General features: G+C 54.7%; 1 protein-coding gene across 1 annotated transcript; it reads right to left on the reverse strand.

The window, feature by feature from the left end:
• Nucleotides 1–31,759: 31,759 nt before the first annotated feature.
• RTN4R (reticulon 4 receptor) lies at nt 31,760–58,402 on the reverse strand. Its single transcript, XM_084800628.1, has 2 exons — nt 57,694–58,402; nt 31,760–33,436 (listed from the first exon to the last, which is right to left on the reverse strand). The coding sequence occupies exons 1-2, from the start codon at nt 57,713–57,715 to the stop codon at nt 32,037–32,039; spliced, it is 1,422 nt and encodes a 473-aa protein (XP_084656754.1). The 5' UTR covers nt 57,716–58,402; the 3' UTR covers nt 31,760–32,036.
• Nucleotides 58,403–70,675: the final 12,273 nt, after the last annotated feature.

Raw genomic sequence — 70,675 nt, forward strand, 5'->3', positions numbered from 1 at the left:
ATGCCCTGCAGCCAGGCAAAGCAGGGACGGCCATGGGTGCCTGAATCAGGAAGGCAGCAAGAGCAAGTCCTGGAGGGGCAGCTGTACCTGGATGACAAATGGGGAAGGGGTCAGCCTCAACTAACATGATACTTGCACCCCAGTGGTGCTCATCAATTTATTACTGGTGATTGCTGGGACACTGGCCTTGCGCTATGGAGGCTCGCAGAGTGGGAGGCAGGAAGGGACTGGGGCCGGGAGTCAGCCCAGCTGTGCTGCTGCCGCCAGCAGAGTCCAGACCTTGCCTTGAACCCACCAAAGTTGAAGCAGGGATAGGCGTAGCTCCTCAGAGGACTAAGGCCTTAGCTCCCCTCTGCCTTTCTCCAGTCTCCCTGATCTTGCTGCCTAGTAACTTTGCCCCCCCCCTTTATCATCTATTCCATTTCTGGCCAGAGTCTGTAGAGTTTGGAAGGAAGCTGTGAGGTCACTCAGTCACTCAATCAACCCTTCCCTGGCTATATGGGTCTGCGGGTGGGGGTGGGGAGCTAATCTTGACATCAAGACATCAGATTGTTCAAGTCTTTAGTTTTCATGGGGACAAATGTCTTGCTGGGGCCTTGTAAGTGTCCCACCATGGTGGCCTAGCATGCAGGTGGCCTCTCTTGGCTTCATGCAGGCTCCTATATATAGCATCAGTGGTTTTGAAAGATGTGCTTGGAGCTACCTCTTTCAACAGGGTGACCAGGTCTTACACCACAGTTATCCGTATGGCTGAAGGCAAGTAGACAGACCCCCCCCCCCCATATGTCCCTGTTTGTCCCCCTGTCCCTTTGGAAATCAGCTTGTGCAATAAGAACTGTCTTCTGGGGCAGCCTTTCCTGCAGTTGTAATTGTTGCTAGGCCTATTGCTGTCATGGGGGCGGGGGTGGGGGGAGGGAGCGGGGACCCGTGCAGTTTGCTCCAAAACGTCTCCGCTGAATTATTGGTTTAATAGCTGAGGAGCGGCAGGGTGCCAGCAACGCTCCATGCTGGCTCTAGGGTTTGGGAGGGGGTCTGGGGCAGGACTTGTCATTGCCCTAGGGGTATCCTGCTCCCAGTCAGGTGCCAAGAACGCAGGAAGAGAGATTTATCTCCTCAGTTTTACGAGGCATGAGCTGAGCGGAGAAGGCTGAGCAGCAGAAGCTGAATAATTGATTGTCCAGGCTCGCAGGGGGTGTGGGGGTGTGGGGTGTGGGGTGGGGATGAGGTGGGGTGGGGCGTTGGGGGGCAAGCTGGAGTGAGAAAGTGGAGACCCCACCAGGGCTGGGACCAGACTGAAAAGATGTGGTCACAGCCTTGCGTACAAAGTTACAAGCTCCTTGGGTAAGTCAGAGGCTGTGATCCCTGAGTCACGCACGCATGGGGATTCTAGGAGCTCAAAGGACCATTTACATACGTGTACCGTACCCACCTTCCCAATGGTGTGGCTCAGCAGGCTCAGAGCTCCATCGGCCGGGGCCACCCTGCCCACTACCCTCCTCACTCACAGGGAGCTGGCTGCGATCTCAACAAGCTCTTGGCTTCCTGAGCTTTGAGAGATTAATCAAGGGCAAGGAGTGATGGGGGCACCCAGCCACGCCATCCTGACTGCCTCAGCCCTCTTCCAGGAGCACCAGAATTCTTATTTATTTATTTATTTATTTATTATGTATACAGTGTTCTGCCTGCACGTACACCTGCAGGCCAGAAGAGGGCATCAGATCACATTATAGATGGTTGGGAGACCTCTTGCTCTGTTCCCTTCTCCATCTCTCCCTGACCCTCTCCCACCAGAGACTCTCGGTCCAGGACACAGATTTCCCAGGGGAAGGTGGGCTGCCAGGCCCTGGGGCAAGCGCGCTGCCCATACTGACTGACTGCTGGAGAAGGTTCTCCACTGAGGCCGCAGCCCCTTTCTGAGCCCGTTTCAGTTGTGCAAGAAGCTCTTGGGGACCAAAAGCCTGTCCCGTCCCTATGGGCTGTGTCCTGAGGAGGGCTTGCTCACAAGCCTGTGCCCCTGCTCAAGCCAGCAGGTTTCTCCCCAGCACAGGGCACTGCTTGCTTGCATTTTTATGAACAAAACCTTTGCCAATCCACCTTGCGGCTGCTGGCTTTGGGAGTGTCACCAGGTCGGCTTTCACAGTGCCTAGTGTCAGGGCAGGGCTGGCAAGGACAGACACAGAGCCCTTCCTGACGGACACACAGCCCACCCCCAAGAGACCCAGCAGATTCTAGCTCAGCCTGCCTCAGTGTCTCTTCCAGGACCATCCTGCGATTGGGGAAGGTCCAATCTGCATGCCACCAGCCTCTGAGGTGTTCCCAGATGAGACAATAAAATGCTTAGGTACAAAGCTTCCCACTGACCATGCCCTGAGCTTTTGAGGGGGCCGTTGTGGGGAATCTGAGTAATGGGGATACAGAGCAGGTGGTCTGTTGGGCCATAGTCCCATGGGTGAGCATTACCCACTGTTAGGTCCTGCTGCAGGGCGTGGCTGGCATGCCCCGCCCTCTGCCTAGGGGCGGGGCTTCCTCTCTCCCAGACACCCTTCACTGTATAATCCAGACATTTTGGATCTGTGCCGCCTTTTGCCCCTTTCCCCACCTTCCTGCTCTCTCCCTTCCCTTCCCCCTCCCCCACCCATAGCTCCCTCCCTCCCTTCCCCTCCCCTCCCACACCGCTTCCAATAAACCTGCCTTTATATATTATAGCTTCATCATCATTAGCTCATTCTGATATTTAATCAATCACCCACAGTCCTTCCTGTCCTCACATCATGGCCTCAGTCTAGGGGCTTGGTGCCTCACCCTGCTTGCCCCCACCCTCCACCCCCCTCCCCGCGCTGTCCCCAGAAAAAGAGGCATTTGCTTGGCCAGGGTAGCCAGGCAGATCAGAGAGAGTTTGTTTTCAATTAACACTTGTTTAGTGAAGTTTCTCCTCCCCAAATCTCCCAGCATGCAAGCAGGGCCCCTCTTGGCCAGTGTGATCTGCTGAGCCCTTGCTCAAATATAAGCAGATTTGCTGCTTTCTAAACACGGCTAATCCAATTGCACTCAAGGGCTGGGAGGTAGGCAGCCTTGGGCAGCGGGTGAGCTAGGCTCTCTCTGGTTCTGGGGGCTAAGGGCTGAAGCACTGGGACAGCCAGAACGGGTTTAGTGGATGTCACCATGGTGTCCCCTCCCTATGTCCCCAGAGCCTCCTGTGGAGGGAGGAGAGTGGCCAGGAGCCTTCAGACAAGAGCTCTGGCCACAGTCATGGAGGGGGTCATGTCCCTTGGTCCAGACACAGATGTGTCTTTTTGGTCCTCAACCCCATTTTCCACAGGACCAACCAGGTTCCAGGAGTAGGGATGGGGCCTTCACCAGCACTTCAGAACCCCAGCCAACCCGTAGCCCCGCCCTCTGCGTAGCACATTTTGTTTGCTAGGGTACAGAGGCAATGGGCATCTTACCCTAAGTTGTTCTCTATGACCTGCGAGAGGCGTGTGCACTGTGTTTCTGCCTGCCTGAGGCAGGAGCTGCAAAACTACCCTGAACCCGCACAGCTCCCAGCTGACGGATTCAATTCAGTTCCACAAATATTGACCCTGAGTATAATCCACTCGTCCTCTGACATCGGCTCATTCCTCCGTGGGCCCGGCGCAGCCGCTGCACACTCTGTTTAATCCCGCCTGATGTTCCCGAATCCCAGTGAGGGAGCTAGGCTTACCATAGCCATGGAGGAAGGGGCGGTGCTGGGCTCTGACCTCTGTGTCCAGATTGGGCCACTGACCTCCATGGAAGGCGATGAGGGTGTGAGTGAGGGGCCCGCGTGGGCCAGCCAGGGTGGGTGCTCCGGCCAGCTGACCGTCAACTGTGCCTGGTTGCTGAATGGGATCCCAAATTCTGCCTCAGTCCAAATTGGTTCAGCAGACTTGTGTAGTTGGAGAATCTAGCCTGGCTGGGGTGCTAGCCTGTGTGTGAGCCTCTGTGTAGCTGTCATGATGGGGGTTGGTACAAAGCCCTTTAGCTGGACAAGCAGGGGAGTTCAGGGCATACAGCGGGTGTCTAGCATGCACTCCAGGCTCCTGTCCCATCTGCTCAGGGGCTTCCCTTTCCTTCATCTGACCCCTTGACTGGGTCTGGAGTGGGCTAGAACATTGGGGCGGGGGAATGTGAAGGCATCTACCCCGTGTTGAGGACCTGCAGTAGTCCCTGGCCAGTCGCCAGGGGTCTGTGTTTTACTGACATGCCTGTTAGCATTTGCCTCATGGTGACCCCATAGCAGGGACCAAGACATTTATCAGAAATGGGACTGATGGATTAAAGTGGAACCAGGTAAATTGATTTTTTTTTCTCTCCCCATGAGCACTTAAACACTGCTTTTTGTCAGATTTCAGGGTGGCAGAGGCAGGGAGAGGGGCTCCATAGTAGAGAGGAGGGGACAGGTCAAGTGTGATGGGACAGCTATGTGATGATGGTGGAGGACAAGGGGTGGTCATGGAAGGGAGAGAAGAAAGCTACAGGTACAGGTGGGGTGAGCTGGGTGGTGCTGGAGACAGTTGCAAGCTCCTCAGCCTTTGACGGAGCGACCATGACTCCAGCCATTCTGTCCTCACTGAAACCAAAGGCTGACCCTTCTCCCGGCTCACTGTGGGACAACAGACTGCCTTTCTCCTGCTGAGCCCCGGTGGCCTTCATATAATCCCAGAAGAAGGAAAGCCTGGTGGCACGTACATTTGTTTCTTTATTTATGCCTGTGACAGACACTGCAATAAAGGGAGGTGACAAGCAGCCAGCCCCAGAAAAGCAGAGGCAGGGACAGTGACAATCCAGACTCATATGCAGGGCGGCCGTCTTGTCTCTTCCTACAGGAGGTTTGGTAGGTGTTGGTGTGTGCAGGATTCCACCCTTGTATGGTCTCAGCTACTCTGCAGGGCCTTAACTGCTCAGCCTGCCCTCCTGTGTCCTGTCATTTTATTGTGGTCATTTTACGAGGGTGTCTGCTGAGGCATAGCCAGCGCCAACCCTGGTGTGGGCTACACGGAGCAGGGTGGAGACCCATCTTAGCCCATGAATATGCGCAGAGACGCCATAGGCATTGCAGTTCTCTGGCTGGGACTCAAGACCTTGTATGGGTTATGCGCAAAGGCTCCTAGGTAGCCAGGGTGTGGTCCCACTGTGCCCTGCCCTGCTAGCCTCGTTTCTGTTGGAGTTTACTTTGAGAAGAACAGGCAAGCCAGGACCAAGCCTAGTCTCGGTCAGAGGATGTATTCTGCTTGACCCAGTGACAGTCTCTACCGTAGCAGGGTTTCCCGGTTCATGGTGGCCCCTGGGCCGTCCTGAAGTGGCCCTGATTACACACGGAGGTGCTGACCCAGTGAAGCAAAGGGCGCCAGAGGGCTGGGTCCTGAAGCAGCTCCTAGGAGCTGTAGCCTTGGCCACTGGAGAAGAATAATCACCTCGCATGTCCACCCAAGCTCACTCAAGCCAGGGGCAGGACAGCGTCATGTGGGAACTGATGATTGTCCACATATACCCCACCTTTGCATGAGTCCTCGGTAACACCAGTGGGCCCTGACGTCTGATGTAGCCAGTAGCCAGAAAGGGCAGAATGTGGGTGGGGAGGCATGCGTTTGCGCAAGGGGGAGGGAGGGAGGGAGGGAGGGAGAGAGAGAGAGACAGAGAGAGAGAGAGAGAGAGAGAGAGACAGAGAGAGAGACAGAGAGACAGAGAGACAGAGAGACAGAGAGACAGAGAGACAGAGACAGAGACAGACACAGAGACACAGAGACACAGAGAGAGACAGAGAGACAGAGAGACAGAGAGACAGAGAGACAGAGACAGAGACAGACACAGAGACACAGAGACACAGAGAGAGACAGAGGAGAGAGAGAGACAGAGGAGAGAGAGAAAGAGGAGAGAGACAGAGAGAAAGAGATAGACAGACAGACAGACAGACACACACACACACACACACACACAGAGAGAGAGAGAGAGAGAGAGAGAGAGAGACAGAGACAGAGACAGAGAGACAGAGAGAGACAGAGAGACAGAGAGACAGAGAGACAGAGAGACAGAGACAGAGACAGAGACAGAGACACAGAGAGAGACAGAGGAGAGAGAGAGACAGAGGAGAGAGAGAAAGAGGAGAGAGACAGAGAGAAAGAGATAGACAGACAGACAGACAGACACACACACACACACACACACACACACAGAGAGAGAGAGAGAGAGAGAGAGAGAGAGAGAGAGAGAAGGGCACTATTCCATTGGGTCTGCTAACTGACGGTCTGTTTTCTCTTATCTCATTACAGAACCAGCGTGGCTTAGACATCAGGGCAGGCTGGCTCCTTTCCTACCCCCTGCTATTGTTTTGTGTGCAGTCATGTGCCCCAGGCTGGCCTTGCGCTTGTTATATGTTGGAGGATGAGGTCTACCTCAAGTGCTCAGCATCTAGACATATACCACCATTCCTAATGGTGCTGGGACCCGAACTCAGGGCTTTGTGTACACTAGGCAACCACTCTACCAACTGAGACATTCCTGCCGTCCTTGTTGCTTTGTGAGTGAGAGTTAGGGTGGTGTCTGGGTGCTGTTCTGGGACCCCAAGCTCCCCTTCCTGGAGAGCTGAGCTCCCTTGTCTCTGCTTTGTGTGAGCCTGGGCTTCAGCCTAGGAGGAGGGTGGCCCCCGGCACCAGCCATCTCCTAACAGCCTCTGGGCTGAGATGGCCACGGCAGTGCCTGGTGGGCTCAGTGCAGGGAGATGTGTGGAGATGTGCTAAGTTTGCCGGTGGGCTGGGCTGGGCGGCCCAGAGGCTGAGCAAACAGCACACATTTGGTAAATATGCCTGTTTGCTCTGCCAAGAACTCTTGGCCTCTCCTGCCTAGGCAAGGATCTGCAGGCCTGGCGGCAGCAGGGACTAAGCTTGGGGTGTGCTAACTCAGGAAGGCGGGTATCCAGAAGAGGACAGGCTGGGGAGCCTCCTGCACCGCAGCTGGCCTGCCTACATGCTTTTTCCTGGGCCCAGCTGAACCTCACAGCTGCTGCTTTGACTGTCCTAGGGTGAGGTGGGGACTGGGAACGTCTTGGCTTGCTGCCTCTCTCTTTCCTTGTGTACTTTCCACAGACCATCTGTCTCTGTCTTCCTGCCCCTGCCCACTACAGGTCTCATTTCCCAGAAGGCTCTGGTTTTGGGCAAGGAGAGGCTGGGCTGTCCTGGCTGAGGAGGAGAAATCTAAGGTTAAGCCTGGGTCCACGGTCAGGACCTCCTGCAAGCTAGCCAGTAGTGGTCCGTGCCCGGAGCTCTTGAGTGTTTGTGAGAGCAGTGCCTATAACTCAGAGGACTCCCTTCCCACCACATCCTCCTAAGTTGCCTGTGAGGCGGGCCAGGCAGAGGGTGAGGATGGCTGTCTTCACCGGCCTGGGATCACTGGACACTCTGGCAACTCCTAGAGTCTGTGAAGGTCTGTCTGCAAGTCCCTTCCTTGGATGACCAGACAAGCCTACCCAACCAGCTCCTAGGTCTGGCATCTGGTGTTGGGGTCTTAGGGATCAATTTATTTTTGTCTGGTTTTTTCAAGACAGGGTTTCTCTGTGTAGTCTTGGCTGTCCTGGATTCCCTTTGTAGACCAGGCTGGCCTCGAACTCACAGCGATCTGTCTGCCTCTGCCTGCCGAGTGCTGGGATTAAAGCGCCACCACTGCCCGGCTAGGGATCAATCTTACTTCTGGGTATTCAGTTTTGCCAGCTGGGGGCCAGAGGTTGAGCGCGGCATCTCCAGTGAGAGGTTTTCAGGGGGCACGACCCCTGTCTTCTATTTGGAGGCTTGGATTGCTCCATGAAGCCACTCCTAATGAGGTCACCTTTGTGCATTTTTCAGGCATGTGGAAATCTCAGGGATGAGTTTCCCCATGGGAGGGGACGTTGCCAACTGGTGCCTCCCACCCTGGAGCCCCACCTTGTAACCTTTCTAGTTTGTCTCTATCTTGTTATCCCCCTGCACCAGCAATGGGCTCAGGTCCAGCCAGACCCCAGGCTCCGGTTCCCTTGCTGAGTGATTGTATTCTATGACTCCCATCCTATGACCACCTAAGGCCCCGGTCAGGAAGGGCTGCTGAGGGTCCAGTTCCTTGGGGCCCAGTCACCGCAGCGTTGAGCAAGTAGGCAGCCAAGCAGAGCACTGGCCAGTTATCTTCCTCATGTCCTTGGGGCCACTCAAGGTCCTATCAATGATAAAGCTGGCTTTGCATCATGGGGAGCTGGGGAGGGTCCAGAGCAGTGGCCTGACCTGCAGGGGGAGGGGTTTGGCAGGCAGGACATGGCCTCTGAGTGTCAGCGGGAGATCTGTGTAAATGAGAAAACAGAATGTGCAAGTGAGTTTGAGTATGAAAGGTGTGAGTGTGCATACATGAGTATTGTGACTCTTAGTGCTGGGACCCATGTTGAGTGTGCGAGGAGGTGGGGTGGTCACGTGAACGCATGTAACAGATGAGTGGCCATGGGAATGAATGTGAGCAGCCATGAGTTCGTGTGAGTGAGCAGTCAGTAAGTGGGCGTTCGAGTGCACAGCGAGTATGCCTGGGTGAATTTACAGGCGTGTCTATGAGAGCGTGTTAGCAGATCCATATTTGTGATGAACATACAAGTGCATGTGATCACACAACTGCATGAGCACATGTTGAATGCTTGTGCACATGCGAGTGCATGTATCTGAGCATACACGTGTCTGTGCAGATATGTGAGTGTACACGTGTGTGAGGTATGTGGGCTTGACAGCTCAGAAGCTCAGGCATCAGTCAGTGGCAATTCGGCTGGAAGTACTTGCTAAAACCAGGGCAGTTTTTTTTTTTAATTTTGAAAGTATGATATAATTACATCATTTCCCTTTAACGTTCTTTCCTTCAGCTTCTCCCCTGTACCCCACCTTCTTGCTCAAATGCATGGCCTCTTTTTCCTTGTTGTTACACATATATATCCCCACCTCTATCCAGGGCAGTCTTAAGACAGGATCCCTAGCCTGATGTTACAGCCTCGGCACTCAGCCAAGATCCTCAGACTGGAATCTTGGACATTCTGGAAAGGTCACTTCAAGCTCAGGAGCTAGACTGGAGTTCTGTGGGTATAGGACAAGCTTGGCCCTTTTTGCCAGCCTCATGGTAGCCTGCAACCTTACTGAGACAGTGACCCGAGAAAGTTCCATGTTGCTTACAAAATGCACCCCCAGAGAACTTGGCAACCATAGTTTCCTGCCTCTGCAGCCCCTGACCTCTGCTGGCCAGTGTCCACTGCTAGTCACAGCACCCGGGCACTGTGCTGTGTCCTTGTAAATCTGGAGGTGAGAACAGCTCACAGGATGCAGGCGTTTCACATGCACAGCACGTGCTCCTCACACCCGTGGGTGTGCAGGGCTGTTTGCAGTTCCATGAAGGCTTCAGATCCAATGCACCGAGCTGCGACTGAGCAGTGCCTAGGAGGAGGGTCCCAGGCGAGAAAACGGGACAAGTTTGCTCTCTAGCTGAGATGGGCAGTCCTGGGCCAGTCGGATTGTCAGGAGAGGTGGGTGACACAGGGTCCTGTGTGCACATGGCTTGGATGTTTGGTTCTGAAACATCTCTAATGGTGGCACAGAAGAACGCAGCGGGGGGGGGGGGGGGCAGGGAGTGGCAGAGGGCAGGGGAGGATTGCGACTCACACTAGAGACACGGCTTACTCTACCTGGCAGCAGAAGTTTAGCCCCACCTTGCCATGCCCCTGAAGTCTTTCCATCGAGAGCCGCTGTGTCTCTCTGACTTAGGTAGCCCCCCACACTGCACCCCATCCCACCTCCCTCGCAGCTATTCCAGCAGCTCTGGGTGGGAGTGGGAAGCCGGATGCAGCCGGCTCTGTTGCTGTTTTAAGAAAAGAGGGGATCAAGGCAGGGAGGGCTTAGCCCGTGTGCTAGTGGGGTTGTCTGGCTGAGGGACTGCACCTCGCCCCTGCACCTCTCCCCAGGCTCTTGGCTCCCTGCCTAGTGCATGAGGTCCTCTTTTCCTGGCAGGCCCAGCACCCCCCCCCCCCCAGCCACCTCCCGCCCTGCTGTGGGTGTGATTTCACAGTGGCGTTCTCCTCGCCAGCTTGTGTCTCACATAGGGGATGTTTCCATTTTTACAGCAGAAAGAAGATGATTCCAGGCGCCTTAGCCGCAGCCAGAGCCCAGGCACCCCCCCCTACCCACCCCCTACCCCCCGGAGCTGTGCAATGTCAGGTGCTCTGGGGGTGTGTGTGTGCAGGCTCCGCATTGCCAGCCATGGATCTAATTGCTGTCACTCAGAGTGCCACCTCTAGCCTGGGATGGGCAATAGCAGGGTCTCCAGGGAAGATGCCAGCCCACAGAGGAATGGGGAATTCTGTCAGAGTCTCCTAACAATCCCCTTCCAGATCCAAGCAGTGCTTTTGTGCCTAGTTGGGTGGGCCTGTGACTATGGGACAGGCGCTTTGTCTGGGGGCAGAGGGCTTAAAACATATGCATTGGGGTATCCAGGCTAGGCGTTAGCCCAGGTAAGTCTGAACCCCAGCATTCTTCCTTCTATGTGGCCCTGGATATAATGCCTACCTGTGGTTGCCTTGTCCCTAGAGCTGGGAGGAGGATAGATGAAGTCTCCACCTCTGGCAGAAGGTAGAGCCATGATGGTTCTGCTGCCAACCCCCTGACTCTATTCTGTGCCAAGTGACATCCCAAGAATGCAGGGAGAGGACGATGTCCATTGTCACCCAGTTCTGCTCTCTCTGACTGGCCCACAGAATGCATGAGGCCGGCTTCCTTGGAAAGCAATAATATGCTCCTCAGGGTGCAGTGAGGGCCCATGAGCTTGACATCCAACATGGTCATCGAGCAGCACACACACAGCTCTGCTCCCAAATCTTGGGAGAAGGAACAGGAAAGACAGCAAGAACACACATGTTTTCTTCACAGAGAAAACAACAGGAATGCTGGGGGAAACAAGAGTGAGGCTCCTTTTTGCTTGTACAGCTTGAAGAAATGGAATGCTATGTCAATCACCGCATCGCCACTAGGGGCGCACTGCTGTTGACGGTGGCAAAGCTAGAGCCTTACGGGAAGGGGGTACCTCTCCTGATTCCCCATCCTCGACAGGAAAGCGCAGCAAACTCTGGGTTAGATCTTCTCTTGCCCTATGCGTTGACCACACAAGCTTGTTCACAGGCCCTAAGAGGAATAGAGAGGTAAACTGAGGCACATAGTGCCTAGGGTAGGCATGGACTACGAGCTCAGCCTGCGGAGGACTATCTGACTGAGCCCTGACTCTGGGGCGATGGCTAAAGGCCTTTCCCTGATAGGACAGTACAGAGGAGGCCACAGCAGGACCTGTGGACTCTGACTGACACACAACAAGGCACAGGAGAGGCCTGGAGCTGTGGGTGGGCTGCGTTACCCTCCCATGGAACCAGGTTGGCAGGACCTGGACACAAGTCCCATCTTTTCAGAGCAGCTGCACACCTGATGCGTGGTCCCTCTCTGCCCCGCCTTCTCCCTGGGCCAGCTGTAGTCAGGCATCCACGGTCCTCACTATGGCAGCCTTCGTTATCGTGTGAGGCTTCTGCTTTGGGTGGGTCCCCCTCCTGACTCATCTGACCCTTCTCTGCTAGGGAGGTATTTTTCCTCCCCAGAGAGGCCCAGCAGTACAAGGGTGAACAAGAGACAAGGCAGGGATCAAGGGACTGGTGGCTTTACCTTTCCCACGTGGGCCTAGGTGACAGGAGCTCATCTCTTCTTCATTCACAAGAGAAGTGTGAAGAGGCAGGTGCAGAGCAGGAGACGAGCATAGCAGGACCTCCCACACAGCGTGGTGTGGCTGAAGTCTCCCGTGAAGGGGCAAGAAGCGACATGAGCAGTGTATCCTCAGGGACCCTGCCAGAGCCATACCATGTGCTGTACTTGGATTTCTTCCCGTAAAACCCCATTCAGCCTTCCTCTCCCCCTCATCTTCATGGGGGAGCACCATGCCCAGAGCACTGCCGCGAGCGAGACTCCTGCAGGCCCTCCGGCTCTCACAGCAGAGTCAGTGTCCGCTGCAGCCACACCGTTCTTCTCCAGAGCCATGCTGAAATTCCTGAAGTCTTGGTCAGATCCTCAACTTCTCCTTGTTAAATGGAGAATAGCTTCCAGCTGGAGCAAGAGATGCCACCTGTTTTCCAAGGCCCTGGCTTACCCACCATCTTAATCCTTAGCAGGCATGGGCTCCTCTGGCTACACGTCCCTGGTGGGCTGGCAGCTCTAAGGCCAGGGGCTTTTGGCTCTCGCTGCTGCTCCTTAAACAAAGGCTACTTCCTTTGTCTGTGCCTAGACTTGGGACACTACCTGGGCTTTGGTCTTCCTGGAACCTGCTCTGGGTAGAGATGCAGTAGAGGCCAGCCTTGGCCCTGCACACTGGGGAATGAGTTCTCGTGATGTCCAGACTACAAGAGGATGAAAGAGCTTCTCTTTGCACTTGGGACCACCGGTGTAACCACCTCGCCCATACTGATCCAGTCTTCTTCACTTCTCTTTGGGCCACCCATTTGCTGTCCGCCTGCAGCCCAGCCTCCTGGCTTGCTCTCCGTACACCTAGGCTGTAGGCTGCCCCTCTAATCAGTATGCTTATAGCCAGTGCGATGCTTTTCTCTGATGAGGTGACTTTCATATCGGTACCTGCTGCCTGCAGGTACTTTCTGCCTGTCGTCTATGCACAGAGAGATAAATTCCCCCATCTGTTGAGCCCATATTGGGGTGATCCCTGGGGAAATCGAGGCTATATCTATTGTCTGGTTGATGGTTCAGCCTACTGACACGCTCTGCCTCGGAGACAGCACCTGTCAGATGGACAGCTGTACCCAGAGAAGGGGTATTATTGACCCATAGTGTACCTGGGGCTGTAGCTACAGTAATCCTGGGCCCAGTGTCACGTCACAACCCAGGAAGCCCCAGCAGGCTGAAGCAGAAGTCTGATCCCTGACTAGGGATAAAGGGATTGGGTAGCAAGGGCCGCAAAATGGGGTCGGCAGTTGTGGGGGCAGGGGGGAAGCTGGTGTGCGGCTGCCTAGTCCTGTGCCTGGCTAGCAGCGTTACCCTGGAGGGCCTTATGTTTCATCACCCCTGTCGCTGCCCTGTGGTGTCATCCTGGGCACTTGGAGCTGGTGATGAGGTTGCCTGTTTTAAAATAGATTTTATTGTTACTCAGGTAGGAGGAGGGCGACAGATCAGAAGGCAACTGCCCTTGAAAAAAATCGTTTATTACTCACAGTTCCCAGGAGGGGCACACATATCACAGGCACATGGACAATGCTAGACCCAGTCTGGAGGGGACAAGGGAAAATATAGGTAAGAGTCTCTATTGAGGCATCTGTTGGCAGCAATGGAAGAGACAGGGGCTTGAGTAATTGCCTCAGGCTTGTGGCCCAGGGTGGGGAGGGGGGCGCTGTTCCTAGCTGCTAAGTGCCCAGCCCTGGCATGGTCAAGCAGCGGAGGCTGGTGGTCTGGGGTGTGAGAACCCAACAAAGAAAGAGGATTGTGGGTGGGGTTTCTGGGCCAGGTGATTGGCAGATGCAGGAAGTGTTCCCAATGAACCCCTGACTATCAAGCCCAAGTGTCAGCAAAGGCCCAGGATGGCAGGAATCAGAAATAGACAAGGAGAGGCAGGCCTGCTCTGTCGCTCGCTTGTTGCTTCTTAGGGCAGGGGATGGGACACCCATCCTGTTGGGTGGGTGTCATGGGACAACCAACCCATGAAGGCCTGTTGCCAGCTGGAATCCCCAAGGCACTGAGAATTACCTGGTGGGGGTGAGGGTGGGGCAGATTCCTGCCCTAGTTCCTCATGGCCACTGTCTTCATGTGGCTTCTGGTTCTTGTGGCTTTTCTTTACCATATTTTGGTGAATGTCAGAAATATAAGGAAAGGCATCAAAAACTGCACGGCTCTGCCACCCACAGGCATGCCTGGTAGTGACCGATGCTCGTTCCCTGAGAGTCTGGATCCTTGGGTGGAACGTGCCTGCTTGCGGCACCTGGCTTGTCAGTGTCCCAGGGGAGATGGAGGCTCTCTTCAGGAAGGGCTTCTTTGACAGCAGCGCTCTCCTCGTTTCCTGTGTGTGGCTATTGCCTTTTGAGAACATCTCGTCCTTTCTAGTAGCCACTGTATCCCCAGGCCCTGCACAAGCCCAGCCCGTAGAGGCCCCTTGGTACTGTAAAGAAATGCCCGTGTTGCCTGCCTGCCTCCTTGTGGGCCTTTCCTGGGGCCCTGGGCCAGCCTCTCAGATGGCATCTCACTGCTTTGAGTGGTCCGTGGCATCTGTCTTCTAGAGGGTGACTAAAAAAACTTTATTTCAAGGCCAGCCTGGTCTACAAATCGAGTCCAGGACAGTCAAGGCTACACAGAGAAACCCTGTCTCGAAAAACTAAAACAACAACAAAAAAACCCCAAAACAGAAAAAAAATTTCTTTCTTTCTTTTGTTCTTTCATTCTTCCTTCCTTTTTCTAAACAGGGCTTTCTGTCTGTAGCCTAGCCTTTCCTGGACTTGCTTCTTGCTCCTGAGACCAAGCTGGCCTCAAACTCACAGAGATCCACCTGTCTCTGCCTCCCCAAGTGCCGGGATTAAAGGCATGCTCCACCACCACCTGGCCAACTTGAAAACTTTTATCACAACAGGGCTGAAGCCAAGTCCTGTTTTGGTCCTTTGGTTTTGTGTGTCCCATTTTATGCTCATTTCCTTCCTCTTGTGTGTCTCCCCACCTTTTTAAGCTAAAACGAGCCATTTATTGTGCTAAGGGCTATGTATTCAGGACACTCACCCGGCAGGTGAGCCTGCATCATAAGCAATAACACGAAACAAAGAAACCAGGTTCCTTATATCCTGGACTATTCAATGGCATAAAAACTGCAATGAACTGGGGTTGGGGGACTAGTCACGCATTAGTTGCGGTAACTCATCGTTTTAACCATTTTTGGAGGTGTGCTGTCCGGTGGCATTGTGTGCCTTCGCATTGTTGTGACACCACCTCTATCATCTGCCTGTAGAACTTTTCATCTTCGCAAACTGAAACTTGGTACCCTTCAAACACCTGCTCCGGCCTCTGGCGACCGCCACTGTGCTCTCTGTCCCTATGAATGTGACGGCGGTGGGAGGGTGAGGTCATTTGTGCTTTTGTGCCTGGCCTATTTCACCCTTCTCTCTGCTGAGTGATGTTTGGGCTTTCTGTGTCCTATAGCTGTGGGAAGTGAAGCAGATGTCCTGCTTTTAATTCTGAGCGCTCGCTTCTCAGTTTTCAAAAACACACTTTAATCTCTGCTTCTTCAATTATCAAGCATTTGCCATGAAATGATACTGGCGGTCCCCAATACTGTAGACCCTATCAGGGTTCAGTCAAGTCTGTGACCCTGAATTCCTTCCACACCCCTGTCACACAGCAAGAAAGGTAACGCTGGGGCTGGAGAGATGGCTCCGCAGGTATGAACATTTGTTACCCCCTAAGAGGACCAGGCTCAGCTCCCAGCACCCACATGGTGGCTCCCAATCACCTATGACTCCAGGTCTTTGGGATCTGGCAGGATCCTCTTCTGATCTCCAAGGGCATTGCACATACGTGGCGCATGGATACATATGCAGGCAAAACACTCATACAAATAAATCTTTTTTTTTTTTAAGGTAGTGCTGGGCTATTAGACTGTTTACGTTGATTACATGTCCATGTATTCCCCTGGCCCTGAGAGCACCCATACTGTGCTGTAGCCCCCAGATTTGTACAGGCGAGTGTTCTATGGCTGGGTGGATGAAGATCCCAGACTCCTAAACAACCTTAACATTACAAAGATTATGAGCTTTTTTTTTTAAAGAAGCAGTTTTATTGGTTTAGCTTAGGTCATGTGACTTCTTCCATCTACCTTGATATGCTGTGATTGGCTAAGTGTGGGCTGTAAAGCCTGACCCTGGTTATCTGCGACAGGGCCAGTCTCCTGTTGGCGTTGCAACCCTGCAGAGCTGGCAGGGGAAACAGGTGTCCATGTGAAGCGGCCTAGGAGACAACTTCCTGGACTCTCTCTTGCTTTTATGCAACTGTGACCCCAGTCCTCGAGCGGCAGCTTGAGAGAGCCAAAAGTTATGTTGGTTGACTTTCAGAGGCTCCAGGTTTTGGTTTCGTGGCTCCATGGGCTTGTGCAGAGCATTGTAGGAATGGGAGGTAGAGGGCAGTTCATTTCATGACTAGCTAGGAAGCAGAGATCAGGCCAGGAGAAGGCCTTGAGGGCGTGCCTCCTCTGATCATTTCTTCTGAGCAGACTTTTACCCCCTCCATTAGTACCATTATATGAACTGCTCCCTGAGTCAGGGCTCTGGTGACTGAACTGTCTCAAATGCCCTCAGAGGTACCCTCAAAATACACACATCCTTCCCTGGGGAGTCTTGCAAGCCAATTGAAGCCAGTCACCACCCCCTGCAATTCCAGGTGTCGCTACTGAGACCCAGAGTAGGTGCAGGTTCCCTGGAGTCCCTCTGTGTTGCTGGTACAAACAGGTGCCAACATGATGGTACCAGCCCTCTCAGCATCAACTCTTTCTGAAAGCCTTCCTGGCTTTGCCAAGCCAGGCCTGGCCTTGGTGGTGACTAGCCCACATACCCGAGGGTGGGACAATGCCCTTGTGTCTGGTGTTCAGGACAGGGTCCCCGAGGATCAGGTGCTTGGAAAACAGGTTCTGGGTTGAGCTAGCAGGCCATGCCACTGGAACCATAGTGGCTCCTTCGGTTGCTACCCTCGGGTGCATGTTCTTGGCTCAGCCTTTACCCGAGTCGTCTAGAACCTCCGGCCCACAGGACAAGGTGGGACTACCCCCTCTTGCCCATGGGAGGATTGGATGGGTGTTGCCTTGCCAAACACAGCGTCGATGTAAATTACCGGCATGTCTAATTGCTTATGGCGCCCAGGAGTGACTGTGGCACGAACGGCTGGTGATTCAAGGCCACATGAGGAAAAGACAAGCTTTGAGTTGGGGACTCACCAAAATGTCCCATTACGGAGATTTATGCCCATTCTTAAATATTGGAGATTAATATTTTTTGAAAACATCTATAAAATAAGAGATTTATACCTAAAACAATACCATACACTCTGACAGGAAGGGATTAGAGTCAATTTATTCATGTATTAGTCAAAAACTCAATTTCATATATTGTGTAGAAAAATTAAAATCCTTTCTGCATTTTATTACAAATTATGCATTCTCCATATATGGAGATAAATAATTGATAGCATTACAAATACTTAATCTAGAAAATATTTATTAGGAACAGACAACTCATTTTTTAATGTGTTTTGTTGAGGATGATATTGCACACTTTAAAAAATTAATGACAATTTTTTTTTGCAAGAAAAAGAATAAACACCCTAATTCTTTTGTTTAGTCTCTCTTGTCCAGGCCTGGGAAGCAAGCTGGGCAGAAGGACACCCACACCGTTGCTGTTGGCCTCAAACGAGCTGAAGGGCTCTGGGGCCTGGCTCCCTGCCAGCCCCTTGGCTGCAGCCTGGGAGAGGCCTTGGAGAGCGCCAACATATTTTCTTCTTCAAACTCTCTGTGGCTGGCAATTTTAGAATAAGTGTTTCTGACTTAATCTTTGAGAAAGCACCAGGCAATCTGATTTGTGAATGTGTTTGAAGAGCCAAGAAATCAACATCCAACAACTCCCAGACTGGAGTGTTGCACAGCTGTGGGTGGGGACCCGGCCGGGGTCAGTCTGCACGTCAGAGACAGGTAGCCCTGCTACTCCTTGCCTTTGGGTGGCTCCGTGAGGGGGCTCTCAGCCTCTTCCTCCTCAAGCTTGTCAGTGCTCTGGGCTGGCAGTTAGTGGAGCCCAGTGGCACTGCCTCATTGCCCTATACCAGCCCACCCAGGGGAGCACCTGGGACTGAAGAAGTAAGTGCCGTGTTTATTAAAATATAAATTTTGTGCCTAACGGAAGTGCTGCTTCTATACATAGGAAACAATGTTTAAAATAAAGACCAAAACAGTTTTCAAAGGCACCATGCATTAATTAATTATTCATCTTTCACTAATGAAAACACGCCTTTGCAGGCGGCAGGCTCCCTCTTCTCCGCATGGGGGCCTCAGGGCTCCTACAAAGGCTGGCTCCGGGAAGGGTGGATGGGAGCTCGGGTAAAGGGTACTCTGTATGGCAGGACCCAGGTAGGGGGCAGGTGGCTTTGATTCTAGTGAGTGTGGGTGCAGGGTCTGCCCTGTGGTGAGCCCGGTCAGGGGCTAGCTCAGAGCCTTGGATCCAGCAGCAGGTGAAAGTGATAGCTTGACCTGCACGAGTACTAGGGGACACTCACTGGTCACTGAACAGGCCAGGGGAGGAAGGGTTAAGAGGGGCTGACTGAAAGGGCAGGACAGGAAAGGGACAGGGCTTTTGTTCTGACCAGATCTTTCAGAACAGGGGACAGCTTGGTGACACAGCTCCGAGACAGCCATTTCCTCACAGGCTTGCTGACCTAGACGAAGCAGTTACCTCCCAGGTCACTTTTATAGGGCTCAAGCCTACAGAAACTGGCTGGCCCTGGCTCAGATACCTGCCCCCCCAAAAGGCTTCTCTGCCTGAGCATCCTCCTGGGAGCCCCATGTTCTTCCTCAGACTCCACTTCTGTGCCTGGTGACATCTCTTGTGTTAGTTGGGATGAGGCCCCTCCAAATCAGGGTTTTCAAAGCAACAGAGAAAGATCCTGAACTAAGTCACTGGATTCATAGAAATTCTAGAATCTACTAGGTCCAGTGGAGGGGGTAGGGTGGGTCTAGGGCTTTCATCAGTTCCTACCCAACCCATGAGCTGGTGTGCCTGGCCACAGGGATCCCAATCCGGTATTCCCCCATCCTGTCTGCAAGGCTCGGGCTAGGGTGACGGGGCTCTTATCTACAAGATGCTAACCTTCTGCTTTTTGTGGGTAGGGCAATTCCCAGGTGTGGGCAGGCTTAGGGTATTTGTTCTCATTCATTCATTCACTCACTCACTCATTCATTCATTCACTTATTTCTACACCCATTCATTTACAAACACTCCCCAACACCCCAGACATGCTCTGGCAAGCAGTCTCCCGGGAGGAAAGATGCTGAGCCCATCAGTCATCCCCAGCTCAGGGGCCTGGGGAGCCAGAGAGAGCCTCTCTGATCTGCACTGACAGCCAAGGGTGGGTAGGGGGGTGCAGGTGGTATCCAGGGCAATAGATCCCCTGGGAAGAAGATGAGCTGTGCCCTCAGGCAGCAGCCATAAGAAGGGCCCCAGTAAGGGGCCTTTGAAGCCCTGTGTGCCTGTGGGGTGAGGGGCAGAGAAGGACCACTCTGGGTGGGGGTGGGGGGGCAAACAAAAGAAGAGGCTCTCCTGGGTTAGCAAAGTGTCTCTTGCCATGGCCTCCTGTACTAGTGCCCGCCAGGGTGTGGCTAGAGCCTGAATTCCCACCAGCTTCTGTCCAGGACCTGAAGCTCATGGTCCTGCGCCAGGTGTCTCTTGGGAGTGAACGGAGGCAGGAGGGGCCTGGCCATGTCATGGCCCAGCATAGCTCACTCAGAAGACATGTGGGGCTAGGCTGGACAAGGCAGCACTGTTCCAGCTCCTCTAGTCTTTCCCCTCCCATCCACTAGCAGGTCTGACCTCGCTGGAAGCATCCCTCAGCCTGGTATGGATTTCCTGTCTTGCTGAGGCTGCTGCACCAGCCAGGCAGAGGAGCTGAGGTACTGGCCAGGCCGGGGGTGAAGATGGAGGCTGTGTGGACCCACCCTCATAGATTTCCTCTTCCTGGATGCAGCTCTGACTCCTGTGTGCAGTGTGTCACATGTGGTCTGCTCTACAGTGTGGGTATCTGTCTAGCCCAGACCCCGCCCTTCACCACAGGCTAGGGTCCTCTTAGTCACCTCCAGGACAGGAGATCAGTGACCCAGCAGCCTGTTCAAGGCCAGAGTGACAGGAATGAAATCTCTGAGCTCCACTGGTGTGTCAGGCACAAAGGTCCTCACTTAGCAGACAGTGGGATGTTTGTTGAATGCTGGTCATCAGATGAAGAGGTGCACTCTTTGCTCCTACATCTTTCACTGTCACTGAATCACATGAAGACAGCTGTGAGACTCTCTGGGTGGAAAAGGGGAAGATGCTGGACAGAAGGGGAAAGCCTGGACCAGAGGCCAATATGGAGATGAAGGTGCAGATGTGAGCTCAGAAAGCTAGATACACTGAATGCTAGACAATTGTGCACACACACTCTCACATGGACACACACACACATGCACGCACACACATGCACATTTGTACACAAATGTAGCATGCTCATAGACGCATGTATTCATGGGCGCCAAAGCAGTGTAAATAGATACATGTGTGACTACATATGCATATAAGTTTGTTCACAGACATTATATATATGTAAAGCCAGCCATAATGAACACACTTACATACACATATATGCTTAGAACATGATGTGCAGCCCACAGAAAAGGTGATCAATTGGGTAGAGCTGGCTGTGGCTCCTGATGGCTGGGCCTGACTCATCTTCTCTGGACCAAATGGTGGCCACTGGTCCCTGCTCCCAGGAAGGTGTCTGCGAGGTCCCAAGCCCAACGTGGAGTTGGCAGGAGATGTGGGATACAATGGAGCTCAAGGCAGAGCTTGGCTGGGTGAGCCCAGGCTCTGGAAGTGCCCCCACGTCCCACAGTGCTGAGACATGGGTCTGGACCCTTGAGCTGCAAGTAAAAGATGGGCTTTAGCATCCCAGGGGTGTCTGGGGTCCCAGAAAGGGCTTGGGTGGGACCTGTCATGCCCTGAAGGAAAAAAAAAGTGACCATCTATTTCAAAACTGTTGTCTCTACAGTTTACGGTCTCAGCCTTTAGGGCTGTCTAGCATGGTGTGGGAGGTCCTGGAGTGCAGCCTCTAGCTGTACTGAGAAGGAAACTGCTCTGCTGTTAAAACAACTTATTTTACTCTTCAAGAAACAACTCACTGTTTAGTCAGCACGGGGGAGCTGTCTATTGATGGACGCAGCCCGCAGCCCGCCCTTGGTTGTCAGTGAGGAAGGGCTGTCTTGGGCCAGAGTAGGGCAGGCAGAGCACCTGCCTCATCACAAGGTGCCCATCACCAGGATGGCTATTTCTGAATGATTTTGCCCCTCGTCCCAGCAGGGGGTCTCACCTCTGGGGCTCGGAGCCTCACTGTGCTGTCTTGCCTGCATGGGTCCAACTGCCCACTGCCAGATTCTGACTCCATGTGGCTGCCCCTCCAGGCCTGCGCTCCTCCAAAGCCCGCAGCTCAAGGAAGGTACGATGCAGTCCACTGGGGTTGGCCAGTTTTAGCAGCAGTTTCTAATTCGAATGCCAAACAGTAGCGAGAATCACACAGTAGAAAAGATGCTTGAAGCTGGGGCTGCAGGGACTCTGCCACCCAAGCCTTCTGTTAACAGGGACCCCAAGGCCAGGCTGATACTGCCAGAGAAGATGGCCAAGGCTGCTGAACACTCCCAAGCCTCAGGGTGGCTGGCTGATCAGAGCACGACAGGCTGCCTGAGTGAAATAGACCCATGTCCCTGTAGACGGGAGGTTACAAAGCGGGACCTGTCCTCTTAGCCGTCTTTATGGACTCAGAGACAAAGAGCAGTTGGACCCGGAGGGAACCATACATCCTGACATGAGCTCGCTTTGTGGAACTGGCCCATCAGAAGAATGCCTTCTCAAGCAGCTGGATCCTAGAAATTGGGACCCTTCCTAGGGATCCCAGGGAGGAGCTCTGTATGGCTGACTGGGGGTCCCTGGCTTGACAATGCCCAGGCTGGGTTTAGAGCAGAGTGCTTGGTTACAAAAGGAAGCAGTTTATGAAGAGGACTAGGTACAAATCAGGCCTTGCCAGGGTAAGAGTGTCAGGGGAGCCCCCAAATATATCAACTGTGCTGAAATTAGGCAGCTTTGATGGTGCTAGTGATTGTGTGTGTTGCTCTCCAGAGGCCAGCATCCACATCACGAGGCTTACAACTACCCGTAACTTCCGACATCCTTGGCCACCTATATTTACACACACACACACACACACACACACACACACACACACACACTAAATCTTTAAAACTATGTTGAAATTTTGACCTCAAGAGATGAGAAGCTTGGCAACATGGATGCTCGTGATAGAATTGCCCAAACATGGCATGTGCCTGGCCCTGGCCCTGGCTTTGCCCTTTGTGGATTGTGACTAGAGCCCAGTTTCTTGGCACTGTGGGTCTCAGGGCCTAAGAAAGTATAGGAACTTCTCAAGCCCAGGGCTCTACCGCATATTAAAAGGGTAAGAATAGGCAGATTTGGGCCCAGGGGTCCCGCTCAAACTATGGCACCAGCCAAGGACAATATAGGCCGTAAACTTCAAACCCCTACCCAGATCTAGCCAATGGACAGAACATTCTCCACAGTTGAGTGGAGAGTGGCGTATGACTTTCACACGTACTCTGGTGCCTCATATTTGACCACGTCCCCTGGAGGGGGAGACCTGCTGGCACTCAGGAAGGATAGCAGGTTACCAAGAAGACACTAGATACCCTATGAGCATATACAGGGGGAGGAGGTCCCCCTCAGTCACAGTCATAGGGGAGGGGAGTAAGGGGAAATTGAAAAAGAGGGAAGAATGGGAGGATACAAGGGATGGGATAACCATTGAGATGTAACAAGAATAAATTAATAAAAAATAAAAAACAAAATAAATCTATCACAAAAAAAGGTAAGAATCAAGTCTTGGGGAGGATACAGGGCCATCAGGGATACTAGCAGCAGATGGGCAGCCAGATGTAACCGTCTCCACCTGGCCTGCACCTGGGCAGCCAGATGTAACCATCTCCACCTGGCCTGCACCTGGGCAGCCAGATGTAACCGTCTCCACCTGGCCTGCACCTGGGCAGCCAGATGTAACCGTCTCCACCTGGCCTGCACCTGGGCAGCCAGATGTAACCGTCTCCACCTGGCCTGCACCTGGGCAGCCAGATGTAACTGTCTCCATCTGGCCTGCACCCCCTTCTTGGCCTGGATAGTCTCTCTGAGTACTGCTGACTGTGTCTGAAGCCTGTGTTCCAATTGTACCCAGCATAGGAGCTGCTCAGGTCACTGACTTAGCACCAGACTCTAGCAAAGTAGGCTGGACTCGTGTGTTAACAGGAAACCAGAGACTGCATGGACCAGGGGGTCAGGGTGGGAGGAGGCAGTTCTGGAGGAAGAAACTGTGTGGAGTCCTGCATCTTCCAAAAGTAGGTGGTCAAGGCCCCTTAAATCCTATCCCCAGGTTGGCCCAGCCCATGCTGACAACACACACTGGCTTGGTCCCATGTGGACCAGCTGGGGCTGGTCTCTGAGTCTGGGGAACTACTGGACCTGGCCAAGCCTTGGTGTGAGCTAGTGAGGCCTTATCCATCTGCCATTCCCATTTGCCCAGGAGCCATCCTTACTGGAGGACTCCCAGGGGCTGGGAGCTGTCTCAGCTGCTCCAGACTCTCTAGAACCGCTGGGATTCAAAGAGTAGATTGTGCCAACGTCAACAGAATGTGAGTGAGAACAAGGCAGCCGTGTGGTACTCTGTCAGGGAGAATGGCCAATTAGGAGCGTAGCTGTGGGGGCAGGGCGTGCTGGGCCTATGACACAGGGAACACTTGGGGTCCACTGCACCATGATGACAATAAGGGGTGACCCCAGGATGTCCACCTGCAGGCACACTGGATGCAGAACTCAGCACACAGAAAGCTTGCTACTCAGCAACATCAGAGCCACCAGCAGCCAGGCAGCCAGGCCTCACCTCAAGCTCTGAGGGAACGCACTATGGGTGAGAAGTGAGGCCTCACAAGGTGCAGATTGTGACAGGCTCTGCCATGGGCCAGGGAACCATGTGGTTCTAGGGCGCACGTTTACCACATAGAGATCTGGGGTCGGATGCTGTATAGGATGTCCTAGGTCAACTCACAAACCCCAGTTACAGGTGCGTGTCACTGGTTCTCTTTTCAGGCTGAATGTGCAGCGAGGAGATGGTACAGCCTGCAGCTGGACCTAGAAGGGAGACTTCAAGACGGACCTCTCTCAGTGACTAGTCTCTTCTGCCACTTAGGTCTCCAGAACTATCTGAAGATGTAGGGTACTGAGGTGCGGGAAGGAAGCTGCTCAGACATTGCCTGACCATCCCCACCCCTCAGATTCTGCCTTTCTCTGCCAGAGCTGGTCCCAGGAAGCTGGCAGTGAGGCCTCAATAAACGGGGCAGGCCAAGTGACCCTGTGGACCTCCTCTTGCCAAGGGATTAGCATCTGGCCTGGGCCAAGTGTCCCCAGGGTGCTAGCACACAGCCAGTGGAGCTGCAGGTGGGGAGGAACGTGGCCCTGGAGGCCACGGCAAATTCTACAAGGGGCTACAGGTAAAGGTCCTACAGGTAAAAGTCTAATGGGTAGCCTGGGCCTCTCTAAGTTGGTGGTGGTAATAAGCAGAGACAGGGGCCAAAGTTAAGAGCACTTGTGGACAGGAGGGTCTAAGGGGCAGTGGACTCTGCTGTTCCCCATCAGGGGTCAGGTGGGTAGGAAAGAGCCTGATGCTGGACACTAGGCTGTGAAGCGTCTCCTTGGATTATCTGCCAGACATATGGCAGAGGCAGAACTGGGTGCTTCCTGCCTCCGCGGACAGCTGGCCACAGCCTCCAGCCTGGGCTGTGCTGTCCAGGAGGAAGCACAAGCAGGGCACACTGCTAGGTGCTACTGGTAATGAGACACAGGCAAGAGGGAACAGAAAAGGGTAACTGAGGCCTGAGGCCGGTGAATGTGGGCTTCGTGAGCTGTGGGGGTCTGCCAAGGAGGTCGTCACAGAAGAGATACCTGCCACGGGGTGTCACCTCCACAGGCTTCGTAAGGGCAGGTCCTCACTCCTGACTCTGCCCCCCTTGCAAGGTCTGCCCAAGGAGCAGAGTGTACCCCTCTTCTAATGTAGCACCTTTTCCCTACACGGCACCCTTAGGCCACCCTATTCCAGGACTAAGCTCCGCTCCTCCTAGTCCCAGAGCCCTCAGTTGGGTCTGGAGCCTGGCTCTTTCCTTGGAGTTCCTGTAGTGGGTGGGGAGGGGGGGTGGGGGCGTGGGGGGGGAGGGGGCGGGAAGTGAAGGCAGGGAGGGTACTGAAGACAAGATGGTATTGGAGAAGGTGCAGGTGCCATGAAGGCTCAGGAAAGGATGGGTCTAGGCACGCCAACCCTGGCTTTGTCTACCTGAGGCTATGGGACTGACACTGCTCCTTTTCCGGTGTCCTCTCACGTGGGGAGGGTCTAGGGACCAGTGTGATGGGATTAAGGGCTCTGCATCCTGCCCGCTCTACTCCTCTTCACACTGGCCAGCCTCCGGTTGGTTTTTTTTCCCCGGTGCCCACACAGCCCTATCCACAGCCCCTGTGAGCCATCCTCACTGGTACCACGGCTTTCCATCAATGTTGTGAGGAGAATCCTGCATTTCCAAGCTGCTCCTGCCTCATATACGGTGAGCCAGGGCCAGCGGGGGGCAGAAAAAGTGCTAGGGTGTCACTGGCACAGCTGCTGAGCAAGGCGACTGGGGGGTCCCAGACCTCGAACCATGGGCATGCAGTATCCTGCCTTTCCACTGGGCCCAGCACTGGCTCCAGTCCACCCTCACCAAGGGCCCACTGGGCTGAGGGTAAATGTGTCACCATTAACTCTCCTGGGGTGCAGAAAGTGCTCTGCCTGACCTACTTCTTGGAGCCTCCCCAGTGCTGGCCAAGACACAAAGACTACCTAGTTCCACCGCCATGGCCTGGTAAGCCTCAACTTCAAGGTTCAGCTCTCACAGGTCTGAGTGGATTGGGACAGCCCTCCCTATTTATCCACCCAGGGGTGGGGGCGGGGGTCTGTGTCAGCTAAATGCAGCAACTCAGGGGAGGGGCCTTTGCCAGTCTGTCCCTGTAGCCTCTGAGCCAGCTGTGTCTCTGTCTCTCCCCTGGCCTAGGAGGGCCTGTGGCTGTGGGTAGGCAAATGTGTCAATGAGGGACCCCTCCAGTCCCTTGGTGGAGGTGGAGGTGGGGATTGATGGTCACATTGACTCTTCCATTCTGGTCTAGGGTCAGGGCTGCCTCGGTGTTAAGTTGCAGACACTAAGTGCGGCCTACTTCTACTGTGTAGTGTTGAAGTCTAAAGCGTTTGCTGCCTGGGACTATAGCCTGTCCAGAGTAAACCCACTGCGGTGGTGACAGCTGCAGACCTGAATCTGGGGAGTGGGCTGGGCGCAGCTTTCCTCCTCTCACTCAACCCCAGGCACAGCTGCCCTCGCTCACCTAGGCAGGTGGGTGACACCAGCTGTGCCTCACTTGGGCCCCTGGACAGGCCCTGTGAGGTCAAGAGGGAGCCTGAGAGCTAATGTCATAGGCTGTCTGGAGTGTGGCAGTAGGGACCACAGTACAATTGCCTAGGCTGGTCCCTACTGTGGGTAGGACTCATGGCCAGGTTGTCTGTCTGCAGGTCTGTAGGTTTCTCAGGTGGAGCAGGGGAGGACAGGGTCCTGGAAGGTATTGGCTGGGGGAAGAGATGGTAGGAAGGCCATGGTTGCTCTATGAGAGCAGAGCCTTTGAGGGAGAAATCGCGAGGGTCTAGTGGATGGAATAGGTGACAGGCTACAAGCTTACACATGCTAGTCAGAGAAGCAGAGGGTGCACTCAGCTGTAACTGGGCTGACAGGCAACAGCGGTGGGCTATCCTGGGCTGAGGGAATGGGACTGGGAGCCATGGGGGGCTGGGCAGAAAGCCTCACAGGATAGGTCTGCTAAAGTCATCCCAGGGAGGATGCTTAAGGAGAGTCCCCTAAGACCTGCAGCTCTCTGCAGCACAGGGGCTGCTACCCAGAATCCCACAGCTTGACTAGAGGCACAAGTCCCACCCTCTCCTCCCTCCCTCCCTCTCTCCTCTTCTCCTCTCCTCCCCACCCCCCAATCAGTTTTTCAGAAATAATTGTGAGGCAAGCATATCAGACTGTGTGTGACTGGACCTTGCCCCAGGGCCTGGACCCCAGATCCTCACAGGGTGGCCTGGCTGGGTGGACAGTTTGCCCTGCGAGGTCTTCATCCCTCTCTAATTGTCTGAGGTTACGGCTCTCCTTTGTCAGCAGTGCTGCAAGCCTTGGCGGCATCATTAATGCTACTCTAGCACTCTGGTGTGAGGAGGGGGCTGCCCGGCTGCCGCTCCTCTTCCCGCCCTAAGATAGATGTTCCTTTATTGCCCATAAATCTCTGCACAGTCTCTGTGAAGACAGAGCGGAGGCCTCCTAGTCCCTCGTGTTTGTCGGGCTGGTCGGTTGGCGGTGGGTTTAATTAGGGCCTCAGCAGTCACAGCAAGGAGCAGCTCTGGAGAGATGAGGGGCAGGCCGCGCCATGCTGCGTCTGCAAGGGAGCAGCCCTCTGCCCTCTTGCTTTCTCTAGGGGACCTGAGGTTGGTCCACAAGAGGGAATAATACGCCACTCCTCCTCCACGCATATGTTTGTGTGGGTGCCGCACGCCAGACCCTGCAGTGTAGCCCGCTCTTGCCCATGTAGGTCTGCAGCAGTCCAGGCCCGTGCTTGTCTGGGCAGCCTCAGTGACTGTCAGCTCTTAGGAAGCCTTCCTTTCTATGGCTTCTGCTGGAGCATAGCAGCTACCTAGTAGATGCATGCGTGGGGCCCTGCCTCTCCCTGCCTGCGCTGAAGCATGAAGTGTACCTGGTGCTCCAGCCACAGTCCTGGCCAAGCGGGCAGGGGCCAAATGGGAGTTGGCTGCCTGCTGATACTGCACAGCCTGCCAGCCCTCCTGTGTGATATGCTATTTGAGCCAGGAAGGTAGATGTGTGTGTTCGTGTGTGTGTGTGTGTGTGTGTGTGTGTGTGTGTGTGTGTGTGTGTGTGTGCCTCAGGATATCAAGCGGATTGCTCTGCTGGTGTGCCCACAGAAGTGAGGTGTGCGCTAATGGCCAACTAGGCTCAGTCCAGTCCCCTTCTTCCATTTCCTATATGATCTTGTGTCCCTTGCCCCACCCAAACCTAGAGTGTAAGGGGCAAAAAGACAGCCCTTGGAGCTGGCCTTGGTGTGTGTGGATGGGGAAGAGGGCTAAGGCACCATGGAAACAGTTAAATCCACAGTGGCTGGAAATGACCTGGGGCCATATGACCAGACAAGTAATTGCAGTGTCCATATATTCACCATGGCCTAGAACGGTGTCTTGCCTTCCAAATGACATCCCAGGCTGCCTGGCACAGAAGAGAGGCTAACACCCAGAATCCCATGACATCCCTGTGTCCCAGAGTGTCCCAGGCAAGCCTCAGCTCATAGGCAGTTATGTAAACAATGTGACCTCAGGTCCATCCCTGTTCAGACATGTCTCTTCATGTGTCTTCACACCAGGGACATTAGCAGTGTCCCTGTGGGGCCTTGTATGTAAGTTTCCCACTCCATGCTGAAGAGGCAGAGACCTGGGGCATGGCTTGTGGCTAAGGTACATGTCTCCCCGCCTTGCTACAGCTGTGAGTACCCTCTGTGCCCAGCGGATCTGACAGTTTCTCACTTTCCTGCAAACACGTTCCTGGTGTGTTCTCAGCCTCGCCAGACACTAACTGGACATCCACCGCTGCGCAGTCTGCTGCTTCTACTACTTTAGAACTAATTTAAGGAATAAAAAATAATTCCCCCAATTACATGCAAAGCCCCACTGATGAGACAAATGGGGCAGAGGTTCCTCTAAGTCTGGCTGGGCAGCCCCAAAGCAGCTTTTGGGACACCTCGGTCCCCTGGGCACCTGCAAGAGTCTCACTGACCCCCCCCACTAGGGTCCCGAGTGACCTTAGGAGATGCCAGCTCTGGGCCCAGCGCCTCTAGACTTGTTTCCGGGCTCTAGGCACCAATCTCCAGAAATTATGCTTTGTGGTGCGGCCTTGGTAGGGCTTGGGACCAAGCAAGGATTATATCCCAGGGAGTCCTGTGGTTGGCCTAAAATCCTTGGAAGGGGGCCAGGTGTGTCCATGGTAAGCCAGCATTGGGCACCCAAGGGGGGTTGACACTCTCCACAATGTTTTGCATGGCTTTAATTAGTTTCCTGCACAAGCCTCAGGGTCCCAGAGACCCAGGCTGGACACTAGCCAGCGGCCCAATTGACATCTAGAACCTGACCTAAGGGAGCCAGCTGAGCCAAAAACCAGGTGGGTAGGGATAAAGAGAGGTTAGGGTGAGCCAGAGTGGAGTCCTGGGGCTTTGCCCCCACCTCCACTCCTTCCAGGCCCCTCCCCCCCCCACTCCTTCCAGGCCCCTCCCCACCACCGGCCGGTGATCTCATCCATTCCTGGGCTGTAAATATCACCCAAATGCTCACGACTCCCAAATGTGTCCTCCAGCCGGGCCCCTCTCCCAAGCTCAGCCTGCACAGCCCACGCGACACCCCCGCCCAGATGTCTCCTGGGCCTCAACGAGCCGCTCCTCCTGGCACCCCCTCTCCTCGGGGACAGGCGCCCCTTGCCGGCTGCTTAGGGCAGACGCCTGGGAGCCCTGCCCACCGCCTCCAACCATCCTGTCAAGTCCAACTTGAAACACATCCCTTGCCTTCTGGATCCCCCACCCCCACCCCACCCCTCAGGCCAGGCCAGAAAGTGACAATTCCATAGTCCCTTCCTGTGTTCAGGCCCCACTGGAAGAATCATCTCAGCAAATTAGACCCTGCCCACTCCCCCTTGAGACAAAGTCCAAAAAGACGCATGCATGCTCTTCCACACCTACACACCTCCGACCGTTGTCTGTGCACCCTGTCCCCTACCTCACCCTTAGCTTCTACAGCACCTTTCTTGGCAGCCTGGTTTGACCATTGTTCCCACTCCACCGCATGCCCCTCCGCGGCCCCCCCCCCCCCCCCCGATTTCTCCCTCCGGGGAGGGGTGTGTGTGCAGCGCCTCAAGAGACAGGACCCAATTTATGCATCTCAGGCTGTCGGCTTGGCTGCAATACAGCACGTGCCCCCACCCCCTTCATAGCCTTCTTTGCAATCACCAGGGCTTGGCTTCTAATCCCCCCCTGTGGGCCAGCTGCTGGTAACAGAAACAGCAAGTGGCCTGAGGCCAGAGAGTGCCTGTCAATGAAGAGTAAGCTCAACATAGGCAGTGAGCTCGCTGTTCCTAAAGGCATGTGGACTAAGAAAGGCCCTTCTGCCCTGCGAGCCACAGAAAGTGCCAACATCTGCTGCAGAAGACAGCTCGGGCCCCTAAAGTTCTTTATCAGTGGGAGCTTTTTGGTCCCGACTCAGGTTTGGGAAGACCTAGCCTTGCTTCCCAGCAATGCCCATCTCCCGCCCCCCCCCCCCCCCCCCCGCCCCGGATTCAGAGGCTGGCTTGGTCTCCTCAGATAGGCAAGAGCTCCTTGTGGGGAAAAGTGGATGAAGATCCCTGTCCACCAGGTGCGGGCCAGCAGCCTCCCAGGGTACTGGGAGTGCTGCGGGGGGGGGGGGGGGCAAGGGAGGGCTGGGGGGTGGAGGGGGCTGTCTTCTTCACCGGCTGTACCCTGAGCCACCTCAGCCAAGGCTAGAGGGGTGAGCATGGTGGTGGAGGATGACTCCTAAGGGGCAGACCTGAGGCTAGCAGTGCTCTCACCCGTGACACCAGCTCCAGGTGCAGCATTCCCAGCTTTGGGATAAAGCAATGACGCCCAGGCCTGGAGCTCAGGCCAGAGTCCACTGTGCAGAGGGGCAAACTGCAGATGTGAACGCGGGCAGCCATGTGGGTATGGTGCTAGTACCAGCAGGCCAAGGCCTAGGGGTTTCCTGGAAGAGGTTCCCTGGTGAGGAAGGGCAAGGCCAGATAGGACCTTCGCACCCCAACTCTGCCCTGAGTCCCTCCTCAGAAGGTGGCTGCTGAGCACATTCCTCCACAAGCCTCTCCTCAAGCTTCTGGATCCCTGGCCGCCTCCATGGCCATCTGGCTCCCCCAGTTCTCTCCCCCTAAGTGCCTGCATTCCCCCCTTTTCTCCCAGCTCTTGGCCTGTGGGAGAGGCAGCCCCCCCTTTCCTGTTCCCCTCACCACTACTTCCTCCCACAGTTTTCTGGCCAAGTGGCTCTTTTCCTTTTGTGTCTGAGGCCTTTCCAGCCCAGGCCTCCCGGAATCACACATGCACCTCTGCTTGTCTGGGCTGTCTTTAGGCACATGCATACACACGTGTTGTCTGTGTGGCTCCTGCTCTGCCATGTGTGTCTGTTATGCACTCACGTGTATTCACGAGCATGTGGCTCCTCCAGGGCTGTGGGGTGGTGTGAGGTACCTACGCATGAAGGCTGTGACCTGGGGCAGCTATATGCGGGTGCACACAGCCCCTGCATGGTCTCCAGCTCTCCCCCATTCCTCAGCAAGGGGAGCATGGTCTTTACACATCACTCCCAGCCTCCTCCTGGCCTGGACAATCCCTGAATAGAAGTCCCCATAGAACCCAGCATGTTCAGAACCAAATAGAGCCGAGCATGTAGTCAGCCCAGCTCTCAGAAAAGTTGACTGAGCTCAAGGATGTCAGCTACGGGGCAAGCTCGCTGCTGCAGCTGGAAGGTGGTGCGAATGTCACCTCACTCCCATGTGGGCCCCACCCCCCACCCCCACCAGCCCAGACTGCCCCACCAGCGAGGGTGGGTAGTTCTATCTCCTCTCCGGCCTTCTGTGCCAGTGTCTGAAGGAGGGTGCTATGCTGGGACCCACCCTCGTTTCTCACCACCCACAGTACCGCAGCCCAAGAGGCCACAGCTTAAGAAAAGAACTCTTTATTCCACGTCATCCGGTATTTTACACAAGTAAAATAAAATTCATATCTCTATATACCGCGATCCGGGTGGGAGGCGGCGTTCTGGAACAAACGCCGCCCCCGGAACCCTGTAAACATGATGGGGTGGAGATGGGGGTGGGCTGGTAGGGAGGCATCTGTCAGGGAGGGCCTGGCCTGGCCCACAGAGCCTGTCCCTGGCTCTGGCTGGCGGCATGGAAGGAGACCCCATATGTACACACATCTGGTGGCCGGTGGCTGGTCAGCAGGGCCCGAGCACTGTCCAAAGTACCAGTGCAAGGCCCAGAGGAGCAAGGCTGCACGCCAGAGTAGGCAGGGCACCTGAGCCCTCTGCGTCACCAGCTGCACTGCTTCCACTTCCTGCCTGGCCCAGGCGGCAGTGGCTACGGGTGCGATTCTTTCGGGAACAACCTGGCCTCCTGCGGGGACCAGTGGTCGGCAGTCCTGGTGGCTCGGAACCCCCAGGCCGCAGAGCAGTCAGTGGGGGCTCTGCAGAGCTGGGCAAAGTTCCAAATGGAGAGTCATTGATGTGCCGTGGGCCTGAGCCATTGGCTGGTGGAGTGTCACCAGGAGGCACACGTCCCTTGAGGGCATTTCCAGCAGAAGCTGGCCTCCCAGGTTCCAGCACCGAGGCTTTGTCTGCAGCGTCCGGCTGGCAGCACTTGGGGAGGTTCAGCAGCTCCTCATCAGTGAGCTGGCTGGTCTGGATTGGACGGAAGGGCCCCGAAACCACAGCACAGCCCTCCAGGTCGCTGGTAGCCAGGCGCTTAAGATCACGGCCTGCCAGGCGAGGGGGCAGGCTGCAGGGCACCTCTGATGAGGAACCTCGGAACTTCTGCAGCCAGGCCCAGAGTGGGCGTGCCCGGCAGTCACACACCCAGGGGTTGTCATTGAGTCGCAGGTACTGCAGAGACCTCAGGGGCACTAGGACCTCTGCAGGCAGCATGGAGAGATTGTTGGCAAACAGATAGAGGGTCATGAGGCGGCCAAGGTCCCGGAAGGCATGTGGATGCACGCGAGCCACATGGTTCTGGTGTAAGAGGAGGCGGTCAAGACTGTGCAGGCCACGGAAAGCGTGCTCGGGCACGCTGGGGATACGGTTGCCATGCAAAAAGAGGTGCGTGAGGTTACCCAGGTCACGGAAGGTGTTGTCAGGGAGCGCCTGTAGATTGTTGTCTTGTAGGTACAGGTACTGCAGAGCTGCTAGTCCCCGGAATAGGCCAGGACCCAGCTCCTGCAGGCCGCATCGGTCTAGGTGCAGTGTGTGCAGGTGGCCCAGGCCACGGAACGTGGTGGGGTCCACGACACGAAGCTGTGCATTGTCGCTGAGGTCTAGCTGCTCCAGGAGGGTCAGACCAGTGAAGGCAGTGGCATCAATCCGAGCCAACGCATTAGAATGCAGCCACAGGATAGTGAGGTTTCGGCACGAGTGGAAGCTGGCAGCTGCCACATGAGAGATTCGGTTGCCGTGCAGGAAGATTCGCTGGCTGGAGGGTGGGATGCCAGCGGGTACAGCCTGCAGGCCCTGCTGGGGGCAGCTGGTTGTCACCTTGGGCTCGTTGTAGCACACACAAGCACCGGGGCACGGTGTTGCTACCCGCCAGGCCTGCAGCCATAACACCCATGCCAGCAGCCGGCTTCCTGTGGGCAGAGGAACAGGTGATCAGACAGGAGCCCTGAGAGGTGGGAGCTGATGCTGGGCGTTCAGGGGGCTGGGGAGAGTGCAAAGGCTGCCAGCCCTAGGAATGGGGGCGGCGGGCCTCCGCCTTCCATATCATATAGACAATACCGGGCTGTCCTTGGAGACGGCATATTCCACACTGGTGACCCTGTCTGGACCCGGCACACACACACAATGCCACCCTACCGCACACCTGTTGGCGTGACTGTTGCACTGCTGATTACCGCACAAGGGTAGCTTAGCTGGTCACCAACAACACACATCTGAAGGCGTCTGGCATAGCTGCATGGACCACGCACAGAGCTCCTGGGACCTGGCTGCTGTTTGCCTCTGTTGGTCTTAACTTCATCCTTGGCTTGCCCAGATCAGCCCACCGGGCTGCAGGTTAAGATGGAAGGGGAGGGGACGTCCAGATCTTGGGGAAACCCTGTAGGGGCAGCCTGAGACACATCCCGAGGCCTGCCATGTCCCTTAGCCCAGGCTGCATGAGCCATGTCCTGCCTGGGCCCCTACAGCTCTCAATAACCTCTGGCACCTGGGATTCTAGGGAACCCCCTCATGCCAAAATGGGGGATATGTTTGAATGGAGGCTTTGCAGCCCCTGGAGGGCCTTCTTTGCCTGAGGCCGGGGGTGTGAGGAAGGTGGGGAGGGAGGGAATAGGCTCCTACCCCAGGAGCCTCCCCCAGGCCCCCCAGGCCAGGCTGCTCCTCCTCCACACAGCCTCCCTTTTAAGCACTTCCTGCCTTGGCTGTGAACACCTTCTGCAGCCTCCTCCCCGGCCTCATTCTCTGCTTCATCCCTTCCCAGCCTTCCTGCCCATCCCTGTTGCTACACCACCCCCCTTAGTGACCCCAAGACATTACGCCCTAGCCTAGGTCTCTGGGCCAAATAGACCTGGGTGTGGCCAAGGACCTGTACAAGCCACAGCAGACTGCGGCTAGGCTGGAGTGTCACATCCCTAGGAAAAAGCTTCTTGTCCTGTCGTCACTAGAGCCCCATCCCTTTTCAGTGCCGAAGGCTCTTTCAGGAGAGAGTCTATTAAAATGTGAATCCCCCTGGGAGGGTTATGGCTTATCAGCTAACACCTCCATTGACAGCTAACACCTGTGTTGGCAGCTAGCTAAGAGCAGGAGTCTGCAGACAGGAGGCCGAGGCTGGCTAACTGCTTAGAGTTGCAGCGAGAGGGAGGAGGAGGAGGAGGAAGAGGCAGACCCGGAACCAGCTTGCCCTACCAAGCCTTGGCCTTGGCCTCTGAGGCGTCTACTTGTCACTGAGCCCCTTACCACAAACGATCCTCTTCCTCGTGTGCAGACTGTTGCTCTACGTCCACAGCCCCACAGGCCAGGCAAGCCTAATAGCCCAGGCACGCTTTCAGGCTCTGGGAGTGCCTCTTCTTATACTCAGTGGTTTTCTGGGCCTGGGGTCATTTGTTGACAATCACGGTGGAAAGCCAGGCCCAGGAGCCTGCAATCTATGAATGTCTCTTTGTGGGCTGGCCATGCGGGGGTGGGGGTGTTGCACTGAGACTCTGTCTAAGCAGATTGCTCCCTCCCCCTCTTTTTTCCGAGACAGGGTTTCTCTGTGTAGCCTTGGCTGTCCTAGACTCACTTTGTAGACCAGGCTGACCTTGAACTCACAGCAATCCGCCTTCCTCTGCCTCTGCCTCCCGAGTGCTAAGATTAAAGGCGTGCACCACCACGCCCGGCTTCATACTCTCTTCTTACATGTCCTTCCTGGGACAGTGTGGCCCTGTCAGCACACCATGATGCTTTGTTCTGCTGTCACTACAGAAGGCCATACCCTGTGCACAGCCTTTCCTGGCCCTGACCTCAGAACCCAAGGCTGGGCAAGTGGGGGCAATTTTCATGCCATAGGTGACAGGTGGGCCGCATTATCAGCCCTGTCACACACAGACTGCCTGTCCCCTACAATGCCACGTGGCCAACTGGACCTCCTCACAACCACTGAAGGCACCACTTCCCTCTCAGTGCTCCCCACCACATCAGTGGGAGACTGAGATAGGGTGTACCCCAGTTCTGAGGTTGCTCAAGGGCCACTGAGCTGGAGTCAGTGGGGGGTCCGGGGCTGAGCCACAACAGGAAGGCAGGCAAATGGAGGAGTGGCTGTGTGGTGCTCAGCCTTGCCAGGCAGAAGGGAAAAGGCACAGCTGTGTTTCTGTTGGAAATCAACTTCTGAGAGGTGGCCGGCCGTTCTCACCTACCCTGTCAGCAGAGGGGCTGGGGTAGGCTCTTCTGCTGTAGCCACAGTAATTGGCTCCAGCCTGGCCCCCCTTGGGGCCTGCCCGCTGGTCTCCATAGCAACCCCTGCGCTGAGCAAGCATGAGGGGGCATCTTTTTTTATGAGATAATCAAACTCAACTTTGCAGCATTGCTTGTGTTCACAGCAGGGCTTTGGGGAAATACCCAGCACCTGACCAGGCATTGTGAGGATGTCCCCTGACCCCACCCCAGGGCTGCCCTAGTCAGTCTCTCTCTCTCTCTCTCTCTCTCTCTCTCTCTCTTTCCCACCTTGCAGGCCTTCCTGTCTCATCCCTGTGCTTTCTGCAGTGTCCTGAGCCACAAGGCTTATGGACCCCTCCACACTCGGCTTCGGTTTCACTCCCAAACCTACCCACAGATTCCCATGAGAGCGGCCTTCCTTCTGCGCAGCAGCCTAGCCCTCTTGGCTCCATGGAGCCTCCACCAGACACTCTCAACCAGTCTCATTCAAGTCCCAGTCCTCAGAAAGCACCTGGCATGCACACGTGGGCAGAAAGTGGTCCTGGGAGGGCCATCTCTCTTTCAGGACCTGTGACCACTGAGCCGGCCTTATAAGCCATCCATAAAGTGGTATTTCCCTGTGGGTCTCCTCCAGTGCTTTTCCATGGGAGAACTCACTGGATGTTGGAACTAGGTCATGGCCAGTGGGTTCTGGCTAGCTCAGGTCATCTAGGGAGCCATAGGGACATGAGGGCGCTAGTGGGAAGTGCTGGCTTCCTAGTGCACATGGTGCTGAGGTACCCCAGAGAAGACAATAGCTGGATACAGACCCCTTCTCCACCTGGGGGCCACCAGATCAGGCAGAATACAACCACCAGGCTACATGCACTCATCTGGCACCAATGGCTCTTTTGAGTTAAGAGCTCATATTCACATTCATTGAGGGGGGGGAAGAGGGAGATGGGAGAGACAAAGAAAAAAAAAAAAGAGTAGGGAAACCGAGATGATGAAGAAGAAAGAGGAGTGGGGAGGAACTCGAAGGCAGAAAGAGAGCCCTGGCAGAGGGAAGGAAGCCAAGGAAAAGGGGTGGGGGGGGGGGAGCAGGGAGAAAGGAGAGGACCCAGAGAGGGTGGGAAGCTTCTGGGGCCTTGCCCAGCAGCCATTTGAGCCAGCAGGCAGGCACTGCTGAGGTCAGCAGCTCACCTCAGCAGCCCAGTGAGCTGCTGAGCAGAGAGTGCCTTCTTTAGCATCTTCCCAGCCCACTGCGGTCCTGCACACACTCCACCCGCCACCCTTGCCTGGCCTGGCATCCCATAGGATGCCCTCTTGTCCTCACCTGACGAGGCCAAGAGACAGTGCTGGCTCACAGCTTCACAGACCCAGGGCACTGACTTTCACCCCGCTACTGGCTGGGTGCCGGTGCCCTTGGGTCTGAAGTGTCTCTCAAAGTACAAATACCTACCCCATGGACTTGGGAGGGAGCCTAGCCAGGTGTACTACTTGAGGTGTAAAAGCCTCAAGTCAGTGCTACAGAGGAATTCACTCCCTTACCATCACCAGCAGTCTGTTTTCAGATCGGAAACCTGAGGCAGTGAGGAGTGAAACACTGCTCCCATACTAAGGTAGTTTGAAAAGGAGGGGAGGTAGGGGACAGGGTACATGCTACCTGGAAGGCTGTCAAGGAGAGTCTAGCCAGCTCGTGAAGGACAACTGCTATGTGGCCAGGGCAGCCACTGGGTGCTAGACTGCTGGTCTGTTGCACAGGCACTGGGGCATGGGGATCTCCCATGCTGTCTGGGGCTGGGAAGGTATATCTCCACAGATAAACTGCGCTAGGGTCCGAAGGCTGTAGAAGGGGCTGAGGCAGTTCAGAAGAGACCACAGTTACAAGGCAGAACAGCTCAGCATACAAGACCAGAAATAGCTCTGGGAGAGGGTGGAGGGACCGATGTCATCCTCACACTGCAGAGAGTCAAGGCATCCTTCTCTGGGCCCATTCCCCACTCCTGCCAGCCCATCACTTCTGAGTCATGGCCCCCATCAGTACCCTCATAGTCACTCATTTCACACACACACACACACACACACACACACACACACACACGCACACGCACATGCACACACGCATGCGCACATGCACACAAACACACACGCATGCATACACACACACAAACACACACGCAATGCACACACATGCATGCACACATCACACACACACGGCCCACCTTTCATCCATCATTGGGCCCACAGACACGTGCAGTGACACCTTGTGTTCACCCTGTGCTTCCTGGGCCCTCCCAAGAGCACAGTGATGGGTACAGGAAGGTGGCGGCAGCTTCCACAGAGGACAGCCCACCCTGTATCTCATGAAGGTGTGGCCACCGGCCTCTGCCACCTTGCCCTAGTCCCTTGAGGCCTTGTTCCTCATTGATCATGACTATAGAACAAAACTGGCAGGCCAGGTCGATAATGGGCAAGGTCACTTACAGTGGTAGGCAGATACCAGATCCATGAGAATGTGCCTCAAGGCCAGCCCTAAGCAGTGGGGAAACTGAGGCCTTGGATGTGCTCTGGCTACTTCATGCATTGCCATAAGAGCAGAGAGGTTGGAAACGGCTTTTGACTGTATCAGGTCATCCTCTTGTCCCCAGAGAAGTCACAGAAACCTACCTGCCTCCTCCTGCCAAGTGCTGCAATTAAAGGCACACCTGGCTCTTTCATGGTACTTTTGTGACAGAGGGACGCAAAGCTGCCTAAGCTGGCCTTTAACTTGTGATGCTCCTATCTCAGCCTCCCAAGTAGCTGGGATTATAGGTGTGTGCTACCAGTCTCTCCTAGGAATTCATTTTTTTTTTTTTTTGTCCCAGACCTAAAGGGCTCCAGAGCCTCTCCTGGTCCAGCAACACCCTTCACTCGCCTCCATGACCTCGCCCTGTGAACCCTGCTTGTAGGCTGATGGTACCAAGTGTCAGGAGTTCTGCCTGGCTGAAGCCCATCCAACCCAGAGATCAGTGTCCTCTTCCTGACAAGAATCTGGTAACCAACAAACACCCGCTGCCTAATTACGCGCCTCTCACCCCGAGGCCTCTGCGGTCCTGCCGCTAATTCCATCCATCTTCCAGGGCAGGTTTCAGTCCCCAGGGACACTAATGATGAACCAACCAGTGACTGGCACGTCCCTACCATAGGCATCCTCTGAAGGAAACCTCCTTAGGCCATAGTCCAAGCCCCAGGGCTGCCACACAAATGCCTCTACTGCCTCTTGCCCATCCTGATGCTGTCTGTCCTGGATGGAGTGCTCGGCCTGGCTGGGTCTACAGTGCTGGATTCTGCCTTCTGTGCCTCGTATCTACTCCTGGGACAAGTATCCCAGACAGAGGCCTAGATCACTCATCCTGTGCCTGAATCTGCTGCTGATTTGTGAGGCTGTGAAAATCAACACATGGGGTAAGTATAGGACCGGGGTGTGTGTGATGCTTGTATGTACTTGGCCTCAACTAGAGATAAGAACATATACTAGGGACAAGCAATAGGGGGTGGGGAAGGCAGACACAGGAATGTGTTGTTAGTACAAGCAGTATGCAACACAAGACGAAGGTTTAATAGAACCCAGTACCCCATGGACTCACAAGCAGAAATGGGTTGACACATGGAGGCTATGCAGACCTTGGGACCTAGCAGAGGGTCTGCCGTCCTGACGTGGCAAGAAGCAGGTGACACCTCCTACGTGTTCTTGAATTTGAAAACACGATCAACCAAGCAGGCACATATGTGCATATACATATACGTATGTACAGATGCATGTACACATACATATACATATCAGTACAGGTCTTGAGGCCATCATTAGCTTGCACCTCCTGGCATCCACCCTCTTGGACTCACTGACTGTGGGTCACTCTTCAGGACAAAAGCAGGCAGACAGGACCCCCCACTAGAGATGGTCAGTTAATGAAGCATCAACACTCCTCCTAAGCTGGGCTGCCCCAGCCTCTAGAGACCTCTGTCACAGAGCCAGTGGCAGGACAGGCAGGGAGTGCCATCGGAAATAAGGGATCCGAGAGAGAATACAATCGTCTTCAGCAAGATGTGCCCGTTGGAATCACCCTCTGGGGCCGGAGCACCGAGTCCATGGATCTGGAGGAAAGGCTGAGGGGCCCTGGATGACCTGGCCCACGAGCTGGCTGTTACATTAGCAGTGAGTTGGGGGGTTTTTTTGGCATGCAGCCACATCTATGTGTTCACCCCACGATCCATGGCTGCTTTCGGCACAGTGACAGTAGCACAACACATGGTGTGGCCCACCATCTCACAGAAAGTCTGCCGACCTGCTTTGTGACTCAATGCCTGCTATGTGCAGTGTGGGTCTCTGCCACACTCACAAGGACCCAGGCAAGGCCATTAAACCTCCTCCTGACTAAGGAAAAGGAAGCCAAGGGTCAGGGGAGACCATTCATTGCTCCTGCCAAGCCCACGTGGCTGGGTGGGCTGAGCACAGTGGTCCCTCACCTTAGTGCAGGGTTAGCATAGAGGAACTGTGAGCAAGATCAGCATTTGGGGGGGGGGGGTTGGAGGTAGAGTGAGAAAAGGAAGTAATAAATACCGAAACCCCGTTCAGGTTACAGACAATCTAGTATCCTGCTTCGAAACACTGTTCCTGTTTCGAAACACTGCCAGGAGGCGTGTAACTGAACACACATAATAGAGTACAATTTGGAAATCAAACAGGGAAGGTGAGGCAGGAGGATCAGAGGATCAAGGCCAGCCTGAGCAAGACCTTGTCTCAAGAACCCAAAACAAGCTGGGTGTAGTAGGAACCACCTTAGCCTTTCACTTGGGAGGCAGAGGCGTGAAGATCAGGAGTTCAAGGCCAGCTCCAGCTACGTAAGTGCAAGGCCAGCCTGTCTTAAGAACAAACAGGGCCAGGACAGGTGGCTAAGCAGTTCTGAGCACCTGTCGTCCTTGAGGAGGGGCCACTTTGGTTCCCAGCACTCACGTAGCAGTCCCAATTCTTGTAAAATCTAGTTTACTGGCATTTCCTCCCCTCTTCTGATCTCTGAGGGCACGAGACATGCGTGTGGCTCACACATATACGCGTAGGCAAAACACTCATACACTTAACAAAAAAAAAGAAAGAAAGAAAAAAGAAAAAAAGAAAACTTTTTTAAAAAGAAAAAACAAGCCAAAAGACCACAACTGCTTTTTAAGAAAGATGAACAGCCGTCCCCAGGGGTCAGGAGGAAGCTGTAGGGGTCAGTCCCCATTTGGGAGGGAAGGATAATGACTCTAAAGAGGAAACAAACCCAGAGGAGGTGGGCTTGGGGTTGGGAGGGGCGCGGCTCAGGTGGAGGGTCCACTGGGATGTTGGCCCTGCTATGCCAATATTACCACCTCCGGGATTGTGCAGGGCTCGCATGACCCTTTGCTGTAACCTCCTTTAGAAGCTCCGGCCGGGTCCAATGGAGCTGGCTCTCTGACCACTAACATCAGTCCTTGGACTGGGTAAGAATGAAAGCATGGTCCATGGTCAGCCCTGACAAACTTCCCAAGATGTGAAGAGTCTAGCCTTGGCTAACAGACACTCACAGTTTAAAAAAAAAAAGGATTTATTACGGGACAGCATGCTTGGCCCAGGAAAGGTGAAGGCAGGAAGGTCTGGGCCACTTCTGATGACACATGCAGACCCATGACCAGGATCACAGACTGAGAGTGAGCTGCACATAGCATCCCCATCATCATCATCACTGTCATCACCAGCGCTATCGTCACCATCACCACCACTCGGTCACCGGCATCTTAGTTACCGTTGTGAGCATCACCACCGTGGTAATCACTGTCGTTACTGTGCCGAGATCATCACTGTCATTACCGCACCATTGTTATCATGGTCACGGTGTTAGTCAGCTTTCTGTCACTGTGACAAACTCTGAGTCAGCACTTTAGGGAGGTTCATTTCAGCTCACAGCTTTGGGGTTTTGGGCCCATGGCAAGGCAGAACATGGCAGGAGTGCCCAGTAAAGAAAGGTGCTCATTTCATGGCATCCAGAAAACAAAGAGAAAGAAAGGGAAGGCGATGTGGCCTTGTGTGCCTTCAAGGGCGCACATACTCAATAACTTAACTTCCTTCTGCAAGGTCCAGCCTTCTATAGATTTGCCACGCCCCAACATTACCCTGGATGGGGCTACATCTCCAGTACAAGAACCTCTGGGGGATAGTCAGCATCTAAGCGGTCACCACCACCACCACCACCACCACCACCACTACCACCACCACCTTTACCATCCACCATCATAAGCACTATACCAACTACAAGCAAAGCACCTGGATAGAAAACAGCCCGAGGCAATTGAGGCAAGCTTGCAGCACACGAGGAGAGCAGCCAACTCCACTCAAAGGCAGGGAGTCACAGGCCACTGAGCAGTGCGCTTGGCCCAAGGAGGTTCTAGTCCAGCATCAGAGGCGAAGCCATTCAGCGCAATCTTTGATGAGCAGCTGTTTCCTAGAGAGGCGCTGTCATCCATCGCCACCATCACTCCAGCCTTCCAGGAGGCTCAGTAACAGGGAAGGACAGAGGAAGGAGGAAGGGAAGAAGGGAGCATTCCTGGGCAGCTCGCTCCTGGGAGTTTCATGAGCTTCCTGCGGTACAACACCCATGTGGTGGCTTGAATAAGAACGGCCCCTATAGACTTACATATTGGAATGCTCAGTCATCGGGGCACGGCACGGTTTGAAATGATTGGAAGGACTAGGGGGTGTGGCCTTTTTGGAAGAAGTATGTTACCTGGGGTTGGGCTTTGAGGCTTCAAAAGCCCGAGACAGGCTCAGTCACTTACTCTCTGCTTGGGGATCAGCATGTAGCTCTCGGCTACTCTCCGGCACTGTGCCTGGCTGCTGCCATGCTCCCTGCCATGATGGTGATGATGGACTAAGCCCCTGAAGCTGAAAGCAAGTACCCAATTAAATGCTTTCTCTTACACAAGTTGCCTCAGTCACGGTATTTCTTCACAGCAATAGAACGGTGACCAATACACTGCACTGCACAGTGAATAGGTGACCATCACTCCTAACCCTGAGGCAAAACCCAAGAGGGTATCAGTGAGGCCAGTGGACAAGGCACACCACTTGGGTCCCAGCATCCCTGCAACTGTACCCAAGCCCCCAAGGACCACAGAGCAGGAAGGCCTCCTTGATCCGCTCCCTACACACTTCACTCTTGGCTCAAGCCTTCTTCCTTGGGCTGGTTGAGGATTGAGGATCAAATGCAGGTTCCACTCATTTTTTGAGTAACTGGAGAAGAGGCCATTCCCCCTGAGCCTGTCACCACACCAGCAATGTGAGGACCATGCTGAGCCAGCACCACCTTCCCAAGACCCTTCAGCTCCACTGAAGTGTCCCTAGCCAGGGCTGAGCTGGAGCTAGTGTCCTGCCTCCCCAGAAGTTAGCCTATGGCTTGATACCCAAGACTGATATAGCCGGCCTGTGTGTCTGACCTTGGCTGCCGTGATTCGGATGAGGAGTTGGAGAAGGTGAGGCACGGATCAACACAGAGGAGCCAAGGACTGTTTGCTGTAACAGTCACAAAGCCACTCTGGCTTGGCCTCACTGTTGTCCCTGCTCTGTGCAGAGAGTGCTGTGCCTGTACTGAAGGGCAGCTGGCAGCTAGGCTGTGTCTAAAACACACTTGGAGCTGTGTCCTGCCTTCTCTAATCATCTTAGCAGGCTTGCTGTCCTGCAGTGGGGAGGCCTGCACAGCCTGCTGCACCTTTATCACCAGGCACCACTGTTCTCCCCGCTCCACCCAACCATCGTCACCCGGTAGACTCAGTGAGCTACATACAGACACATGTTTGCTCCCAGCCCCCACCCCCAGGATGACAGTGACCAAGGAGCATGCCCCATGGACAGTAGGGAGTGGAGAAACAAGCAGACAGGGTCTCTACTCTTGACATATGGGGAGGCCCAGGGCAGCTCCTACTTGATGGCTCAGAAGCTGCCAGCTGACACGTCCCATCTCAGCAGAACCCTGAACCTGCTTCCCCTGAAAGGATGAGCACCAACCATCACACGTGTGAAAAAGGCACCGGGCCAGACAGCAAAGGAATTGGAGAGGTGGCAGATGGAGGGTCAGGAATTAAGGGGAACTTCTAATTAGCCCACCCAGGGATAGAAATGGATTTAAAACAAGAACAGGGTGCTATGACCAAGGAGTCACCAGTGAGCAAAAAGGAGTGTCTAGAAATTAAAAATAGAATCGCTAAAATTAAAAGAATCAATAGAAGGGTTGGAAAACAAGGTCAAGGAAATCTTCCAGAAAGAAAAACAAAAAGAAAAACTGAATGAGATTCGGTGGGCAAATATAGGTCAAATGTGTTTTAGGGCAATTCTATGAAGAGAAAACAGAAAATGGAGGATTAAAAAAAATTATCTAAGAAGTAATAGCAGAAAATTTCCGAGAGCCAAGGACCTTCACTGGGCATTCGTAGCAAACTTCAGGCTCCTGGGGGCCAAGAGATTCTAGGAGGAAAAGCTGGCTGTAAGCAACGCAAGGCAGCATGAAGGCTGGCTAGAGTACCCTGCGTGCCAGGTAACGACAATGCTGCAAGGTTCAGAAGAAATGCTTTTAAAACACAGAATTCGGGTCCCAGCCAGCCCACCCTGAACACATGGGAGAGCTCGGGTGGCCCTCCATTGTACCTTCCTTCCAGGTGCTTCAGCCAAAACCAACACCTATACTCATGGAAGTTGTGTGCATCCGATGAAAGGGGAAAGTCACGGGATACGGGTGAAGGCCTAGGATGGGACCCTAGGGGAAAGAGCTTGCCCTCCTACGAGATGGGACAAGAAGAGAGACAAATAACACCCATGGTCCACTGCAACCCGAGGAAAAATGAAGGCCGTGTGAAAGAGAGGAGGATGTGCATCCTGAGTTGTCAAACAAATGTGGGTTAGAAAGCAGAAGAAAACAGAGCGCTGGCATCGGGAGCAGGGACATGCTGTCACTGGTGCAGGCCCCTGCTCAGCCAAGGGTGGCCCAGCATGCACCTGGGTCTCTGACCCATTCTGCCTTCTTCGTTATGAGACTTCTGCTATCTAGACACTTGAAGGGATGCTGCGAGGTCCAGCCCTGCAGTCACCCTCCCTCGGCCAACTCAGGTACCCTCCACGTGCACTCGGCTCTGGCTCTATCGCCCTGGCCAACCCGTACCCAGACACTTCACACACATGCTGTCACAGTGCTACCTCCCTGTTCAGGCTTCAGTCTCCATCTCAGGGTGTCATGGGGTGGGGGGGGTGTGTTGGGGGACAGTTGAAAGTCAGCAAGGGCCATCTCGTATTGGAGGCAGGGCTGCAACCCCTCGGCCTCAGTTTCTCTATGTCTCAGAGCCCAGGCCTGCAACAAAGCCCACAACCCATAGGCAGGGGCAATGTGAATAAGTAATTGCTCTTTTATTAACGAGTGATAAATTATTCCTATATGATTGTGTGTGATAACGCTTGCTTATTTGAAATCAATTTGGAATGGAAATTGTTGGCGGCTTCTCACCTGCGCGGGTGGAAGCCAGGCATCGCTGCCTCATACAGAAAAGGAGGTCACTGTATTTTGGCTACATCCTGATGCTGCTGCATTTAGGGTGCTATGGAAGGCACGGGGTGGGGGTGGGGAAGGGTGGTGGCCATGGGGATGCGAAGCCAGGGAGACCTGGTACCTCTAACCTCCCTTCTGGGCAGCACCTCTGTCCAGAGTGCAAGATGGGTCAGCTCAGCCACCCGGTGTGGCTCTCCCACTGTCCCTACCTGCAGCTCTGGTAAAGTGCTTGCTGTGCCAGTGTGAGGGCCTGAGTCAGGACGCCCAGCACCCACAGAATAGCCAGGCACGGCAGTGTGAACCTGGCACTCCAGCACCAGGAAGGTGGGGACAGGAGGATTCCCTGGAGCTCACTGGTTAGACAGTCTAGACAAATTAGCAGGCTCCAGGTTTGCTGAGAGCCCCTTTCTCAAAATTAAGCTGAAGAGTTCCCACTACCAGTCAAGGACCTAGGCTCCTTTTCAGCTGAGGAAAGAGCCAGGTCAGGGGAGTCCTCTGCTTAACAAGCCCGAGGCCCTCCTGAGGGCCTCTTCAGTGACCACAGCATGGCTAGCCATGTCAGGGGCCCCTCCCAGATCTGGCTGCATCCATCTCCCCGTGTGATTCCTGGGGACCTTGGAACCCTGACTTTCACTCCCACGGGTCACACTCAGTCTCTAGTTTGGACACCCCTCAGGCCACTGGTGGCTGTCACTATCAAGCTCCAAAAAGCACTTGCCTTTTTCCTGGCCATTGTCTTAGTGACTCCACAAAACATGGCCCCATTCTGTCCCCTCCCTGGAGCCCAGGGCAATAGAGTCCCTAGAGAGCCAAGGCTTTCTGTTCTGATACACGGAAGCCCAGTAACCAGGTCCTCTGTCAACACCTGTTCTTGGGAATCCATATTTAAAACCCTGAGTCCAACGGGCCAGACAGATCCTCCCTCCAACCAGGCCCCAAGCCTCAACTGTTTGGGGCAGCTGCAGCCGGTCATGACTTGGCCAGTGGGTATCAGAGGCTTAGGCCCAGGTCTGGCTGCACTCACCTCTCCCACGTGAGCCTTGAGGATTTGGAAGGCAACAGTGAGGCTGGGTCACCCTTTACTCTAGCTATACCGGCCAGTTCAGTCATCACTGATGCTCCGGGAGTCTGTGGGCTTCTTATCTGTGAGGCAGGAGATGCCCCCAGGGTGGTACACCTGTGAGACATACCCCAGAGTCCCTCAGTGCCAGGGTTCCGGTTGGATCCACAGGCCACAAGTGACTTAGAAGAACAATGCCTAGTGACAAGGAGCTCTGTGTATCCCTGTTACATGCAACTACATGCTCACTATAGGCAAGCGGCAGCCTCTGTGTGCCTGTAGAGATGGCATTCCCTAAGGATGCCCAGGGCTGAAGAGGCACTGATCTTTTCCTGCGGAGGGAGGTGGAGGGTGCGGGGGCTGTGGTCGTGCACACAAGTTCTGTGAGTGGTCCTCAAGAACGGCTTCACGAGGCTGGAGAGATGGTTCAGAGGTTAAGAGCACTGGCTACAGGCCGGGCATAGTGGTGCACACCTTTAATCCCAGCACTCAGGAGGCAGTTCAAGGCCAGCCTGGTCTACAAAGCAAGTCCGGGACAGCCAAGGCTACACAGAGAAACCCTATCTTAAAAAAAAAAAAAAAAGCATTGGCTGTTCTTCCAAAGATCCTGAATTCAATTCCCACCAACCACATGGTGGCTCACAACCATCTACAATGAGGTCTGTCACCCTCTTCTGGCATGCAGGCCCACATACAGGCAGAATACTGTATGAATAATAAATAAATCTTTTTTTTAAAGAGTGGCTTCACTTCTGTTATGGATGGATGTTTATACTGTCCCTTCCCCCATCACTACTTTTTGTTTTTGAGACAGTGTCTTATACTGTCTGACAGGTACATAGAATTTACTATGTAACCCAGGCAAACTCACTGGGATCCCCTGCCTCAGCCTTCCAAGTAGTGGGAGTACAGAGTGAGCTACTATGCTCAGCTTTCCCCCAAAACATATGCCCAGAGTGCCAATCCCCAGTGCGATTTTATTTCTTTATCATTTATTCATTTATTTGCTCATTCATTCATTTATTTTGAGAGCACCAGAGCCTAGCCTCTCTAGGGACCCTCTTGCCCTGGGCTCTGGGGAGGGCACAGATGAGGCCATGTTTTGTGGAGTCACTAAGACTGTGACCAGAAAAAAGGTAAGTACTTTTTGAGGCCTGATAGTGACAGCCACGAGTGGCCTGGGTGGTGCTTGACCTGGGCAGTGGGTGTGACCTGTGTAAGGTGAAAGCCTAGAGCAACCTGGAACTCTGTTGTATTTTCCTTTGTGAAATGTTTACGCGTATGGGGCATACGGGTGTTGTGCCTGTGTACCACATGGGTGCAATGCCCATAGAGGCCAGAAGGGGGCATTAGATTCCCCCTGGAGCCAGAGTTACAAACGTTATAAGACACCAGGTGGGTGCTGGGTGCTGGTAACGAAACATGGGGCCTCTGGAAGGGCAGGCTGTGCCCTTGGCTGCTGAGCCAGGCCTCTAGTCCCAATCTGGAACCACAGATCTTTTTCCTTGTCCCCCAAATGTTGGGGCTTTATGAGTGTAACCAGTATACTCTACCCATGATATGAAGGAGGTTAGTGGGAGGTGGGCAGGGTTGGATAAGGACTTAGGGTGAGACTTTGAGATGGGTTAGTGGCCTAGAAGAAACCCAAGAGAGGCCATTTCCTACAGCAAGAAAACCATCTGCCAGTCAGGAACAAGTAGCTCACTAGACTCCAACTGTGCTGGCACTCTGATCTTGGAGCCTCTAGAACTGAGAGAAAATTAATTTCTGCTATTTGCGATGCCCAGTTCACGGCACTTCGTTACGGCCGTATGAGCTAGTACAACCTCCTTCTCAAAACGCTGGAGATTTTTTTTTTCAGGTTTTCAGATGTGAGGATGACCCAGTGAGATCCAAACATGGTTTCTGTTTGGTCTCGTGTTGATGCCAGAACAGGCAGAGGGGGAAATAAGCAAACAGCCCTGTACCCTGAGATCCCTGCACACCACAGTCAGTCTTGTAGGGCAAATCCGGAGACTATCAGGGCTTGGGAGCCCTGGATCCACTTGGAGTGGGGAGCTAACATGGGGTCCCTAACCTAGGAGTTTATTCTTTCATCTGGAAATGGAGGTCAGGAAACCTCATGGGATGCACACTTGGCTCACACCAGCAGGTGCACTGTGGCTGTGCAAGAAATGTCCAGCCCCCCCTTCCCCCAGCTCAGAGCTGCCAGCAGCACATAGCCTCTCCTGGAAAAGATGCCCTGCCCCCCTGTGGAGGAGAAAGCCGAGTGCTGCCCTTCCCTCACCTCCACAGGCCTTTGTTCAAGCAGCCCCAGGTCTCAAGGTGCCTTCTCTTCCCTGAGCTCTGCCCATCACCTTAAGGAGCTGGGTCCTTCTCACTCCTTCATCACCCCTGCCTTACTCCTCCCCACCTTCACACATGAGGGAACCTCTGTGGAGCCCTTCTGGGGTCAACACCCACAAGCTGTGTCCACGGGGGCACTAGAGTCCAGAGCATGATTGGGGCCAGAGCAGGTGCGTCCACTACCTGGCCAGAAAGGAAGTCCTGGGCTGAGAGCCTCTCCCAAGCACATTAGCAAACCCTGTGCTCCCCAGGGCTGTTGTCACAGCTGATAAAGAGGCTCCTATGACCTGAGGGCCTGGGGATCCCTGGGAATTCACCTCCTGAGTCTTTGGTGCTATCTTGGGAGTGGGGAGTTGCTGTGTGTGACTGAGGTCCTAAGGGAGGGGTGGGACTGGAGTAGGGAGGGCTCTGAGGAGGTCTAGCGTCCACCACCCGCCCACCTCACGCCACCCGGTAGCCAGGCCGTGGCTCTGGCAGCAGGTGAGGAATGAAGTGCATCAGGGCCACCATCTGTCTCGGCTGTGATGGGCTCTCTACTGACATCCAGGAGGTATGTAGATGGAATATCTTTATGGGAAGAGTTTTTCTTTCGCCAATTTTCCAACAGGAAGCCAGACACTTGTCACACCTGTCCTCGCGTCAGCCTCTGCCTGACATAAATTGGGGCCGAGGCAGGGAGATGAAAGACAGCCTGGACACGGCCCAGTGTGCAGGGACCACGTGTCAGGCCGCAGAACACACAGAGCCACGAGGGCGCCCTGCCGGGGCCGTGTGCAGCGAGTTCCTCCCCCTTGCCTAAAGGCCAGCCTGCCCTGGCACCCCTGCCTCCCACGGAGCAGGAGGACATCTTCTCTGACACCACAGAAACCAGGGCCCCCTCCCCTTGGCCAAAGCTCCACTTCCACCAGGGAGGGAAGAACCTCACACAGAGGGCAGGCCTCAGGGTTCATATCCCCCCCCCCTTTCTCTCTCTCTCTCTCTCTCTCTAGATAGATAGATAGATAGATAGATAGATAGATAGATAGATAGATAGATATCATCTCCTTGGAACCTGGGTTGGGGGAAAAAGATGTTACAAAGACTGAAAGTCTCCACTGGCCAGGCTGGCCTGTAACTGGTGATGCCAGGCCGACTTTGCTGAGAGATGAGGGATAGGCCAGTGCCACCTAAGTGCCACCTAAGGCCTTCCTGTAATGGGAGCCCACCCAGAGCCCAATCTCCTCACAGTGTGGCCAGCTCCATGTCCATCAGCCTTGCCAAGGCCAGGGCTAGGGTCCTCCAGAGGACCAGGCACACCCAGGGCCATGCAGGTAGGCAAGGGACGCTCTCGGTGGGGAACACCAACAGTCCTGCTACTTCCTCAGACAATGCTGAGGTTTGTGTCTACAGCCCTCAAGGAGACCTGAGAGGCCAGCCCTGCCAGGCTCCCATGCCGCCATCATGGGGGTGGGGTCATCTGCCTGCTCTGTAGTCTCTGAAGATGGGGGCAGTAGACACTTCTCAACTATGGCAGAGAAAGAGTGAGAACCTATTGGGCAAATGACAGAGCGCCATGAGAGGGAGACCCTGGTCATGGCGCTGTGGAGGCAGAAGTGGCACACTCTAGGCGACCTTGGGCTGGCCTGCTGCCCTCTCTGGACTGCTATTCTGGAGGCTGGCCAGGCTCGGGACAGCAGCTGCCCTGTCTTTCTATGGAATTCGGTTTCCAGCCACAGTTTTGGGGTCCACTGCCTGGGTTTCCTCCAAGGACCAAGAAGGAACACAAAGCAGCCCTTCTCATGGCCCTACAAGCTGAATAGAGGGACAAAAGGGTCCAAGTTTCCGAGGCCAGGTTCTTGCCCAGGGGGTCAAAGGTATGGAGATATCCCAGCCCTGATGGAGATCCTAGTTTCTTTTCTGAATTCCCCCAGCTGCTGGGCCTGCCCAGAGCCGGTGTACCCCACCCTCACCCCACCATGCCCTCTCTCCCATGCCTCCCCTCAAGACAACTGCCAAGGACTGTCTTGGCAGAATGGCTGCTGGGGGTCGGGGGCAACTCCAGACTTGGGCTCCTCCTGCACCCTCAGAGCTCTGCAGGGAACTTCTGGTTAGGGAGCTCTCACACACCTATTCCCGTTTTCTGTCCCGGAATGGGGGAAGGGTAAGTGGGACTGAGTAAGAGTCAGAGAAAGCACAGGAATTGGGGGCTCTGTCTCCCACCAAGGGCTCCAATGCCATTCCAGCCTCAGTTTCCACAGCCGGTTCCCTCTGTCTATGCTATGAGAGTGCTGCAGGCAGCTGGGAGGAGTCCCATCATCCGGATGACCAGGGACTGGCCAGCACGGCCAAATCAAACTCCCTGTGGCCAGCTGGCTTCCACCAGCATGTCCACCTTCACGCTATCCACACGCCAACAGGGAAGCTCAAGAGCCAACATCCGCCTTTGTGTTCTGGAACTCTCCCCTGCAGCCATCCTGGCCAACTAGGCTGCCCTGACAGTCCTCAGGGCCACCAGGTTGGGTGTTTCCCAACAGATACAGCAGGAAGCAGGTGGCTGGGGAGAATGCTTCTCTTTGCTGATGCGCAGTAGCCTCTTGGACTCCCTCTGCGGCTATCTGCTGGTGTGGATGCCCACTGCCCATGCTCCCTAAATGCCAGGGAGGGGCTGCTCGGAAGATGGGCAGATGGGGAGGTACTGAAGCCCAGGTGACAAGAGATTCCTCCATGAAGGGTGGAAGGGAAGGTCCCTACATGGGCTCTTCTAGCTCACTTGGAGAGCAAATGAGCAAGGCTTTAGGTGTCGCCAGAGGAGACTTCAGGCAGCCTCAGAAGCTACAAGGAGGATGACACCACAGGCCTGGGGTGGAATGGAGAGCATTAAGGCCGATGGCCGAGGGAGGGGGTGGCTCTGAGAATGGTCCGAAGTGAGTAAGGGTCAGGATGGACTTTTCTTCGAGGTTGAGAAGGGCGGGGGGCAGAGATGATGGGTGCAGAGGGTGTGATACCATCTGGCTGAGTCTGGGGAACCTGGGATGCTTGGTGGAACGCAGCTAGAAGACTGTGGCGTCAGCTGGGAGGCAGAGTGGCCTCACTGGTACCTGGCCACCCTGCATCACCTGGGAGATGCTCACGCTGGAGACCCTAAGCGGCAGCCTAGCTGGCTCAGGGGGGTGCAGGCTGAGTGGCCTTGGGAACTAAAGAGCTCTAAGGGCCACACTAGCCTAGCACTTGGCAAGAAGGTAGCTATTGTTCACTAACTACTGCCAGGCCAGGTTGCGCTGCACACGGCATGGGGTGGGGGTGGGGCACATGAGGGTGGGGCCTGTGGATTCTCAGAAGGCTGAGGCGTCCTCCTCCTCCTCCTCCTCCTCCTCTTCTTCTTCTTTTCCGCTCCCCATCCGTGTTTCCTGTGTGCCTACAGTGTATGGGGCCTGCTCCTGGCCCAGCTGCCAAGTAATGCCACAAGCCAGCCCCCAAGTTACCATACACGGCTCCCCATCATCTCTCCCAGAAAATAGCACCCCAAATATTGAGGAAGACTCTGTTTTCCTGGTCCTCAGGGCCCTAAGCTGGAAGTACCAACTCAAGTAAGCAACCACAGATTACGGATGACACCTCCAGTGACCAGCAAATGGTGGTGAGGCCCAAGGTCACACAGCAAGCCAGCGCTGCATGATCTGATCCTACGGCTGCCTGGACTCGGGGGAGGGGGAACTTCTGGCAGCTTCCCAAGCTGGCCCCATCTGGGCCCTGGCGGGAGGGTGAAGAAAGCCAACATCTTAACAAGGTCACAAAAGCTGGGACAAATTGAGAACAGTGTGGTGGACTGCAGGCCGGGCAGGGACAATCTGAGAGGGCTCCCAGGAGGCAGCGAGCACTCTCGAGCCTCACTCTGGTTTGAGACCCTGGGCCCTCTAACGTGTTCAGCCCCATCCCCTACCTCAGTGGGCCCCTCACCCAGCTTCAGCCTTTGCCTGACATTTCCCGTGACATTTGCTGCAAAGAAATAGAGTCATAAATCCAAAGGTTAAATTTGCACATTGCCTTACAAAGCCAGGAGAAACCTGTCCCTCCATCTACCAGGTGCCCCATGGGTGTAGCCTGGTGTGGGATGGCCTGCCCACCCCCTGACCCCTCCACCCCTGCAAGGAACCCCATCACTATTTCCCAAAATGGCTTCTTGGGTACACCAGGCACTGGGGTTTCCTGCACAGTTTGGAGATGCCTGGCCCTGTGAAACCAAGGCCCTGAGGTGCCCTGTGGGAAAGTGCTGGGTCAGCAGCTCAACCCAGAGCTGCTCAAATATGATCATAAAGCCTTTGTTTGAAATCCAACAACATCTGTGCAGTGGTGGTGCACAGCTTAGCACCAGTACTCAGGAGGCAGAGGCGGGCAGATCTCTGAGTTCAAGGCCAGCCTGGTCTACTCAGAAGAACTTCATCTCAACACACCCCACCCCCTAAAGGAAAAAAGAAGAAAGAAACCCAACAATATTCTGTCGAGTTCCAGTTCCCAGGAGGGCCAAAGAGCAGCCCTGGACAAGCTGCTGACAGTGAAGCTGTGTCATCTCCTGACACTTCTACATGCCACCTCTGCCAACCTCCACGAGCTAGGGTGCCGAATGGGCCTTACCTCCTGCCAGGCCCACCCGGCTTAACACAGGGAGGCTGGCTTCTGCCTGGCTCAGCATCTCCCCAAGGACACTTGGGAAGCTGTGCCAACAGCCCCCTGCTTCTTGACTCCACTTCCTGGGCCTCGCTGCCCTGGGGGGAAGACTGTGGGTGCTGCCATGGGCACACCTCAGTCACCTTAGCCTCTAACCTTCCACAGCAGACAAGGTACCCAGGAGCTGTGGGAACAGGGCTGAAAAGCTGGCCCTCCTTACAGCTGGAATCCCGGTCCACTTACCACATCACTCACCTGATGTGTATCAAAAGACTCAGATGCTTGGGGGTCGGGCGGGGCAGGATTAGACCCTAGCTGGAAGTTGGCACAACTCCTGGCCCTGATGCCCTTCACCGAGGACTTGCGAGGATGTATACGGGAGCTGCATGGCTGAAGGCGACGCAGAAGGCCAAGGCAGACTCACACAGTACGTTTTGGTGCCTTCTCAGGAAGGGATTCCACACTCACCAGTTAGGCATGATTCACAAGAATAGTTCCCGATGTGCAAAGTGTTTAAAATACAGTGACAAAAGAAGAAACTGCAGTCCCAAACACCGGGTGTGACGGGACCCAGCCAGGCCCACGCACTCGGGGAGGGGGACAGGCGGGGAGGCGGGGGGCACGTCCCTCTACACCCACTGCTAGGCTCCCATGGCTGGCTATGTGGTCACCTGTCCTTTAAGACATTTAACCCTGGAGTCAATGAGGTGAGTGATCAGGGTAGGATCTGCAGGCCGCAAGTGAGCGGGTGCACGGTAGAGGGTAGTGAGGAAATGCACCATCTGGGATTTGGCCACGTGGATGGCACAGGTGACCTTGGCTGGGTGTAGCCAGGCCACAGGGCAGGCATACTGAAGGGTGCAGAGGGTGCCAGGCTCTAAAAAGACATGCAAAACAGCCACCCCCAGCTCTTACCGATTTGAGGGTCCAGGCCCTGGCCCTGCCTGGGGTTGGAAGTCAGGACTCACAGAATGGGGGCAGGGCAGCCTTGAACTCCACCGACCAGGCACAGCCCAGTGCCAGGAGCATTGATAACTCTTACACACACACACACATAGACACACACACACACACACACACACACACACACACACACACACACACACCCTCCTCCTGACCCCTTTCCTGAATGCACAGCCTGAGGTTCCTGGGAGACTTTCTGGGCCCTAGATCCAGGTCCGGAACTGCAGCCGGGCTCCCTCTGCCTCCTCTCCCAGATGGAGCCCTTCTCTCCAAGGGAGGGCACTGTGCCAGGAGGCTGGCAAGCAAAGGGTGCTAGAAGCCAGGCCTGGATGGCAAGAGCGAAGTGTGGTTCCACAAACCCTGCCCCTCACACACAACTTACCGATTGCAACAAACAAAGGCAACAAAGCTGGGCTTCTTCACAGCCCAGGAGTCAGCCCTCAGCCCTCTAAGATAACAGGCTATTGAGCACCTTCGTGGCAGGGGGGGCCCTAGGCCAGCTTTGAGGGGTTCTCCTCCTCTGGCTAGATGGCCCCCACTATCATGTCCCTTACTCTGTAATCACAGAAGGTTGGTCCCACCTGAAGGAAGCAGGCTCTGCAGGGCCACCAGGGCAGAGCACAGGCTCACCACCACCGCCCTCAATACCCTAACATATCTTCCAGGAGGAGGGGGGGGCTAAATTGGAAGGAGTCCCAGGAAAACCCCAGCTGACTAGGAGTTGAAAAAACATATTTGGGGAATTTTAAAGAAGAAATGCTGGAGGAGGGGCCAAAACTCCTGGGGAAGCAAGGTTTGGTGGCTTACACAGGTAATTCCAGGACTCAGGAAGCAGACGCATGCATGACTCCAAGCTTAGGGCCAGTTTGGGCTCTGTGGTCACACCTGCCTCAAAACAAAACAATAAAAACTCCTCAGGAGCTGGGCATGGTGGCACAAGCCATTAATCCCAGCATTCGGGCCTGATCTCAGTCTCTGAGATCAAGGGCGTCTGTCCTACACAGAGAGGTCCAGGCCAGCCACGGCCACAGCAAGACCCTGTCTCAGTCCAGGACAGAGCCCATGGTCAGGAGGAACTGACCAACACAAAATGGATTCTTTTTTATTCTTTCTTTCTTTCTTTCTTTTTGTTTGGTTCAGGCATTTTTCATCTTAACTGATTTTCCTTCTTTCTTTAGTTTGTCTATTTTTATTTTCATTTTTTGGTTTTTGTTGTTGTTGTTGTTTTTCTTGGTTTTGTTTTATTTTGTTTAAAAAAGAGAGATCATGAGGTTGGTTGTTACTGAGGGGGATATGGGAGGAGCTGGGGGAAGAGAAAAGAATATAATCAAAACATATTGTGTGAAAAAAATTAAAACAAACAGAGCCATCTCCTTGGGAAATTTGGGCTGGCCCCACTCTGCATCATCTTAGAAACGCCGCCAACAACCTCAGATCACAGATGAGGAAGCTGGGAGAGGCTCTTTAATAAAATACAGCATCGGCTAGGTGAGCTCCCCTCAGCCAGGTGGGACCTGCGGCAGAGCACACCTGGCTGAGGTCCTGCTATGGAAGCACACTTTCCTCCCCTGGGCTGGGGTAAGACAAGATCCGGTGCAGCTTTAGAGACAGGAAGACAGGCCTGAGGCTTAAGGAAGGGTACCCTGCACACACCTGAGCCAGGTGAACACCACAGAGCAGCTCGCCAGAAGGTCACCGGGATGGAACGATAGTGAACACGCTAAAGGCAGGGCCTCGTGGAGGCCATGCTGGGCTGGATGCCCTAGTTGGTGAAACTGCAGAGGCAGCCAAGTGTGCCCAGGGTCAGACCCCTTTATCACCTCTAGCTGGGAAATGCATGTCCCTGCCCAGGTAGATTCCAGCCCACCATAGGCCACCACCACCCCAGCCCTGACTGCTAGGAGAGCGGCTGGAAGCTGTGCCCCTCACAACTCAGGCTGGAGACACTGAACAAAACCCCTAAACACATTCCCAAGGCGTTTGGTCCTGATTTTTGGCAAGGTATAGCCACAGCCTTCCTCGGTACCCAGGGGCACCCACACCGGCAGGCAAAGTGAAACAAGAAGAAGCGCTTTCAGCCACTCGTGGTCATGCACGCAATCACATATGTGCAAATACATACCATGTAACACACACGTACTTGCACACAGAGACCCAAGCACAGTGGAGACTCCAGAACTTGTCCCTCTGTCTGTGGGTCTAGTAGCCCAGAGCCTCCCCGACTCAAAACCCAAGCGAGTGGGGTCCTGCTAAGGGGCCCCAACATGTGCCAAGTATGAAGATTCCAGCAATGCATGTGTGATCATAGGTGTGTAGGCAGGAGTGAGGAGAGAGCTATGCATCCTTATAGTCTGTGTGTGCACCCATAGTGTTTATTCATGTGCACACTAGGGCAGATTTCCTATGAGTGCGCACTGGAAGTGTGCAAGACTGTATGTAGCCCACGTAGACACGTGCAGAAAAACGTGTGTGCAGCCTGCGGCACCATGGACATCAGCAGGGTAGATTGGGTGGGCACCTGGGGAAGGCAATGTGTTCACTTTGGATTCTCCAGGTAAGATGTGCCCAACCTATATGTAGCCCATCCTCCCTTGCCCCTACTGCGGGGACTTCACACCCAGATGGGAGGAGGGAATCCCACAGGGCTGCCAGGGAGGGGGTGTTTCGAGCACCAACGCCCCTCAATGGAGCCTCTCACTCTCAGGAGCCCTCCCGATCTCGAAGGAGAAGGCATTGCGCTCGCTCGCCCTCTCTCTCTCTCTCTCTCTCTCTCTCTCTCTCTCTCTCTCTCTCTCTCTCTCTCTCTCTCTCTCTCGTGTGTGTGTGTGTGTGTGTGTGTGTGTGTTTGTATTGTGTGTCCTCTTGGCTACCTGACCGAGGGATAGCGCTGGGATTGCCCTGTCCCCCCACGCCCTCTGCTGCCCCGACAACCCCCCGCCCCATTCATCCTATTCCGTTTGACCCCAAAGAAACAGCTTTTTCTGGGCAGGGTCCGCTGGGCAGACGAGATACCCCATCTCTGCCTAGTGGCCACGTTTCAGCAAACCCCGCTCATTAACCCATTCGCCGCCTGTGAGCTCGCAGGTGGGACCCCGCCCTTCCTGCCCTCAGTCTCCACCCGGCCCCGGTCTAACAACTGGAACCTCGGACCCGCCATCCCTGGCCCCGCCGTCGCTGTCAACTTTCCCGCAAAGCCGCAACTTTTGCGGCTGCCGCGGGCTCCGCCCTCCCGGGGCCCAGTAGCTGGCGGCCAGCGCGCGGCGTGGCACTGCGGTGGCCCTCGGGAGCGACCGGCGACCTGTCCCCGGCTCCGGCAGCGCGGGCCGTGCCCTGCGCGCCCCCCCCCCCCCCGCGCCGTTCCGCTGCAGCCGCGCTCGGGAGTGGCGCGGACACTCACCTCCGGAGGACGCCCTCTTCATCTTCGGGGTCGAGCGGGGCGCGTCGGGCACTGGAAGCGGCTTTGGGGCGGGCGCCCGTCTGCGCGCGGCCGGGTCCGCATCCAGGCGCCGCCGCTCCGGCCCGGTCCCGGCCCGGCCACGGGACGAGGCTCGGGCGCTCCGCTCTACCGGGCCGGGCTGGGCTCGCGGGCTGCAGGCGCGTAGGGCGAGGGCGGCGGCGCGGACTGGCGGGGCGCTCTCAGCGCGGGGCCGGGAGCGGATGAATGTTTTATGGGATCATGTGGTTTGACGCGCGGAATCCGCCCGGTCTCCCCGCCGGCCCGGGCGGGGCGGAGCCTGGGCGGGGCCTGGCGCCGGGCGGGGCGCTCACCTGGGCGCGCGGCGCGGGCGCGGACCGGTGGGTACGGGATGCAGGACTAGCCGGCGGGCGACGGGAGAGGAAGCGAGGGTGCAGGGCACGCGGTCCAGGTGGCAAGAGGCGCTCAGCCACCCGGTGCACGGGCCACGCGCGGTCCCAGACAAAGGCGGCGCATTCCTGAAGAGGCGGCGGCCCCTGCAGGCGGCCGCAGGCACCGCGTCCCGGAACCGGCCGTGGGCGCGGGCTCGAGGGCGTGGCAGCACAGCTTGGCTGCCTCCCGAAGGGAGTCCTGGGCGTCGGAGGGGCGCAGCACGCCTTTTGCGTGGTCCTCCTGCTTGCGCTTTAAAGCCCTTCGCTTGAGACTGTCCTCGGCGACTCGGTAAGACAATTGAGAGTCAAAGCTTAATAGTTAAAGTAGTGCTCCCCTCCCCAGTTTTGTAGCCCTCTCTACCTCCCTGTCCCAGGGAGAATGAATACTCAGACCTTGTCTGCCCCTGCCTTTGCACAAACCTCTGTTCCCTCTTGACATGGAGATTACAGAGTCCGAAGACTCCTCTACACCCACCCTCCACCAAGCCAGACCAATATAAGGCCAACAATACTAATGGCACCCTACACACACACACACACACACACACACACACACACACACACACACACACACACACACACACACCCTACTCCTGCTTGGGTGCTCTACCTGGAGTCCTTAAGTGCATTGGGGCGGGCGGGGCATGGGGGGGCTTGAGCTGCCTGCCAGACCATTGCACGTGATCCAGGCAGAGAACTGGGTAGGGCTCACGGTCTGCCTGCCTTAATAGGGAAAGCAAACACCAAGTATGGCAATGCCTTTAGGGATAGAGACCACTGTGGTGTCTGCAGTGAACTGGCCTCTGGCTGGGTCTGGAGGCTACACTCCTCAATCCTGCCCCCTGTGTCCCCCAACAACACCTCTACCTGCCTTGACCCAGTTGCCCTTGTCCCAGTCTTGGATTTTCAGGTCGCTGAAAAGCGGGTTCAATTTCCAGCCACCTGGGAGATGGGGTGGAGCCAAGATGGGCACTTACAGACACTTCTTCATTGGATAGTGGTCGCTGAGTGCCACCAGGTGACCAGCCCCTTAAGTGGCTCAGTAAATTCTTGCCCCTCCCCACCGCAGGGGCGGGGTTGTCACCCAATGACAGACAGATAACCCAAGGCCAACCTCAAAGAGCCAGGAGAAGGCCACGGCCTATCAGCTAGAGCAACACCTTCCTTCCAGCATCCTTGAATACAGCGGTGCCTCAAAGACCACCACATGTCATGTGACATGGCTGAGCGTCCTGGGCTGTGGTCTCTGCACAGAGGCTTGGCCAGGGCACTTTTCTGCTGCTTTATTATCAGTGGCCCCATGCTGCCCACTAGAGAGGTAAGGATTATTACCCACTCCTTCCATTGCTGGGGCACAGTATAGGTGTGGGAGAGGAAAAAGCCGTTGTTACTACGGAGACCTCCGGTGCCACAGCTCTCTCCAGATCACAGATGGCCATACTTGGGTGCTCCAGGCTGGAGCCTGGACCCCCCCCCCCATCCCCACCTGCTCACAGGTCTGTGCGGTGGGAGTGGGGCTGGCGTCTGTAGTGTGAACTGGGCATCCATCCTTAGGCAGTTCTTCTGTGGCCTGCAAACCCCCATTCTGTGGTCCATACTCAGCACTTTGGTGCTCCTTTCTAGAAGGTGAGTCTGCGGGACACCTAGATGCGGGCTAAGGTGTAGGTGAGCTCTGAAGGGGGTCAGATAGGGAGCAGAGTGAGCCGGATGTTGGGCATTCTGCCTCCAGGAGGACATGGCTTTCGGCTTAGGCAGGGGATGAGGGAGGCTTGGAGAGGCATTTATCAGGGTGTGGGCAGGTACTGGGCAGTTTGAGGAACAGAGGCCTTCCCCAGTCATGCACAGCACCATCACCACCCAGGACCACACAAGGAGGGAGGGAAGGCAGCCTACAGCTAGTGAGGGGCTGGTGGAGGGCTTACTAGGGGCCTTCCTTGGTCCCTAGGGGAAGAGTCAGAGACCCGGTTGGGGAAGCTGGGCTATTCACTGTCCTTTTAATGATGTCTGCAAGGACCACTTTCTGGGAAGCCACAGAGGAGCTGAGACGATGGTGCATTTGGGCTGGTAGGTGCGAATTCTCCCAGCCTCCTGCACATACGGCCCCGGGGGCTCAGGGCTCAGAAGAGGTTGTGGAGTCTGCAGACAGCTCTCCCCAGAGTCCTACCTGGGCTGGGCATGCAACGCCAGGCTGGAGGTCTGTCTGAATTGCCCTCCACCCGCAGGGGTAGCTTGCCCAAGCACTGCCTCCTGGAGTGAGACCCGACACTGCGGTGCCCAGTACTGCTTCCCCTTCCTACCCTTGCCCCAGACTCACCTCCGTGACCTGTATGTGGCTGTCTGGCCTCAGCCCAGCTCTTTGCATGTGGACAAAGCAGATATTAGTGCTTTGGGGTGTGGCCAGTTCACCGTCCCTTCTTTGTCTGCCTTTCCTGTCCCCTGAGAGAACTATGTCGGATCCCACCAGAGATTACCAGGATGAGTCCAATCTCCAGATCCACTTCGAATCCAGCACGGGGGTGGGGGGTGGGGCGGCCAGGCAGGGCTGAGAGGAATGTGGTGCAGCCTTGGACGGTGGTCACTGTTGCGAGGGCTTGGAGGGGCTTGTGGTCACAAGCCCTCCTGGGGTATCCTTGTAGGACACCCACACACCCCCTCAGGCTGTTCGTGCTCTAGGAAGGCAGGAAGCACTAAGGCTCCCTGCTCTGTGTTGTACGTGCTCTGGGCCACTCTGGGACAGGCTAAGGAGGAACCGGGAAAGAAGCGAGAAGGTCAAGCTATATGCCTGCACCTGTTGTGTAAGCATGCCAAGGCCACCAACCTGAGTGGGTGGCTGGGGATGAGACCTCGGTGCCAGGGAGATGGGGGCCATCTGCTCTCACCGCAGAAGGTGGCATTGTGCCTGGGGCCCGAGAGGACGCTGCCAGGCCTGCTAAATGCATGGTGCTGTTGGTCCTGTAGATGACAACACCACTACATTTTTTCCCCCAGACAGGAAAAAGAGGGCTGGAACGTTTAGGCAGATGAGTGCTATGGCAGCTCCTCTTGGGATCACCCACACCTCTGTTCCTACAGGAGCGTCTCCCCATCCTTCATCTTGGGTTCCTGACCTTCTGCCGTCCTCGGCTGTGAACCTCTGAGGAACCCCACCCTGAGTCCCTCTGCTCAACTTCGGTGCATATTAAGCCATAATTAATCAGCTTTCTCATCTCTTATTCATCAAAGGCACACACACAGCAGCAACCGGGGCTGGTGCAGGGAAGGGGCCTGGCATGTCCCAGAATCCCACTGGGCCTGCCCATCTCCCAACACTTCTGGACTTTACTCTGAGCCAAGGCCTCCTACTGGGCACCATCCTGGATTCCGCTGTGCTGAGCACACCCCCTGAAACATCATGTGTGACCCTATCTCTAAGAGGTTGCTAGGTAGGATACTGGGTAGGGTGTGTGCACTGCAGGATCAGCTCTTACTCCAGGCAGGAGGGGTACCGCTGCTGACCCCTGTCCCTTCTTCCTGCTCCCATAAGGATTAGTGAGTCCCCCAAACTTCCAGGAGTTGGACATGCTTGGGACATTGTGACAGTTGCTGTTGGGCGGATTCTCGGGCTTGTCTTCTCCTCGGGAATGGAGTGGGTACAGCTAGCACCCTGCAGAACTGGAGCTGAGTCTTGCATCCCGAGGGCACAAACTCTGGTGTTGGGATAGGGCTCGAGGAAACATGGTTGCAGGGCTACCTCACATCATCACTGTGGCTTCCAGCCCCTCCTTGGCCCCCGTGGGGAACGTGGACTCTTTTCTAGAGCCACTCATCCAGAGCGATAGCTACACTGAGAGCAGGCTAGGAGCCCAGAGGGCAGTCAGAGCTGCATCAGGGCACTGTCTGAGTGGACTCATGAGCTTGCAGCTGTGTGAGCTGGGGGTGGGGGGTGGTGAAGGCATCTCAGAGACCTTCTAAGGCCCACAGTGAAGGCTTTCCAGTGCTGCCCTCTTCCGCACTCCCGCTGCCACCCACAGACAGTGCAAATTTGCTTTATTTTCCAGACGGAGACTCCAGTGGTTAACCATAGAGTGTCCAACAGAGGACGTGGCTGGGCCAGCTTGACCCGGAACCTACGGGTCCCACTCACAGGGCACTAAGGAGAATCCACCTTCTTTTCCTTATTGTTTTAGCATTTAGTCATTCAATGCTTTGGGAGGTTAGTTCACACTCCTGCTGCATCGCGACCTCCTCGTCCTTTCAGGCTACAAATGGGGACCCTGAGGCAAAAGGAGAAAGATCTTAGTCTGGATTTCTCAGGTAATACAAAGCAAATGGTCTGTCCATATATGTGGTCAACTGGAAGCACAAAGGGACAGAACAGAGACTGCCTGGCTGCACCCCATGTTCCTTTTGTTGTTGTTGTTGTTGTTTTGCTTTCTTTTGTTTTGTTTAAAAAAAAAAAAAAAGGATTTCTCTGTGTAGCCTTGGCTGTCCTGGAACTCACTCTGTAGACCAGGCTGGCCTCGAACTCACAGAGATCCACCTGCTTCTGCCTCGTGAGTACTGGGATCGAAAGGTGTGCCGGGCTCTGCACCCCATATTCTGTTCCACTTTCCACCACGCAGTTCTGCATCCTGAGAGCCATAGATCATTCCTGCTTCCAAGCCTGTCCTAGACTGGGCCTCCCCTTATTCCTGCCCAGGGTCACCAGCCTGCCTTTCAGGTGAGACAGAGATCCCAAAAGCTGGTTTGGCAGCTGGGGCCCAGGTTTGGGACACACTGAGTATAGAGCACACATTTTTTTCATATTCCCTGTCCACTGTAGGAGAGGCAAGAGGCACATATGGCTCTGCTGTGAAGACATCTCTTAGAGGCGGAAGTAGCAGACAGGCTTCTGAGTCTGGAGTGATTTTAGACAGAGTTGTGCTGACAGTCCAAGAGGACCAAAGTTTGCTGTCAGTCTTGTATGCATTTATCTCAGCTTATGATGAACAACCAGGGTCTGCCCATCGTTTCCGCCCTCTGCTCCATGCCCCACTTCCTGCCTTTCAGCCCTGGCCCTTCCTGGTCGTGTGCTGCTTACCCCAGACAAGTCTCCAGCCATGGGACTGAGCTATGTGGCTGACATTGTGTTAGTCAAGGACTAGGCACAAAGCCTTGAGCTGTTGGGGTCCTGGACCTCAAGATCTCAGCCACCACTCTCAGTCTGAGTGTGAGGTTTCCAGGAGACTTCCCTTCCTAGCCTCATGCTCAGTTGGTTTGTCCACAGGTGACTGTGTCCTACCTGTCTGAAATACTGCTTTGGACCGAAGAGCTCGCTGGGAGGCCTAGAACCATCTTTCCTTTGTCAGGATCCATTCGGCGACACCTTTGTCCAGACCCATCCACTGCTCTGGTAACGGTACCCAGGTGCACACATAGAGGCAACAGAGGCCAAACCTCAACCCACAGAGCTTTCCAGGTTAGCCGGGAGTGTCTCTCCTCCTAGAAGACTTCAGAGGCAAGGTCCTCCGCTAGGCTGCTTCTCTATCCCTCGGATGCAGCGTGGAGCCGGGGTCTAGCACCCTGGACAGCGCCACGCCAATGACATCCATCCTGGGACTGAGGGAAAAGGCCAATGTGACACCAGCTCAGTGCTGAAGCCCACTCGCTGAAATCCTGACTGCTTGTCCTTTGAGTGCATGAGCATCCATCCAGAGCCGTTCTGAAGGTCACAGGAAAGATGCGATGCGCACAACGAGGGACGGGCGAAGGTGGTGAGCGTGAGTTATGAAAGAGCATTATCATAAAGCTAACTTTTAAAAAATTCTGACTCTGCCATGGATTTCTCATTTTTTGGAGGCTTATAAGTGAATAAAAATATGCTTGATGGTGAAAGTATAAGGTCCGATGTGAAGGCCCACAGCTTCTGTTCCAAGTGGCTGAACAGTACAGCACTTCGCTGAGCCTGGGGTCTGGCCTTGATTAGTTGCAGTGTATAATTTTTTGCTTGTTTGTTTGAGATGGAGGCTTACTCTGTATCCCTGGCTGTCCTGAAACTCACAATGTAGGCCAGGCTGGCCTCGAACTTACAGAGATCCTCCTGTCTCTGCCTCCTGAGTGCTGGGACTAAAGGTGTGAGCCACCACGCCCAACTTATGTGTATTCTTTTACTTGAAACTTTTTCTATTTTTTGGTTTTTTGAGACAGGGTTTCTCTGTGTAGCCTTGCCTGTCCTGGACTCACTTTGTAGACCAGCCTGGCCTCGAACTCACAGTGATCTGCCTGCCTCTGCCTCCCAAGTGCTGAGATTAAAGGCGTGCACCACCATGCCCGGTTCCTATTTGAAAAAAAAAATCTTTTTTTTTTGGTTTTTTGAGACAAGGTTTCTCTGTGTAGTCTTGGCTGTCCTGGACTCACTTTGTAGACCAGGCTGGCCTTGAACTCACAGCGATCCGCCTGCCTCTGCCTCCCAAGTGCTGGGATTAAAGGCATGTGCCACCACGCCTGGCTTCTATTTGAAAATTTTTGCACTAAAGTTTTAATTGTTTGTTTTAAGAAAGGGCTAGAGAGATGTCTCCATGATTAAAAGCACTAGCAGCTCTTCCAGAAGACCGGGTTCAAGTCCCAGCACTCACCTGGCAGCTTAAACCACCTGTAGCTCCAGTCTCAGGGGATCTGATACCTTAAGGTCTCCGAGGTCACCAGACTTGCACGTAGTGCACAGACATACATGCAGGCAAAATACCCATACACATAAAAAGGAAAAACGCTAAGAGGAAGGGGAGAGCCAGGCGTGGTGGTACACAGATGTAATCCAAGCACTCGAGAGGCAGAAGCAGGTGGATCACTGTGAATTCGAGGCCAGCCTGGTCTACAAAGCGAGTCCAGGATAGCCAAGGCTGCACAGAGAGACCCTGTCTGGAAAAACAAAACCCAAAACAAACAAAAAGTGTACAAAGCCTGGGCTAGTGTGGTAGAGGCAGAGGCAGGAGACTCTCTGTGAGTTTGAGGCTAGCCTGGTTTATATAGTGAGTTCCAGGACACCCAGGGCTAAGAGTCAGCCTCCATCTCAAACAAACAAATCACAAATAAAAGAACTGTAATCTTAAATTACTCTTAGGAATTATAGAAAACCTAGAAGCCGTAAAGTGAGAGATGGGCATATTCAACCTCATAAAAATAAAAAAGCTGCTGTATGGGAGAAACAAAATCAACAGATAAACGATAAAAGGAGAAAGTATTAGCAATTCATTTCACAAAGGACTGTTCTGGGTTATACGGAGGAAAATGGGCATAGACGTAAAACAAACCCATCAATATATGTCAAGCCTCACTTAAACTAAGCAAGAAGCATACATACATGTTCATGGCACAATAAGACGCAGCCTGCATCTCTAGGCTCTAACTCCGCCCCTCGCACACAGGAAGGCAAGGGGGTGGACGGTGTCATCCTGCTGGGTTGCTCCCTCTAGTGGTTGGCTTAGGGACACCCGGAGGTTTGCTGGGGAGATACTGGAGGGGACATCTTCCAACTGCCAGGGAGGGAGGTTTCTGCTGGTGAGCCGGGCCTATGATGTGACTGCAGCAGGCTGCAGGAGAGTGTCCATCCAGAAGAGGAAACATTTAAGCAGGAGACAGACACTTGGCCCTCGATGCTGCCACCACTGAAGCTGCAGTGGTGGGGGAGCCCTTGGCTGTCCCATCTGCTCAGAGGTCCATACTAAGCGCTCACAGCTGCTTGCTCGGCCTCTTTATCTTCATTAGAACCCTGTTAACAGTGGCCTAATTAATTAGCTCTTGTCCTGCTGTTCAGAAGCAGTGCCAGATTCAGCTGGGGCCTTGCCTGGCCCCGGCCCTGACTGTGAGCACCTCTGCCCTTCCCAATGCTGTAGCCAGCATCGCATGCCATGTGTGTCATCTGTGACCAGGAAATCCAAAGTCCTCCCCAGACATGACCTGGGTGCGATCTCTGCTTCTCTCTGTCCTTCCAGCCTCAGTTTCTCCGATAGTGACATGAGCTGTATTATTTTTGCAGGCTGTGACAAAAATACTTACCAATGTGGTGGGAGGGTGGTGTGTGTGTGTTTCTGTGTGTGTGCATGCGTGTATGTCTGTATCTGTGTGTGCATGCATGCATGCGTGTCTGTGTGTGTCTGTGTGTGTGCATGCATGCATGCGTGTGTGTGTGTGTGTGTGTGTATCTCTCTCTCTCTCTCTCTCTCTCTGTGTACATGCATGTGTGTGTGTGTGTGTATCTCTCTCTCTCTCTCTCTCTCTCTCTCTCTGTGTGTGTGTATCTCCTCTCTCTCTCTCTCTCTCTCTCTCTCTCTCTCTCTCTCTCTGTGTGTGTGTGTGTGTGTGTGTGTCTCCTCTTTCTCTCTCTCTCTCTCTCTCTCTCTCTCTCTCTGTGTGTGTGTGCATGCATGTGTGTGTATCTCTCTCTCTCTCTCTGTGTGTGTGTGTGTGTCTCTCTCTCTCTGTGTGTGTGTGTGTGTGTGTACATGCATGTGTGTGTGTGTGTATCTCTCTCTCTCTCTCTGTGTGTGTGTGTGTGTGTGTGTGTGTGTGTGTGTGTGTGCCTGTGTGCCTGTGTGTGTGTGTGTAGACAAGACCTCACTTGGTTTGCCAGGCTGATCCTGAACTCCCAGCACCCCTCCTGCCTCAGCCTCCCAAGTGCTGAATTTATAGCATGCATCATCATGCCTGCCTGACTCTTGACATTTCTGCCTCAGTAAGGACAAGGATCCTAAGAGATGGGCAGGCATGCACAGCCTCTACGAATGGTTTTATTTTTGTTTTGGACGTGCTGGGGCTTGAACCCAGATCTTCTTGGATGCTAATCAAATGCTCTACCACTAAGCTGACAGAACTTAAGAAGAGGCAAGATGCGTTTTGCCCTTCACAGCAGGGAGAGAATGGTGAAGCAGAGCAGGTCACTTTATGAAAGACAGGAGAAAGAGAAAGGAGATACAGGAAGTGAGCAGGCCAAGGTCTGGCCTCCACGGTCATGGCCCCAGTAGCAACTTCCACCATGCCCCACCTCATGCCTTTCACCACCTCCCAATAATATCATCACAGTGTGAATCCATCCCACAGGCATGCCTAGCTTGTGAGCATCACAACAAGATGTTGCCACCTACAAAGTTCACACCAAGGTAGCAAGAATGGTTTAACTAACTTTACAGTTTTTGTTACGCCACGTTCATAGCTGCCCTAGGGTGCGTGTCAACCCATCAACCGCAGGGTGGACACATCTGCATTAGTCTAGAGTCACCAAATCCAATCCCCTCTGGGACACCCTCACAGTCACACGCACACACCCAACAAGTGTCACAAGTGACTAGGACCCTTCATTGGTCCCTTAGGCGGTTTTCAATCCAAGTTGGCAAGACTCACCACCACAGAGTGAGGCTTGCTTCCTGTAATGGAGAATCCTGAAGATGGAGAGGGCCAGAGGAGGGATTTGAGAGAGGGGGTCCCGGAGAGGCCTAAGGCTACCTGGCATTAGTTCAGAGAAGCCCAGTGGTTAGAGCAGAGGCATGGCTGATGCATGGTGACCAAGGCCACTTGTCCACCTGTGTGAGGAACGGGTCTCCTCATATCTTAATCTATATGTGTGTGTCGGTAGGCTCCAAGTCTGGTGGCTTTTACACTGCTGTATGTTCCTGTGTGTCTTGGAACCTGGCTGAGGCCAGCTCCAGCCCCGTGGCAGACCTTACACACACACACACACACACACACACACACACACACACACACACACACACACTCTTTGCTATCTATGCAGAAGACAAGGTGCCTTACAGACCTGAACACAGGGCAGCTGCTAGGGTGGACAGAGACTTAGCAAAATGAAGCTCTGCTTCCAGACCCGCCAGTCACATGACCCTGTCCATTCTGTGTCTTGACTTCTAGGTAAAGGCCACCTTTTCATCTAAGGTTAATGTGGAGACAGGAGGATGGCTGTGTGCACAGGAGGTGGCAGGTGGGCATGAGAACTAGGGTTCTCACTTCTAGAAGCACACGATCCCTGAGGGGGGCAAATGTGGGAAAAGGGGTACCAAGGTGGGTCCTTCAGGTTCCTGGGAAGGGATGCCTGCCCCCAGATCATAACACAGGTAAGAAAGGGTGTCATGTGTGGTGATGTCATAGCAGCAATCCACAGCATAGATGAAGAAACAGCCTTTGGAGGACGTCTCCAGCGCCTCTGGAGAGAGGGAGGCACCCTGACAGGAAGTGGTTTTTGGTTTTTTTTGGAGGGGGGAGGTTTTTTTTACCAACTTAGCAGGCCTGACCCCCAGAGAAGGCCCTGAGAAGCCCAGGGGGAGAGTTGCAGACCATCTGCGGGAGGCCCAGATAGTCAACTATGCATCTGTCCCTGTTCTTGGGGGAGTTTGTGACCAACAGTCAGATTGCGGAAGAGGGGAAAAAAAAAGAGAGATTGGGTCAGAAGTAAGAGAATGTGGAGAAGGAGTGATTTTGTTGCTAGGATTCTCGGTGTTGGCTCGTCAGTGATGGCAGGGGTGCAGCATTAACAGCAGGGACTGGGTATGTGGCATATGGGAGCTTTCTGTGCTGTCTTTGCTGCAAATCTAGCACTAGTCGAAAAGAAAGGCTTATTTTAAAATTATGACTTTATTAGCAATACCAAGCAGAACCTGCCCCGGTCTTCCCAGGGCCGTTCTTGCCCCAGCTCGGGGAGTCTGTGACCATCGCTGCCAAGTCCCTGTACCTCTCCCGTGGGAGAACCATGCCAGCCTGAAGTCCCCTGAAGTGCTCTCCTTGGTGGTGAGAGACCTGGTGGGTTTAGACCGTATGCCTGCCTTGCTGGGTTCCACATTGGGCGGCTTTCACGCTGCTGTTGCGAATCGTGGCTGAGGTCATCCTCACTGTGCACAGCCAGCCAATGCATGGCAGTAGCCTCACCTCAGCTTTTGGGAGGGTGGGCAATCTCACACCCTGCCATGCTGGTGAGGCTGGGTGTGTCCTCCCCCCCCCCCCCCTTGCTGGCTTCATTCCATCTCTTCAGCACAAAACAGAGAGAGGTGAGAGATGTCTGAAGATCAGAAAGGCCACATCCAACACCCCTTCCCCAACTGGAGCCCTGCCTGGGCTTGTTGCCTTCTCTGGATGGTCTCACAGATGTGGGCAACGGGGCATATCTGGTTATGCTGACTCTAGCAGAGGTTTCCTGCCATCTGGAAGTTTGTGGAAGTGCAGGGTGGTTGCTCTGCTCCTGAATTGCTGTGTGCTGAACCTGAGGGATTAGCCTGTTCAGGTTTGGGGGTAAGCCCCAGCCTCCGGGCCTCCAGACACAGCGGAGAGGCAACCAGACCCACAGTTTGGGGCCCCAAGATGCCGCAGAGGCTGGGGAGGGGGTAGCTAACACTCCATCCTCTCTCCTGCCAGGGGAGCTGGAGTCTGATCTAGGCTGGAGGCCACACATGAGATCTCCTGAAGTTTATAGCTCCTTGTGGGGTCTTGACAGCCCTGCCTTGCAACAGTCGCCTCCAGCATCCTTCCAGAAGTGAGAAGCCACTGCTAGGGCACTCACTGTAAGACACCAGCCCAAACACTGGGCCTGCTCAACCACATCTGGCTGGGGCTACTTTCCATGTCTGCTCCTGGAGTCCGGGCTCGGGTCACCACCTGTGCAGCCGGTGCGAGCAAAGCCTGCCCTGGCTCTGGCCGCTGAGGCAGGACAGGTGTCTAGGATAGGTAAGGACTGGGCGTGGAGCTCAAATGTTGTGGGGGCAGTGCTGCCTGTGATGCTGGCTTAATTCCATCCGTGTGAATCCACAGAAAATTTTGATTGTCTCAGTAGAATGGCAGGCTTGCCTTGAGACTGGGGAGCAAGAGAGCTAAATGTCCCTAAAGAAACACCCTGTTCCTGGACACATCACAGAGCCCAACTCCTCAGATAGCTATAGGCATGGACTGAAGAGAATCACTTTCATCACCCAAGAAGGGAAACTGAGGCTGGGTGGCCCCGACCTGTCGTGAGGGCCACCAGGAGAAAGAGACACTCCTCCCTTCCTCTGCTCCTTGTGGCAGGAGGGAGGGGCTAGCTGCAATCATAAAACCCTGCTGTAGACTTTTTTCCTGGTGCAAGAGTGGCAATGATTAAAGAATGGGTCGTGGGGAGATAAAATCCATGAGTGGTGCACAGGATGGAGAGACGGGAGCGGAAGAGCCTCAAAGGCCCCGCTAAGCTCTCAACGGGTGACTCAGAGACAGTGCCGACAACGTACAGGACACATGGGGAGGGGTGGCAACCGGCTCTGTTGCCAGGTTAGGCGTCCCTACGCAGTTCAGCTTACCCCAGGCCCTGACACGTCAGCTGTTCCAGGGCCTGGAGGGATGACAGGAAGCCTAGGGCCATGTCCTGGAGTGCGGAAGCCCCGCAGGAAGCTGTTTGGTGCCACCGGATGGCTCTCTGGGCTCTGGAAAGGAAGATCTCCTTATCAGCCGGTACCTGTCAGCCACCCATCACTGTGCGTCAGGAACTCGGCCAGGCTTCAGGGTCACTAGCAGAGCCAGCCTTCCTAGGAGACTAGATGTTTCTGTTTCTTTCA

This window comes from Acomys minous (genome assembly GCF_964271855.1).
Source record: "Acomys minous genome assembly, chromosome: 11".
Taxonomy (NCBI): domain Eukaryota; kingdom Metazoa; phylum Chordata; class Mammalia; order Rodentia; family Muridae; genus Acomys; species Acomys minous.

Excerpts from the sequence above, each read along its gene's own strand:
- RTN4R (XM_084800628.1), bottom strand. The coding sequence starts at position 57,715 with ATGAAGAGGGCGTCCTCCGGAG. Across the intron at positions 33,437-57,693 it reads GAAGAGGGCGTCCTCCGGAG|GAAGCCGGCTGCTGGCATGG; the intron begins GTGAGTGTCCGC and ends CTCTGCCCACAG.